The sequence below is a fragment of the Pan paniscus genome, chromosome 12 (genome assembly GCF_029289425.2).
Source record: "Pan paniscus chromosome 12, NHGRI_mPanPan1-v2.0_pri, whole genome shotgun sequence".
NCBI classification, from domain to species: domain Eukaryota; kingdom Metazoa; phylum Chordata; class Mammalia; order Primates; family Hominidae; genus Pan; species Pan paniscus.
In genome coordinates this window covers 106,287,149-106,357,458 of record NC_073261.2, presented here as the reverse complement: position 1 = coordinate 106,357,458, position 70,310 = coordinate 106,287,149, and the positions used below count along the sequence as shown (strand labels likewise).

Here is a 70,310-nt window from a genome sequence, read left to right as displayed (position 1 = left end):
ACAGCCCCAGGGGCAGCTGGACAGGTACCCAGGGCAGCCACACAACAGAACAAGAGGCCTCGTGGAGCCTGTTAGTCTCTGCATTTGACACAGCGAGGGGTGGCGTAGTGGTCCCTGCCCTCTTTTCCTTCTGCTCACACCTGAAGGAGGAACAGGTGCATCGGAACTGCAGGAGGAAGAGAGTTTGGAAAAGTCCCTGGCGTGACTGTCATAGATAATTCCCACCTTATCCTTGCCCTCGAGAACCACACATGTAGTAGATGACATAGAGGCATTTAACAATTTCATATAATTTAATTGTTTTGTTAAACAATTGTGTTTATCAATTGGCTCAGAAAATCCCTCTAAAATAGGACAAGCTGTTCTCATGAGTGTGTACAAGTTGTCTCTAGCACACCGCTGATTCAAACCCAGGACCTCTGACACCAAATGTAACCCCCACTCTACACAGCCAAAGGTACTGGAGCTCCACAGGCAGTAAGTAGTGGGGCTGAGATTTAAAGCTAGTCTGACCCCAAAGCCAAGTGTTAATCATTATCATTTGGATAATGATCTCCATTGGAGGGCCTGATGGGAGAAGAGGAGAAACAAGGACGCTGACCCAGAATGCCTGTGGGCTTTACTTCCCTGATCCCAGGCCACGGGGGCAGATTGAGGGGGGATGGTCGGGGGGTGTCATTAAACCTCAGGCATAGTCAAGCATTGTTCCCTCACTGCAGAGGGGCAGACCTGCCCAGGGTCACACACAAAGCATGGGGCTATGCTCAGACTAGAGCCTGGATCTCCTCAGTCACCCTCAGACCAAGGCATACCCTCAGCCCTGTTGACCTGTGCCCGGTGGGGACCAACCAACAAAAACCACTACTGCAGACAGGTGTGAGCTGTGAGGAAGTCCCGTAAGACAGAAAGGCTGAAGCCTGCTGTAGCCCAGCCTGGGCCAGACCCTCTTGGGGGTGCTGCAGTTTTAGAGAGGAGGGCACCAACGAATCAAACAAGAGCCCTGTTCACAAGCTGCACTGTCTAACACAGTTGCTACTAGCCGCATTTGATAATTTATATTTAAATTCATTAAAATTAAGTACAATGTAAAATTCAGTTCCTTAGTCATAATAGCCACATTTCAAGCGCTCAATAGCCACCTTTGGTTAAAGGCTATTGTGTCAGATAGTGCAGATAAAGAACATTTTCATCAATGCAGAAAAATCTGCCGGACAGCACTGGCCCTAGAGGAAAGTCAGATAAAATGAAAAACAACAATTTCACCTGCCGGAATGGAACCAGCTGCCGAGAAGTGTTTCTTGGAGGAGGAAGGTCTTGAGGTTCCAACTCACAGGAGCCCTGCCCACTCCCAGGTCTGGGCCCTCCCTCTTCTCCCCTCCAACCCCAGCCCCAGGCCTGAGCACGCTCTGGTTTCTTTCCGGCTGCTTGTGTGTGGCTGTCCTCCACCACCCGGGGTGGGGAATGGGGCCTGTGGGGACCTGCAGAGAGTTGCCCAGGAGCCAGCAGACGTGGGAACAGCTGAACCTTCTCAGGCTGCCAGGGCCGCGGCCCACTTACCCGCATCCCTAAGGCTCAGAAAAGGAGGGCTCTGGGGAGCTGCTGGGGCTTGGAAAGTCACAGTGATGGTGCAGGCAGGGGCGGGCGCTGTGTGTTTGTCTCTCGGCATCTTTGATGTGCCTCGGAGTCTTTCATGTCGGAGGCTGTCCTCGGCCAAGGGCCCCATGTGCTGTTTGCTCTTTTCCTTTTATTCCTTTTTTTATTCATTTCATTAAATTGGTTCTGTACAGGGCAAAAGAAGAGCCCAGCAGACAAGAAATGCTCTCAGGTTATAGGGGAAGAGAAGTGGGGGTGAGAGCTCACTTCTGGCTGGGCGGGTGCAACTGAAAGCAAAGCACTGGCTCATCCACCCATACTTCAAGGCTTCAGCTGCTCACACACTAAGTAAGACCTCTTAGAATCTTTATAGAACCCATGCCTACTTCTTGTGGATGAAGATAAAATCCTTATGAGATCTTAATGAAATCCATGTAGAAGCTTCATAGAATCCTCTTGGATGCCACATAAAAATCCTCACAGAATTCACCATATTGCTCATAGAAGCCTAAATCCCCACTGCCATACGCACAACACACACGCATAACATACACTGCACTCCAGTGGAAATAGCAAATTATCTTGAACCCCATCTCCTTTCCTCAGAGAACGGCCACTTGACAGATCTATTCTGTAGATGGAGGGACTGGGAACATTGCCCAGGGTGAGGTTGCAATGCAACCTTTTGTGGCCTGACCTGGGCAGGCCTCTGTGAAGGCCCCTTACTCTGCAAACCAGGTCCCTTGGGAAGAGGAGAATAATGTGCAAAAGGATCCCAGGGCTTCTGGGAAGAGCGGAGAAGCCAACTCCTGTATGAAAATTCATCATGGTTGCCCTGGGTGCTCGATCTGCTGGGACGGAAGCCCCGTGATGCAGCAGGAATTGTTGTTGGTGTTAATGTGTCCCAGCACCTACTCCTGTGTCCGGCACACATGGTAGATCCTCAATAAGCAAATGAATGAAGGTGTGCTAGCAGGAAAGGATCCCCAGGGCCCTAACGAGCACCCACCATAGGACAGGGCAAGCAGCAGGCCACCACGAAGCTGCACCAGGTACTGGGCATTGTTATGGGCTGGGTGGGGACCCAGGCAAACGAGACCTCTCTGCTGAGTGGATGGATGGCGGCCTGGCTAATGCAGGGAGTAAAGGGGTTCTGACAGCAGGCGGGTGAGGTCTGTCTGGCAGGCATCCTGGTGGTTGATGACCAGGAACTGCATGGCCAGTTGGCCCCGAGCATGCAGGCTGAGACAGCTCCAAGGATTATATCCTTGCAGGGCCTGGAAAAGTTTTCTAGTTATTTGTTAGCTTCATGTCAAGCAGAATGGCTTTCTTTCATTCTTCAGCTGTACTCGGCCAGAAGTCCCCAAATTCAACCTTCAGGACCTTTGCAGGGACTTAGAGACAGGAGTCACAGAGCAAACCTGACTGTGGAGCTCAGATTATCAAGAGGAAAGAAATTCTGCTTCTTCCAGGCACAGAAGGCAGTTGATCCTTAGCAGGAGCCCTGGGCTCCGAGAAGCCCCTGGGGAAGCAGTGGAGCTGACACTCATCTAACAGGCCGAGCTCTGTGTGTCTGTCGCCTCTCTGTGTGGGGATGATGGCACCCACACTCCCAGCAGCTCTCTCTGCACATCATGGTAGAGCCCCAGCTCCGTGCCCTGCCCTGGGCATGGCTGAGAATAGACAGGTGCCCTCCGCATTTGGGAATTAGCAGTTTTAGTCTCTCAAGAGCAAAGTACGCCCCGGATACATGTTTTAAAAAAGAAAGGTAAGAAGGAAGAGACCCCTTTCCCCTGCAAAAAAAATCAGGCCAGGTTGAGCCACTTCTAGCCCAGAACTGTTTTCATGGCAAACCCTAACATCCTACTTCTGCCAACATTCAAATTCAGGTAACTTAGAGGGACAGCTAAAATCCAAATGAACAAAAAAACCATATCCAGGTTGCCCACCAGTGCCTCCAGCATGCACAGGGCCATGCCCCATGCAGCAACATCTCTGAGCATCAGGGAGTGGTGGCAGTCACCAGATTCCTTGGGTGATGCAGCCACCAGCTGGAATCACATCAGGAGGATATTGGAGGAGAAGGCAGGAGCAAGTGGGGGGCATACCACAGAGGTCCTTGAGACGGGCTGAGTCGAGACTTTGTATTTAGGTGCTGGGAGCCTTTAGAGGCTTTGAGCAGGGGAATGACTTTTCAGACACATGCATTAGAAAGGGTTATATTTAAGGAAAACACATGCTCCATATGCCTGGCACAGTCCTGGTTTGCCTGGACAGTTCCAACTTATGCCTGCTTTTCCTAGTAAACTGATTGCCCATTACACTCTCAAGAGTATCCTGGTTTTACCTACTGGATATTTTATGATATTAAAGAATTATTTTTAATTTTTAAAGTATAATAATATTATAGTTACATTTAAAAAAAAAGAATTATGGGCCAGGCACGATGGCTTATGCCTGTAATCTCAGCACTTTGGGAGGCCAAGGCGGTTGGATCACATGGGGCCAGGAGTTCGAGACCAGCCTGGCCAACATGGCAAAACCCTGTCTCTACTAAAAAATACAAAAATTAGCCAGGCAAGGTGGCACATGCCTGTAATCCCAGCTACTCGGGAGGCTGAGGCACAAGAATTGCTTGAATCCAGGAGGCAGAGGTTGCAGTGAGCCTAAATCATGCTACTGCACTCCAGCCTGGGGGACAGAGCGAGACTATCTCAAAAAACAAACAAACAAAAAAGAGTTCTGCCGGGCATGATAGTGCATGCCTGTATTCTCAGCTACTCTGGAGGCTGAGGCAGGAGGATCACTTGGCCCCAGGAATTCTGGGCTGTAGCGCGTTATGCCAATTGGGTGTACACACTAAGTTTGGCATCAATATGGCGACCTCTTGGGAGCAGGGGACCACCAGTTTGCCTAAAAAGGGGGAACCAACCCAGGTTGGAAATGGAGCCGGTCAGAACTCTTGTGCCGATCAGTAGTGGGATTGCGCATGCTCTGGGTACGTTGCCCAGGCTGGATCCCACTACTCTTACTGTGTTGCCCAGGCTGGAATGCAGTGGAATTCAGGCTTCACTCCTTTCAGTGGAGCCACTGCACTCCAGCCTGGGCAACATAGTGAGACCTCATCTAAAAAAAACAAAACAAAACAAAACAAAAAACAGTCCTTATCTTTTAAAGATAGATTGATTGAAAGATAGATCAATCGATCTAGTGCTCACTCTGGCAGCACATATACTAAAATTGGAATGATACAGAGATTAGCATGGCCCCTGCACAAAGGATCACATGCAAATTTGTGAAGCAGTCCATATTTTATGATGAATGTTTGAGAGATGAATATGTCAATTACCCTGATTTGATCAGTACACATTATATGCCTCTCAACATCACTATGTACCCCATAAATATGTAAAATTACTATGTGCCAACTAAAAAATCTAAAAAATGAAGACATACGCTTAGATATTTATAGATGAATATTGTCTAGAATTTGCTTCAAACCAATCTAGCAAGGGGAAGTGGTGGCCGAATGTGAGTGGGAGTAGAGACAAAATAAAATTGGTTGAGTTGACAATTGCGGAGTTTTAGTGGTGGATACATGAGGTGGTGGTGTGTTGATGATACTAGTCTCTCTATTTTTGTGTTTAGTTAACATTTTCTGATATGTAAGTTTAAGAAGAAAGTGTCCCAGAGTGGACAATAAATATGGTCACTCTAGTTCAATGGTTCTCAACCTGGAGAGATTTTGTCCCCAGGGGACAGTTGGCAAGGTATGGTGGCCTTTTGGTCATCACAACTTGGTGGCAGAGGGGGGGATATGCTACTATTACCAATTGGATAAATGCCAAGTATTGGTTTTTATTGCTAAAGGCTGCAATGCTCAGATTGCCCCCCACCCCAACAAAGAATTCTCTGGCTCAAAATGTCAATAGCACCAAGGGTTACGCCCTGGGTTAGTGTAATGTCTGTGACTTACTTTAAAGCTCCATTGTATGAACAGAAGAGATAGTGTCTCTGTGTGTGAGCTAATCGTAATGTATGCTCTAGGGTTGATGAGTTAACACTTAAAGTAACTCACACCCTAGAAGTGGCTAGCAAGGGCTTCAAATATAGTTATTTAAATCTGCTCCCCAAAATTCATTAACTAGCATAAACAATATCCAGGTAATTTGTTGTTGGTGAAGTGAGTGATGTTCAAGAACTATATTCAGCTGGAAAGATGGTTTAGGCACCTATGTCTCTGCTTGGACAAGACAGAAGAATCCAGCAAACCTGGGTGCCTGACAAGCAGGGACTGGTGCTCTGGGTCTATTCCCATTTCATTCTGAGTCCCCTCTTGGCCTTGACAACTCTGTCTCCTGGCCCAGCCAGAAGCTCGGCTGGTCCCGCTGACAGAACATCGCCATATCTTTGAGCTACTGGACTTCCCATGTGAGTGCTTATCAGCATGCCTAGAGGTAGAGAAAGGTGATGCCCCAAGTTTAGTGGAGGGGCCAAATGACTATTTTTGTGACTATTTGCTAATAAAAGTATGTCGTTGTGGCAGAATATGGTCTGAAATTTACTTTCATTGTAACATATCTCCTTGTGGCAAGGGTGTGGGCCTGAAGACCCTTTCTCATCTTATCTTTGGGGATTAGGAGACACTAATGTTTACCCTAAGAACTTGATCATCATTGAACAGCCAAGTTGGCTGAGATCAGGAAGATGATAATGGTAGTGTGTGTGTAGAGAACAAACTGAAGATGAGGTTAGAACCTTTGCCTTCTCCATGATCTGTGTATCTTTCTCATGTCTTCCAGGAACACCACATACCTCCCTAACACCACCACCATGTATCATTGAATAGCTAGACTGGCTGAGATAGAAAAAATAATACTGGAGGTGTTTGTAGAGGATAGATGGGAGAGGAGATCACAACTTTTTCACTCCCTTTAAGATCTCTCTAATATCTTCCATACACCTGTCTGGCACCAACACCATGTATCACACGCACTTTTCCTGCCCCACCAGCGTCTCACCTATGTCCCCCGACACCTATATCTGTGGCTTCAACCATGGCCAGGAAGTGTCTCCTTGTGCCCGAGGCCTCTCAGGTGTGTCAGCAAGTAGGTAGGAGAGTCTCATGGCTCAGTCTGGCCTCAGAGGCTGGAATGTGTCATGGTGGCCGTGATTGGTTTCAGCTGCCTTTAGTCCATAGCAGGGCATGTCTTCCATCTCCAGCAGGAGCCAGGCAAGAGCAGGCTGCCTCTGTGTCCTAGAAAGCCAAGGTCCTCCCTGGGCATAGCTGACGCTGCGCATGTAGGGACAGGAGGACTGTCCCTGGAAGGTGAGAGTGGCTGGGAGGGCCACACGGGAGGCCTCATTTTCAGCCACCAACAGCTCAGGAGAAGTGAGTTTCTCAGAGGATATTCTGAGAGCCTGTTTGGATGAGGAGAGGCTGAGAAGGCAGTGGCCACTGGGCATTACAGTGAGGGCAGGTGTGAGTGGGTGTCCCCTAGGAAGGGGAAGGAAGGGTGGCATGCCAGCGAGGCAGGGAGAAGTTCCCAGGGCTGTCATCAGATGACCATTACCAATTTCAGTGTTCTGAGGAGGAACATTGCTGCCCTAGCCAGCTCTCATTGCACATTCATGCACACACAGATACAGAGAGACACACACGTGCGCACACGCGTGCACACGCACACACACATACACACACGTACACATACACAGGTCACTGAGCCACATTCCTTGGCCACAAGGTCCTTTCTTTCCCAAGGTCTCAGATTGCGTGTCTGACATGGATTTTTCCTAGCTGCCTATCCCATGGTGTGCAGGCTCCCATGGGGCCCCACAAATGCCCCACAGGCCCCAGGGCAAGCTGCCCGACACCCGGAACTCTCCCTCAAGGTGCGGCTCTGAAGTAGACCAAAGAGCCCTCGCCAAGGGCTGGGACTCTTCCCAGGAGACGAGTGCTCCTCCGACAGGGCCCTTAACAGGAGTCTGGCACCTGTCTCTATGCTGTCTCTACTCAGTCCCAGCTAGTAGCAGCACCGTGGGGAAGCCTGGGGTAAGAGGCAGAAGGGGATTCTAGGCCTCTGATCTCTGCAACTCGCCCCCACCTAAACCATGCCAAATATACACACGCTGAAAAAAATCACACAAATCAAACACAGTGTGCCTCTTCAAGGCCCTTTTCCCACCAACTGCCTCCTTGACCCTGCCTGTCTGGGGGTCCTGGAGCCACCTGGGTCTCAGCCATGGTGGTGCTGGGCTTCTGCCGGGCAGTGAACAGCTCATGCTCTCTCCTCATCCATCGAGGGCTCTCTGGGCCCAGGGACTGGGCTGGGCATTGTTGATCTCTGTCTTTCTAACAGCAAACTCAGCCCAGAGCCTCCTCACCACCCCTCTACCTGCAGTGCTCAGAGAATGTCGGTGAACATGGGCAGAATTTAATTGCCTGGCAAGTTCAGATTTGCACCTTTGATCTGCAAACCTGGCAGGGCTGGGTGATGGGAAGAACATGGCATTTGCGTGCAGATGAACCTGGGCTTGAAACCCAGCTTTGTCATTTCTATCTTGTGACCTTCAGTAGCTGCTTCACACGTAACATCCCTCTCCATCCCTCTCCTGAGCCCAGGTGTTCTCATCTGGGAAGTGGGGAAAGTCGTACCTAATTCACAGGAGAACATGTGAGTGTACAACCAGCCCAGCCCGTCATCTGGTGGCCACTCATCTTCCTTTTGGGGATGAGCTGGGAGCCGTGATGAGTGTTTCAGTCTTGGTTCGGGGCAATGGACCTAGTAAGCACTTTATATATATCCTAATCCTCCCAACAGTCCTATGAGGAGGGCACTATTATCATCATCAACTCCTTTGTACAGCCCAGGAAACTGAGGCACAGAGAGATTATGAAATTTGGCCAAGTTCACACAGCCCGTAAGTGACAAGGCTATGGTTTGACCCAAAGCTTTTGGACTCTGGGGCCCACCCTCATAGCTATGTTACTAAACTGCTGGGTGTTTACCCCAAAACAGGAAACCTACAAAGCAGTGTTCTTTGAGTCTATCAAAAATATTTACTGAGTTCCTCCTAAGGAATTAGGAGAGGTGGTCTCAGCCCCACTGCAGGCTGCTCTCTGTGGGGTCCTGGGGAGCGGCTCCGGCCCTGGGCCTGCTGGCAGAGCTTTGCTGAGACCTGGCAGAGGCGGCCCTGCCCTGTCACGTCTCCCTCCACAGCCCACTTGCCTGCCAGGGTGTTTGAACAATGATTAACCAGCAGCGGGCAGGCCAGTGCAGGCCAGGCTGGGCACGGCGGGTGAGCTCACCCCTTGCACAATGGTGGCCGCACCCGCCGCCCGCACCCACCTCCCGACTCAGGGGCCGGCCCAGTGGGGCAGGGCCAGGCGGGCTCCCAGAAGCAAGGGACATGAAGCTGGAGGGAAATAAGGGACAGCCTAGCCAGATGTGCAGATGTGACTACAATCACATTTGATGCCATCCTCCCACTCCAGCCCATGCAGACTCCAGCCCCTCTTGCCAGCCATCCACTGCTGGGATGAGACCAGCCTCAAGGGAGATGTTCCTCAAACAGTGTCACCTAAGCCTGTCCCAAGCTGCTCCAGCCACAGAGCATCAGACTCCAGACTGGACTAGAGGACGCAGGAGGACCCGCCCACCCAGGCCCATGACAGACAGGGAGCCACGCCTCAGGCCCCTCCTCCCCTTTCTCCATGAACCCTCTGAGCCTTGTGGAGCCCGGTCTCTGGCCCTGGCTGCTCGGGGAAGCACAGGCATGTGCCCATACCCACACCAGCCCCCGGGCCCCTCCCTGGGAGCATCCGGGGTCTCAAGCGCCAGAGCCTGCATGGTGGTGGTGGTGGAGAATTCACAGCTCATTCGGAGCCAAATCTGTCTCCAGATTCACCGACGTTGCCACACCTGTCCACCCCAGCCTCGCCCGAGGCTTCAGCCTTTTATTTGCTTGTTGAGTGGTGCACTAAAATCCTTTACCCTAAGTAAACCGTGTGTCCATTTCAGATCCGGCTTCACTGCCTCAAAAGCTAGGAGGACTGAAGAAGGTTGGGATGTGCATCTGGGGTTCGGGGGACAGCACTATGTGTGGGGGTGGGGAGGGGGAAAGATAATTTTCTGTGAAGGTGGGAGGGGTGGAGGTGCCTTTACCCCACTCCCACTCTCCCTCCTCAGTGTTCCGAAAAGTCTGAACCCTGCTGGTCTGATGAGGGCTCCCAGCTGATCTGAGGGCTCAGTCAGCCTTGCCGGGTGCCCCTCCAAAAGAACCCAGGAGTCTGGGTGCCCAGGTCTGGGCCTGCCGGAGCTCCCTGGCCCCTCCTCACAGCCAAGAGACACTGTGATCCTCAGACTCTCTGAAGGCCCCTCAACAATCAAAAAAGGGTGGGCTCCCGCTTATTGAGAAGTTGTGCCTTTTTTTGTCCTAGATTCACCTGCCCAGCCTCAGGGACCCCAAGTTCTGGGTCATGTGCTTGGGATATCCTCACAGCCCGGCCTGAGAAGAGCTGGGTATTCTGGCTCCCATGGTGCCCTCATTCTCTCAGGACACCTGAGGCCCTGGCCCTGAGGCCTGTCATGCGGCCTTCTTGCAGCATCGCTGTTTGTTTCCTGAGCTCCTGTCTGGGCTAAGCCCTGAGGAAGAAGAGAGTAGAGAGGATGCGCTTGCTGCCTCGGGGGCCTGCACCCTGGTTGGGGAGCCAGGCATGGATGCGGGCTGCATGGGTGCCAGCTACCATGATGGCTCCCTAGCAGCACCGTCTGTATACCACACTTTGTTCTGAGCAGGTCACATGTGTTTGTTTGTTTATTTATTTATTTTGAGACAGAGTCTTGCTCTGTTGCCCAGGCTGGAGTGCAATGGTGCAATCTCAGCTCACTGCAACCTCCACCTCCCAGGTTCAAGCGATTCTCATGCATCAACCTCCTGAGTAGCTGGGATTACAGGCGCACGCCACCAAGCCAGACTAATTTTTTGTATTTTTGTAGCAAAGGGGTTTTGCCATGTTGGCCAGGCTGGTCTCAAACTCCTGACCCCAGGTGATCTGCCTGCCTCTGCCTGCTGGGATTACAGGCATGAGCCAGTGTGCCCGGCCAATATGTGTTTAATTATTTATTACATGGGCTTCACAAGCCTGTGAAGCACATAGATCATTCCATGACCACCATTTTAAGGATGAGGGAAACGCTAAGGCGTAGTGACAGTAAGCAACAGCCTAGGGATGTACAGCTAGTAGGTGGCAGAGCCCAGCTAAGACCCAGGCAGCGGGTCCAGCACCCATGCTGTCAGTCTCTATGAGATGCTACCTTTGGAGCAACATGCACCAGGAAGACAGGGCCAGGGGCAGCTTTCAGAGGGTGTAGACCAGATGGCGGCAGCGCTTGACCCTGAGGTGTGATGGGATTTTGTGAAACAGAAGCAGCACAGGGCAACGCAGACAGAGGAAGCAGAAGCAGTATCTGCAAGCCTCGGAGGTGTTAATGACAATCACCCGAGGAAGGAGGTGGGGACAGGGGACTCCTGTACTTTCCCCCATACCCTTGCCTTGTTTGAATCTTCCATAATGTGCATATATTCATTAATTACAGGTGAAATTTAAACGCACAAAAAAATACAGTGAAGACTGAGTTGTGTGTCATAAAGCCATACAACTCAGCAGGAGTTGGCAAACCTTTCCTGTAAAGGGTCAGAAAGTGAGTATTTGAAAATATTTTCAACTACTCAACTCTGCCACGGCAGCACAAAAGCGGCCATAGACAAGAGGCACACAAACGGGCGGGGCCGTTTTCTAATAAAACTTTATTTATGGACATTAAAATGCCACATTTTCACATGTCACAAAATATTCTTCTTTTGAAGTTTTCAATCGTTGAAAATGTAAAAAGCATTTTTCCCTCACAGACCGCACAAAAGCAGGCATGGAGGCAATACTGTGGCCTCTGGGCCATCGTTCGTACACACCTTCCCCAAAAGGCTCAGATAGGCGAGAGAGCAGGGAGGCTCCAGAGTTGGCTGGAATCTAGTTGGCTGAGTCCAGTCACTCAGGTTGGCTGCAGCCCAGGAGTCCCAGGAGCGAGGAGCAGCAGGGCTGGGCCAAGAGTGGAGAGGGCTGAGGACAAACCCATAGGGCCTCGAAGGCCCCAGGAAGAGATGTTGTCACAGCTGACTCAGCCCCGTGCTCAGACTCCAGTGTTACCAGGTCCTGAATGTGAGACGCAGGCGTCTGCTTCTCCGAGCTTCAGTTACTTCAGCTGTAAAATGGGACACTGGCATTGACCTTGAAGGTCATGATGCATGGAAAGAGAGGGTTAGATCTTGTGAAAGGGGCTGAGGCTGGTGCCTATCCCGCACCAGAGACCCACGGGGGTGACGATGGTGTTTGCTGTTCATTCACACAATTGTTTTGGTTATTCTCAGGATGTTAAGCAGGCTCATGTCCAGGTATGTGTTTTAGAAATGTCTCCCTGGTGCTATGTGACGAATATGTCTGCATGTCTGTATGAACATCCTTCCTTCACCTTCCAGAACCTTCTCTCGGCTGCCCTGTACTAGGAAGACCAACCTGAGCAGACAGCATCCACAGGCTCCCTCACCCTCCTGTGGACAGACAACTCAGCTACTGGGGACCCCCAGAAGGAGATGAGGGGAGGGAGGAGAGCAGGGTTCTCCCTGACTCCCTCCTGCAGGCTGTGTGCAACCTGGATGCATCTTTTTGGAAAAGTCACAGCACTCTCCCAGCTCACCTCAGAGATTCAAGGGGGTCTCCCTGCCCCTTGCCCACATCTTTGTACACTCTTCTCAAATTATCCAAATTTGAATTCGACCTGCCTGATTGATAGAGGGCATAAGACTGGGTAAAGATACCAGCTAGGAGACTATTGCTATCATCTTGATGAAGGAAAATGAAGCAGTAAACCAGGACAGTGGTGATGAGGGTGAAGGAAGAGCTGGAACCAAGACATATGTAGACATTCAACAGGTGGAACCAGGAGCATTCCAGAGAGGGAGGAATCTCCAGGAGCAGTTGCATCTCTGGCTCAGGCAACGGAGGGGATGGAGATTCTGAGAGAGGATACCCAGGGGGAGAGGCTGGTGTTTGGGATGGAAATGATAACTTTGAGGCAGTGCCTGCAAACATCCAGGTGGATAAATGCACATGTATATCCAGCCTTCCTGAAGCTCTGATTTTCTACCATGTTTAGCCAGGATCCATCCAGTTCTCCCAGACAAGCCATGTCAGGAATGGCTTGGGAGCCATGGAGAGGGGTCAGTGAATAGATGGCTGCTGGCCTCGTCCTTCCCCTTCGGATGCAGGAACAAGGCTCTCAGATGCATGAACTCAGCCTAGAGTTCCTGGGTCTCCTGCTGCACCCACAGGAGACGTCTGGGAGGACTCCATCCCCGGAGGTGCCAGCAGTTAAAGAAAGCCAGAGCTGCCAGCCAAAAAACACCTTTGCCCATCAGCCAGGAAAGCTGAACAGGCTGGAGTGCTTCCATATGGGAGGCACTGGGCTTAGATCTTCCTTTAGCCATCCATTCCTTGGGGTTTCAGGGGGCAGGAGGTCAGATCTATGCTTTCCTCGGAGGTGGGCCCTGGTGCTGGGGCGGGACCACAGGTGGCAGAGGGTGGGGGCTTAACTCCTCAGGCCTCACTGCTCATTCCTAGTTGGACTGACTTCTGATTACATTGTTGTTTCAGAAACAAGCACTCGATGGCATATTTCTCAATTGAGTCACTGCTCAGTTTGCCTTCTCCCAGGAAAGCAAACACTCTCTGGCTTCACCTCGGGCCATGGCTGTCATTGACCTTACTTACCTTGAAGGGCTCAGCACTGGGTTCCCAAGGCCCTTTTTAAGATCCAGTTTCCCTGGTGCTTTGAGGAGGGTGGGGGGCATCAGAAGACCCTCTTGCTGGGAACATCCACTCCCCGATGCCTCCTCCTTTGACGTCGTGAGCCACAGGCCACCAAGCAGGTTCCGTGGCAGCAACTCAGAAGAGCCCTCTGGAGTAGGAGAGCCTGGATCCCGGTGCCCAAGGTGGGCACAGCCTGCAAGCAGCTCTGCTCAGAGAAGTCCCGCTTCCTAGGACTCATTCTGACTGTGCACATGACACTTTCTGGAGTAGGTCAAGAGCCCCAGGGGTCATTTGAACAGGAAGTTCTCGGGTCACATCAAATGTTCCATGTTGCCAACCCTCCATGTAACCCCTTTTCAGGAAGTCATCGGTCTCACTGGCAGGGTAGGGGAGGGCCTGGCAGTGTAACTGTCATGAGTCCCGTCTCCAGTGTCCCTCTGTTCAGTGCATTTGGCTTAACCCCCAGCTGTATGCACTGGGCCCCCAGGGCTGCCTCCCCCTACGTCCCCCACAGCAGCCCAGCATGGGGAGAAAACATCCTAAAATCACCAGGGGCTCCAGGGAAAAGCCGAGAGGGGGCACGTGGCTGGTATGAGAGCCAGGAATGCCCATGTGTTCAGGATGGCGGAGGCAATGAGGAAAGAGTGGCCCGATCTTCTCTCTGTTCCCTGCCTGTCCGTGTCATCCCCACTGGGTTCTAAATCCCCCTCGCATGTTCACAGGTAGCTCGCTGCACCCAGAGACCCCACCAGGCAGATAAACTTCTTTGTCCCACAGACAGAATTCCTCGACCTAGTCTTGCCTTCTTCCCCCTGCTGTCGTCCTCATCCCACTTCCAGCTGTGCCTGAAGAGAATCTGAGGGTCAGACTGGAGGGCGGGGAAGGAGAGGCCGAGCTGCCCCATTCACAGCGTTCAGGACTGTCTCTGCCCCAGGTTCCCTGACTCCTGGAAGTTTCTGGAGTCCTAGACAGGTCCTCTTGGCACTTTAGGAACCAGCTCAGGGCCTGCCTCTTCCTGGAAGCCCTTCCTGTGCGTGCTGATGGTCTTGGAATCAAAGCGCAGCTGCTGAGGAAGTAACTGGGAAAAGCAAAGGCCGGAACTGCAGGGTTGAGGAGGAGGAGACAGTGAGGAGAAGCCCACAGTTCATCTCCAGGGCTCCTCCAGGTGGCTGGCGGAGCGGCTGAGTGGCCCGAGGACTTCCTTTCCCAGGAGGCTGCGCCACAGACTTGGAGCTGTGGGGTGGGGTGGCAGGTGAGAGCGTCCAGGGGGCCCAAGACAGCTGTCTCACTGTGCGGTCTGAGCACCCCCAGCCCGAGCATGTGAGCAGAGCTGACTAACTCTTGCAGGAAGTGGCCTCAAGCTGGGAGGGAATGGTGGGAAGGCCGCCTGGGAAGCGGGGCTCAGAGGGTGCTCCCCAGCCTGGCCCCTGACCCATGAGAGCACACTGTGCCCTTTGAGGGTGGCCTGCTCTAGCCATCTCTGCGGGTGCTGCAGGGGAACAGGGAAACGAGGAACCAGCATCTGCCCACAGCCTCCCTTCTCCCACAGAGGCAGGCTCCAGGCCTCAGCTCCCACCCTTCCACCAACTCACCTCCCCGCCTCACCTGGTTTTCCTATTTTTTTTGTTCTCCAGGCTTTTCCCATGGGAAAATCCCACCCACCATTCCAGGCCAGCCAGAAAGCCTCTCCCTGACACCTGACCAAGTGTTCCCTGCTGGCTCACAGGTAGCCAAGTCCCAGAGGTCTGATATGTGACTTCCCGGCAGGATGCTGTGATCTCCAAGGGCAAGGTCCCTGGAGGGAGCCGGGGCTGTACAATGTTGGCCCTCAGCAGGGTCTCCAGGCAGGACTGCTTCCTCAGGCCAGCCCATGGTTCCTCCACCCTGGCTCCCACTCCCCATCCCCCCTGGCCTCAGGGAGCTGACAAGGCCAGAGGCCCCTGAATTCCTGCCCGAGGGCTCACCCCTGCCCTCAGTTTCACAGACCACCTTTGTGTAGGTCACTGTTGCTGAGCTCTTTCTAGCCCAGCACAAACCTGGGGCCTGGTCTTAGTGACTGACCCACCGGAGAGCTCCCAGTAACTCCCAGTAACTTCTCTGCCAGTCATCGGCTGCTACTCCTGTCCCTTTGAGGAACTAAAGACTGTTCTGTGAGTCAGTAACTAGGGGCAGAGGGAGGGGTGAGAGACTCATTGCAGATATCAGGTGATCACTGCAGATATCATGTGATCGCTGCGGCCTTGGAGCCAGAGGCGTCCCTGTTTCTGCTTCCCCAAGAGGACATTCTCCTGCCATGGGGAAGGCCCCCACTCACTATACATTTGCAGCATCTAACCTAGATGGGCTCGAGAAAGCCACTCCGCACAGCAGAAAGAGCACTGGCTGGGAGCAAGTGAGTCTGGGCTCCCCACGGCTGGCAAGAGACTCCCCTTCTCTGAACCTCAACTTCGAGGGGGTGGCCCTCAGAAACCCTAAGAATGCTCACAGTTTTGTGACCTCTTGAAGTCCATGTACATGAAGCAGCTGCGGGCTCAGCCACATCCTGAAGGATCCCATGAGGATGAGTCCTCGTTAGCATCTGTCTGCCCTGGCTCCTAGAAGAACTTGTGATGCTGTGATGAAGCTTTGAAGTCAGGCAGTCCTGGGTTCAAGTACCGGCTCTGCCTCTTACCAGTACATTTTGCACCTTTCTGAACTTGATTTCCAGATGAGGAGATCTGAGGCCCCAGGAGGGAAGGAAAGCACCCAAGATACCAGGCGGGACCCTGGGCCTGCTGGCCTGCAGCTCTGCACTCCTTCTCCAGAGGGCTTGCCCTAGAAGGAGCCAGGGTGCTGGGAAGGCTGTTCCACTTTCAAGGGCTGAAATGAAGGTGGTTGTGTCTCACAGCCTGGCTGGCAAGGCTAGTTCCTCCACCCTGGAGCATCTGTAGATACACCACAGACACAGTGAGGGGAGCAGACAGGCTGGGACCACCTGGCCCTGGAGGGAAGCCCTGGGAAGGCTGGCTAGGCTGCCTCCTGGGCTGCCTCCTGGGGCTGCAGCCAGTCCTGTGCCTTTCATCTGCAGATACCCGGCCTCCCTCCCCACATGGTGCCCAGAAGGCCTGTGGGAGCTTCCCCTGCTGAAAGCTGCTGTCAGCAGGGGGCCACACCTCCCGTAGCCCTTGAAGTGTGAATATTTCTGCTTTCATAGCACACTCACCCCAGGCCCCAGTCCCTCACATCTCTTTAAGAGATGTCCATTACCTGAAGGATGGGGAATGGAGCAGCCCATGGGTGGAGGAAGGGCAGACACGGTGTGGAAGCAATAGTTGTGTTTGTACAAATGGAGCCCTCCCCGCCAGCCACTAGAGGACGAGCTCGAGGGTACAGGTGTGTCTGTGCAGATTGGTCACTGCACCTATGTGGTGTCTGCTTGAAGCAGTGTCCTCTTTTCTAATTTCAGTAAAAGCCATGCCCACTCACCAAGCCAGGTGCCTGTCCAGAGGGGATCTTCCCCAAGGGAGCGCTGTGTCTAACATGCACAGAGGTGCTCCCTGTGCCCCTGCCTGCCCTTTGACTGTGGCTGGGGAGAATTTGGGTGGGGAGGAGGGCTCGGAAGGTGCACAACAGGTGGGAACTGAGTTCACAAATAAGCTTCTCCCCAGAACAGAACATCCTTTTTCTAAATCCCAACCCAATTGTTTGGTGACCACTAGCACTTCCAGCCAGAAACCTGAGTCCGCTGCCAGCCAGCACAGTGCCCAGGAGCCCCATGACTACCTCCAGGCCAGCCCTGAGCCATCTTGAGAAGCCAGAGAGCAATGCTGCCTGGATGAGGCAGGTCCTGCCTCTTCAGTGCCTCCCTCCAGGGAAGGGTGGGGCAGAGGTCCTGGAGCCCAGCCCCCTCCCACAGCCACCCCAACTCTCCAGGCTTCAAAAGCCCACAGGTCATTTCTGGCCCAGAGGCCAGCCCGGACCAGGCCAAGCCCCAGTGGGCTGTGAATCCACCAAGTCTCTTTTTTGGGATCTCACATGCTCCATCTGCAATATGTCTTGGGCAGGAAGGATGAAGGCTGAGTTCCACCACTCCAGCGAGTGGATCTCAGCCTCCACCCTTCCTGTATTCTTATAATCAACACTCCCCTCACTACAATCCTGTATGTGTGTGTGTACTTGCACATGCACACGTACACACACACACACACACGATTCTGCGGGGAAGACATGGGAGACCGAGGACCTAGCCTAGTCGTGACTCTGATGCACTGTGACCTGGCCTGGAAGGTTCCATAGAGTAAGCATCAGTACATGAGGCAGGCGCCGTGGCTCAGGGATCCCTATGGCCCCTGTGCGGTGCTTCTATGGCTTCCTTAGCCCCTCTTTTTTCCACTCCGCCTTCTCCCAGGGCCAGGCGCAGGGAGCTGGGTGAAACAAGAGTTCATGAATGAATAAATGAATGGATGGAGTGGAGTCCCTCTCCACCCTCACTTCCGATCCCCTAATCCCCTTCCCATCCCCATCTCTAGGCCTGGCTCGGGGGCAGAGCCCCAGGTGTTTTTCATTAAGGGTTTTACTGGGATTCTCAGGCTCTAGCTGAGGAAGGCTGAAAGAGCCACCTAATCCTCTGCCCCACCCCCAGGCTGAGCCCGACACAGTGGGAGTCAGGTTACACAGTGGGAGGCAGGGGCCTATCCTCTCCCACTACCCAGACCCTTCTTGGGCAGCCTCTGGCCATCTCCAGGAGGTCACCTAGGGCCCAGCTCCAGTCTCCAAGCCCATTCCCCTCCACCTGTTCTTTATACTGCAACAGTCAGGACATCCTTCTAAGGAACAAAGCTAATTATCCCATGCCCTTACTTTAGAATCCACCCAGGCTGCCCCCTTCCTTTTTTTTTTTTTTTAACAACTGGCTCTGATTTGTGGCACTTGCCAATGTCCATGGTATAAATATTTCCATCATGGCCAATTTCAAACTACCTTGTGAGGTCACTGAACTCATGAGCACAGTCAGCTCTCAAAAGCCAGTAGAGCCGGCTCCCTCACCATCAGCCACACCCCTGTGCCCTTGACCTAGAAAACCAGCCCTCCTTTACTGGCTCCAGTTGTCCCTCCAGCCTCACTTCTCACTGCTTTTCCACCCCCAATACAGATACTGCACACTGGGGTGGGGGGATCTTGTGGGTCCCTGGGTACACCTGGCACTTTCCAAGAACACTTCTCTCCTCCTCTTTTGCTGGGCCAGCTCGTTTGACAAGACCTCATTCACATGCCTCCTCCTCCAGGCAGTCTTCTCTAAGTCCTCAAGCTGGATGGGGTGTCCTTCATCTGTTTCTACAGCACTGCCCTTGGACATCTGTATTGTTTAATAATGCATGTGTGTCCTTGCCACAAAACCATGGGCTCTTCAAAGGCCAGGGCTGTGCTCCTGATATCTCTGGGTCCCCAGGCCCTGACCCAGAGGAGGCCTCAGTAACTGTGTTGAAGGAGTGAGACGCACGTAGGGACGTGCTCAGGGCACAGGGCTCCAAGGGAAGAGCCACGTCGGAGGGCTGGAGCTATTCTCTTGGGCTTCCCCAGCAAAGGCCAGCGCCGCCTATGTAGCCAGCTTCCTGGGAGACAGAGGGCACTGCCCATGCTCCTCCCACCATGGGAGAAGGGAATTGCTCCCCAACTTCTGGATCTGACATATTCTAAGTGACATCCCCCCACCTGCCCACTGGCTCATAGGGACACGGAGCTGCCTGGGGCTGGGTAGAAATGAGCTGCCATCTGTCCCCTGGTTGTTTGTGTTCTCATGACCATGGTTCCCTGCAGGGTACATCATTATTAACTGTGGTGCCAGCACCCAGGCATGTCAGGGAGGCCACCCTTTCCCATGCCTGGGAACCGCTTCGGGGCTTGCTGGGGCAGCTCCAGCCTGGAAGAGCCTCTCCCACGCCTGTCCAGGTGTCCTCTGGGACAGAATGGATGAACAGGAAGCAACCGTGGCACAGGAGCGGCACAGACCTGGGTCTGCACGTCTGCTTGGCCACTCAGGAGCTGCATGAAGAATCAGTTTGGATCTCAATTTCCTCATTTGCAAAAAGAGGGTAGGGATTCCTGCCTGTCAGCGATTTTGTGACCATCAGAGTCATAGCCACTATTCATGCAATGCTTGCAAAGTGCCCAAACCAAAATGCTGAAGAGTTTACTCCCATTACTTTATTTAATGCCCCTAGGAGATGAGTTCATTTCACAGATGACAGAGCTGAGGTTCTAAGGAGTTTATGGTCACACACCCAGTAAAGTGGGGTCTAACCCCAAAGCCCCTGCTCCTGCCACTATATTACTCTGTGTCCCTGAAATTGGAGGGTAGGCATGGATAGAGCCTGGCACATTCTAGGCACATTGGAAATGGTAGTCCTTATTCATAATTAACCAGAATCTTGGTGCCTGACATTTAGTGGCACGCTGCATTTTCTTAAATCTCTTTGCAAATCTCGTCTGCGCCTGAAGGTGGGCACCGGCCCTCCTGCTTTCCCTATAAGGAAATGGAGGGGTAAGGAGATGCAACAGTTTCACGCAGTCCCTCAGCCAGGGCGGGCAGAGACTGCTGAGCCCCAGCTCTGGGCTCCCGGCCTGGCCTCTGGCTCCTGGGAGAAACTCCCCTTGTCTGGGGTGCAGGCAAGGAGGGAGTTGAACAGACAGGGCTGGGAAGAAGGGCTGCCCGTCAGGCTCGGACGCGGACTGTGTGAGTAGCAAGGCCAGCCCCCTCAAGCTGTCTCCACTTCAGTCTCCACCAGGGGCCACAAAATCATATCCAGCTAGTCCCGAAGATCCAGGCCTGCCACCTTGAGCAAACTCTTATCCTCTCCAGACCTGTTTCCTGGCCTGTGAAACAGAATAACGCCTGCAGCACCACACAGCTCGAGTTTCTGTGAGAATACGATGAGGGAAGGATGGTGAAGACCCCTGAGCACTGTGGGTGTGAGCGCTCTCTGGGGAGGGGCCGGCCCTGGCTGGTCAGCCTTGTGTGGCACTGTACTGGAGAGGCACATCTGAGGGACAGCTAAGCTCCCCCTGGGGTGCAGGGACTGTGCCCCATTTCATGCACAAAGCATGCTTAAGTTCCCCCTGCGAGAAGCCCTGCTGTGTGTCTGGATTCTTAGGCCTGAAAGGCCTTACCTTTCACATCAAGCGACCAGTCTTTTCTAATGAGTTCAAGTGGTAGCACATCTGATAGGGCAAAACAGCCTCATTTACAAAGAGAAAAATAAATAAAAATGTTATATAGCCTTGAGAATAAGGCCAGACAGTCAGCCTAAGGTCCCTGGAGCAACACATAGAGAAAAAGAGTTGGTAAAATCTTTCTTCTTCTGTGGACTCTGTCCGGGCAGCCATGAGCTGGAACTCAGCCCAGCCCTCGTGCCACGGGATATTTTCCACCCTCAGAAGTAGCTGGGCTGGACCCAGAGGGGAGGCCAGGCTGCTCCTGCACTGGGGACCCAGGGGCCCAGTGTGGACCCTCTTCCTTGGCCGTCAGGCTGCAGGGAGCACCTATCAGGAGGATGGGGCTGGAGTCTGCATCCTTGAGGCCCCCCGGCCTGGTTCTCACTAGACCTGGTCACCCTGGCCTGGCAGAATCCTGGGAAGTACGAGAAGTCATCTCATCTGGGGCCACATCTGATGGGTGAGGGGAAGCTGAGGATCAGAAGGAGGCAGCCGTGGTTAACGGATGTCACCCTGGGGCTCCATACCGTCTCAGTCTGTGGCCCTGTCACTGGTCCAACAACAACATCTATCAGGTGCTGAGAGGTGGCAGTAGCCCATGTGCGGCCATGTTATACCTCACCCAGGCTTGCAACAGACACCCTGTGCACTAGTCACGAGGCTGGAAAATGGCAGGACCAGGATTTTGAGCCCAGGCATCTGGCTACAGAGTTTTTCTCTGAACCACCATGCCCTCCCACCTCCCCCATGAGTTCTGAAGGGGGACCATGTCTCCTGCTCCCCAGTGCCCACTTTCCCTTTAAGGGCTAACACGGGGGTTAAAAGCCCCACAGAGGGAAGCTGTTCGCCCTTAGAGAAGGTATTCCAGCTGATGGCCCAGGCTCTGTCCTCGAAAGGGCTCTGCAGATTTGGGATTGAAGATGCTGCCCTGGACTGGGCTCAGGGGCTCTCGCCTGTAATCCCTATTTGGGAAGCTATTTGGGAGGCTAAGTCAGGATGATTGCTTGAGGCCAGGAGTTTGAGGCCAGCCTGGGCAACATAGACCCTGTCTCTAATTTAAAGAAGAAAGATGCTGCGCCGGAAAGGTCTTTCTGAGGTCCAGATTGCCCACAGGGGGCTCTGAGGCAGCCCAGGGGAACCCCAGCAGGCTTGCCCTGAGGCTCTGAGGGCAGCCAGCCCATCTGCTGCCTCCTGGGTCTGCAGGTCTCAGGACTTTTCAGCCTTAAATCTAGTCCAAACTTAAACTGTCCACGTGGCTGTGCAGGCTTTGCTGAGGTCAAGGAGCAAGTTGGGGGCTGAAATCCTGCTGTCCAGGTGCAAGGCTCACAGGCCTGGAGGACAGAGTGACTTTCTCTTACTGGTCAGAGGTGCTGTCTGCTAACTGAGCTGCACCCCACCCGAATGGGGATGTGCAGAGGCACCATGTGGACTGGGGCTAGGCCTGCCCAAGGAAAGGCCAGACAGTCAGCCCAAGGTCCCTGGAGCAAGTGTCCTCCTGCCCTCTGGCCCTGGGCCTGTTCACCTCTGCAGGTTCTCCAAGGTTACTTCGCAGCCTCAGGCAAACAGACCATGCTTTCTGGATTCTAAATCAAGATTCATAGGTGGACAAAGGAAGTGTTTCGATTTATGAATCTAGAGATAAGGAAATGCTCATAGTTGAAGAGCACTTGCATTTTTCTAGTTTTGAGTGGTTACAAAGTCATCATTTCCACACCACGGAACACTACTCAGCAATGAAAAGGAACACACTCCTGATGCACACAGCTTGGATGGAGCTCAGATGCAGTCTCCTAAATGAAAGAAGCCAGACTCAAAAGCCTTCCTACTATATGATTCCACTCATAGGACATCTGGAAAAGGCAACACTTACAGGGACAGAAAACAGATGAGTGGCTGCCAGGAGCCAGGGGTGGGGAAGGGGTTGACTACAAAAGGCACGGGGAAGTTTTGGGGATGAGTAAACTGTTCTAGATCCTAACTGTAGTGGTGGTTATACAATTGCATGCATTTGAAAAAAGACTGTATAACAATAAGGGCAAATTTTACTGTGTGTAAAATATACCTGTTTTTTTTTTAAGAAAGGAAAAAATTACATTTTCTTTTTAACATTACATGCCCCCTTTTTTCCACTCATTTTGACTGTAACATAAATTTGAATTATTAAAATATTTCAGACTGGGCGCAGTGGCTCACACCTGTAATCCCAGCACTTCAGGAGGCTGAGGCAGGCGCATCACCTGAGATCAGGAGTTTGAGACCAGCCTAGCCAACATGGTAAAACCCCATCTCTACTAAAAATACAAAAAAATTAGCTGGGCATGGTGGTGCATGCCTGTAATCCCAGCTACTACTCAGGAGGCTGAGGCAGGAGAATTGCTGGAACCCAGGAGGTGGAGGTTGCAGTGAGCCGAGATTGCGCCATTGCACTCCAGCCTGGGCAACGAGAGCAAAACTGTGTCTCACGGGAAAAAAAAAAAGAAAGAAAAGAAAAGAAAAGTATTTCACCTAGTGGATATCTGTGAAGCACTCCCTGTAAATCTATGTGCTCTGCACGGAGCAGCGAGCTGGACCCAGAAGGCCCTCCTCACACCTCCTGACCGTGTGCACTCAGGCCCTATACGCCCCTGTTTCCCTTCCCGGGGAATCTGTATGGCTTCTTGCCTAACAGTGCCCCACGTGGCTCAGCCAGTTACTATGTGGTAAAATACTGGAATTTCTGAGATGTTTCCATGGCTTATGGGACCATAATATTTGAAGTGGGAACCTGGGAACCAGCCTCCTCGTCACCCCATCCCTTCTCCATCAGGGAAGAGGAGAAGCAGCGCAAGCTGTCAGGCCATGGTCCAGCGGGGACTCTGGCCTGCTGTGTGACTTATTGAGAATCCTGTGTCAAGATATCTTAGCTGATGTGCCCCTGCCGTGGGAGAGCCATTGGCAATGTTTTGCTTTATTTTTTTTTTCATTGAACCAAAGTGCTCTCGACTATTGTGCATAAAATCCACCCACTGGTTGTTCCTCTCAGTCCTCTTTCCTGAGTATCTTCAGAATCCAGTCACGGCTCCCTTCCTGCGGCCACCTCTTGTTCCAGGCCACGGCCCCTCTCACAGGGACCCTGCACAGGCCTCCCAGCTGACTGGCCCCCAAACTCCTCCCACAGCAGCCAGCGGGATCATTTGGAGACCAAAGCCTGCCATGCTCCTCCCTCAAAGTCATGAGTACATGAGGAACCCACACCCATTAGCAAGAAAAAGAACAAAAACACCTTAGGAAGAAGGGCCAGAAAACAGGACAATGCAATTCCTCTAAGAAAAAAGCAATACAAATGGCAAAAACATACGAAATGGGGCTCACGCCTGTCATCCCAACACTTTGGGAGGCCGAGGCAGGCGGATCACCTGAGGTCAGGAGTTTGAGACCAGCAAGGCCAACACGGCAAAACCCCATCTCTACTAAAACTACAAAAACTAGCTGGGCATCGTGGTGTGCGCCTGTGGTCCCAGCTACTTGGGAGGCTGAGGCACGAGTATTGCTTGAACCCAGGAGATGGAGGTTGCAGTGAGCCGAGATCCTGCCACTGCCCTCCAGGCTGGGCAACAGAGCAAGACTCTGTCTCAAAGCAAAACAAAACAAAACAAAATATCTGAAATGATTCCTAACCTTATTTGCAATTAAATAAAAGAAAATCAAAACAACCATGTGATACCATCTCTATCCCCCACTCCAGCGGAAAGAAGAAAATGGAACCATTTGAAGGTGTGGTCTCTGGGACTCCCACCCGAAGTTTGGACACAGGGACAGGTGTGGCCAATGGGTGATGTTTTTGGAGGGCAATTGCAAAGAACACTCCTTTCCATCCAGAGTCCACTGCTAGAAAAGCCTCTGAGGTGTTTTACTGATAATGGCTTCCTAAAATACCCACGCAAGACCTTCAGTCCTGCACTGTGTACAATAGCAGAAGCCTGGAAATAAGGTGCTCACCAATAGGGAAGAATTGGGTCAGTTACAGTCCGTCCGCACAACTGAATGCTCCGCAGTCATTATATGAATGGGGTAGAACTGTCTGCACGTACCGAAATGAAACTGGGTCAGAAAAAGGAGCTGTATGTCCCCGTAGATAGACCCACCCCTTTGGTGTAACTTTTTAAAAGCATAGACTTATCCTCACAGGTATGTGCACGGAAAAAATTTCTGGAAACAGCAACCAAAAACCTATTAAATGAAATTGCCTTTGGCAAGAGACAGGTGAGGAGAAGGAGGATTTCACTTTTCATTTTGGACTTTTCTGTTCTGCTTGGATTTCTAATCATGCGCACATGCATATTTTAATTTTTTAAAGGTCATCAGGAAATATCTAGGTGGTGAGATTTGAGGTCAATTTAATTTTCTTTTTGTACTTTTCTATTTAAAAAAGAATCAAAATCAATGTGTTTAAATGTTTCAAAACAAATAAAAACCTCCACTGCTCTGGGGATAAAGTCCACAGTCCTGAGCATTACACCCAGAAGGGAGGTTCTTCCGGCTTCACCTCCAACTTCCTCGTGCTGAACTCCTGGCCCCAACCCCAGCCAACCCCATCAACTCTCTACAGTACAAAGCTCTGTGCCGTCTTACCTCTGGGCCTTTGCCTATGCTGTTCCATCTGCCTGGAATGCTCCTTCCCCTCTGGGTCATCCCTTCATTTCACCTTACGTTTCCTTTGGCTTGATGCTAGGTGCCTGCCAAGTGCTTGGTGGTATGGGCCTGCCTGATGGCTCCCCCTGGCCTCACCTCCATACCCTCAATGCTCCTACTATGCTGCCAGCCTCCCTCACTACCTTGCAACAGCCTTGAAGGTAAGGACGGGGCCTGGGTCACTGGCAATGTCCAGGGCCTGGCACTGTGCCTGGCACATAGTAGGTTTCATAAACATTTGTTGACGGAACTGACAGATGACTGACTGAATGAATGAATAAACAGTGGCACCCCAGGTTTATCCTTAAGCAGGCCTGTCTGTGGGGTGAGGTTCCTGGCCAGGCCCCAGACGCCGGGCCTGGGCACCTGCGGAGGCAACCTGGAGGGGCAGACACAGCCGCCGGCAGCAGAGCCGCCCGCTTGACTCCAAGGTGGCTTTTATTTCCTCTTATTTGGGTGCCAAGTCCCTGAACAAATATTTTCCTGGAGTGGAAGAACGGCTTAGCTCCCAGCCTTAAGTGCTGGAAACACCGGCTGGGTAGGGCAGGTTCCAGGAACCAGAGGAAGCTAGGGCCTGGCTGCAGCTGGGGGAGGGGGTCCCGAGGGCTGCCCTCCAGGCAGTGCCCACCCTCCCGCTGTCTGAAGAGGGGGCCCGCTCCGCCTTCCCCATCAGGCTCAGGGAAGCCGCCACTCGCTTGCTCTGCTCAGCACACAGCTGCGAGAGGCTTTTGCCCTGGGCCTCTCTGCCCATAAATCAGAATCCTCTGGGATTCTGAAGAAAACGTACACCATGTGGGCCTCCCTCATTTTTGCTGAAAAAGCTGCAGTGAGATTTAAAGGAACTAATTAGAATCTCAGAAGCCCTTTTATAAGCGTTTTTCTTCCCTTTAACTTTCTTATTGAGGAATAACATACGCAGAGTGCACTCATCTAAGTGTATAGCTTGATGATTTATTTACATATATGTTCACCCTTCTAATCACCACCGACATCAAGCCAGAGAACATTTCCGCACCCCAGAAGGTTTTCTGTGTCCATGCCTAGTCAATACCACACCCTCAGCCCGAGGAACACACTGGCTTCTATTATCATCAATTAGTTTTGCCTGTTCCTGAACTGCCTACAAATGGAATCATGCAATGTAGGCTTTGTTGTGTCTGGCTTCTTGTGCTTAATATATATGCCCATGATGTTCATCTCTGTTGTACCCGTGTCCGTAGCTTGTCCTTTTTTGTTGCTGAGTAGTATTTCACTGTGTGAATACACCACAATTCATTTATCTATTCTCACGGTGAAGGACATTTGGGCAGTTTCTGTTTGAGCTCTGATGAATAAAGCTGTTACATGCATTCTTATACACACCATTCAGCAGATATATGCTCTCATTCTGCTTGGATCATAGGGTAGGTATATGTTTAGTGTTAGTAAGTATTTCCAAGTGAGTTTCCAAAGAGCTCCTATCAATTCTCACTCCCTCCGACAACCTAGGGACATCTCCCCACAACACGACATTGCCCATTCCTAAAAGCAGCCTTTCTGGTGGTGGGAGGTGGGTGTGGTGGTGACTTGCACTGTTAAACGTCTTCTAAATGTTGCTTGACTTTCAGAGCAGGGTAGCAGTACCAGCCAGCCTCAATGAGCACCCCAACAGCAGAGCCCCCCTACTCGCAGTGAGCCCCTGAATGCCATGCCTCCTGCCAGGCTGCACAAGGAAACATCTGCCCTCCAGGAGCACCCAGGGTGGCAGGAAGCCAGAAAGATACCTGCTGTCATGTGGCAGGAGGTGCCCGAGAGGCATGACCTGAAGTTATGAGAACACAAAGGACTCAAGTGCCTCCCCCAGGCTTGAAGGAGAGCAGGTGTGGGGCGGACCTGCTGAGGACCTGCACTGGGGCAAATCCATCCTTGCACATGTGCACGCCACGAGTGGGCGCGGCTCATGTACTGGGGAGGCGCAGCGGTGTTGGGAGAGGGAGGAAGGGAGAAAGCCAGGGGAGGGCTGGTCCCATGGCCAGGCAGAGTCTGCAGAATGGGGGCCTCCAGCTCCAAAAGCTTTAGGGCCTGTGGGCCCAAAGCAGTTTCTAAGCCCCTCTAGGCTCCTCACTCATTCAGCTCCAGGTGCCAGGGGCTCACCACCTCCTGAGGCAGCCCAGCCTCCTTTCTCTTCTGCCAAGCTGGAGAGAAGGGGCAGGGGAAGAGGGTAATTGGAGTGAGGGAGAGGGCGCCTCAGCGGAGGGAGCGTGGTCCTGGTCCCGGGGCTCTCTGCACAGTCGGTACCTGCAGACCCATTTAAAAAACCCTTTCTCCCAGATGCTGTGAGGGGCCCGTGCACCAGCAGTGCCTTACCTGGGAGGGAGCCTGAGATGGCCCACCTCAAGGCCCAACTCTGGGACTACTGTCCCTTCCGCCCTAGATGGCCCACTCAGAGCACAGCCTCATCGCCAGGCTCCCCTGTAGGAGAGCAAGGTGAGGCAGGGGCACGCCGCCCAGGTGCAGCCAGTTTTGCCTCTTACCAGCCCCTCCTCCCCACCCATCCTACAAAGTCATCAATCCTCACCTCTGCTCCATGGCCAGGCCTCAGGCCCCCAGCCCTCTGCATCTTCATCTTTCCTGCAGCCCCTCAGAGGCACCCTCTCCCTTGTGAGCAGCCCTGCTGCTCCGCATTCCAGCCCCTCCCTCCTGCACCTGCCGGCACTTCACATCCTCTACTGACATCCCTTCCCCGCGTGAGAGACTGACTTGAATTTGTCCTTCCAGACCCAGTTCAACCACCCTCTGGCACCTCCATGACCCAGACGCTGTGCAGGTTAGGTGCCCTGTTGCCCCACAGCCCACACAGTTCTCTGTCATTGATACCACTCTGTCATTTGTCTGCTCCCTCTGGCCACAACCTCCCTGAGAGCAGAGAGCAGAATAGAAGGCAGGGTCTTTATTCTGGCTATGAAAACATATCCCAAGCAAAACCCCGGAGACAAGCGAGGCAAAAAAATGCTATTTAAAACAGAAGCCGGCTGCACATCGAGAGTGCAGCACGATCTGAGAGAAGATGGCTTGTGCGTTTAGAAAATAACTTGGGAGGGGTCTTAGTAGAAGATCCAGTGAGTCGCCCATGCAATGTACACACACACTCTCCCCTACACCCAGGCCAGACTGTGGGCATGATGTAAAGGGAACGGAAAAAGGAAATAGTGCCCACTGCTCCCCTCCCAGGCAGGGCAAGTGGGAAAGTGAAGAGATGGGGATTAGGCTTTGCGACACAGGACAGCAGGCTGAGGCCCAAGGGGAGGTGGGCAGTCACTGCTTGAGGAAGGGGTGCCCAAGGATGACATTTAAACACCTCCACCTTTTTTACTGTTAGTCTCAAACATGCAGCAGTCTGTTTGATGGCACAGCCCTGCCCTGGGGGTGCCCTGGGGTGGGGGACTCAGAATGCAAGCACAGAGTTGCGAGAGGGCATTAAGAACAAGCAGGGCCAAGAGGTGGGACGGGGTGCAGTTTGATTTGGATATATGGGGACAGGCAGCCCAGGGAGCTGGGGTCTTGGAACCTTGCAGGTCCCATGTGGAGGGTTATTAATATGTTATTAATAAAAGTATTACTATCTGATGGCCAATTCTACAAGTGGGCCCTCCCTGTCCAGTCCAGGAACTGGCAGGACATAAGCACTGGTATTTTCAGTGTTTGTTGAATGAATAAATGACCTGGAAAACTTTATCTCGGCCTCCAAACCCTTTGGAACACAATGTGTCAGGAAGAATAGAATTCTCCATCCTGCAAAGCCACCTGGAGCCAGCAGTCCCTGCTCCATCAGCAGGTGCAGGGGCGGGGAAGAAATGGTCCCTCCTGCTCTGCACGGCCCAGGCCATTCCTGGGGTCTAGGGTCAGGGGGTGACCTGCACCAGGGACAGAGTGGGCCAGCAGCCTGGATAAGACTGGGAAGCCAGCTATAATAGATGCTCTAGGACACTAAGGACCCCTGCGGTGCCGTGTGCTGCCTCAACCTCCAGGTCTTTCACTGTCATTTTTCCCTACTAGGCACATGGTTTTTTTAGACCTCTGGCACTTAAAGACTGTTGCTAGTGAGTGTACAGAAATCACAGTGAGCAAACAATAAATGGCAAGCTTTGAGAATCAGTAGGGAGCCCATCATGTCCTTGAGGAAGGGAATGATCCAGTGGAGCCTTAAGGAACAAGGAGTGCTGGGCAGGAGGGCCGAGAGCCCCGGGAGGAGGAAGGCGAGATGCTGAATGCCTGCACAGGGGTTTGGGGGAGGAGGGCAGAGATGGACTCTGTCTTCCACGACAGGAGGGACCAGCATGAATTCTGCTGTTCTGTACCAAGCCAGAGCATTGCCCAGAACCAGGCTCCCACATCTAGAAGGTGACACGGCTGGACATCGCCAGGCCAAGAAGAGACTCAACCACCACCACAGCAGCCGTTGCCCGAAATGACAAGTACCGTTTATTGTCGTTACACAAATGGACCCAGCCTCTGGCTTGGGCACCGTCCCACGGACCAGCAGATGAGCATGGTCAGCCGACCCCTTTCCCCACCCCCGAGTCACATGCAGTCATACACTCCAGGCAGAAAGTCGCAGTATCGAATACCGGACACAGGTTCCCTTGGCTTGGTGGTGCATCTCTGATCCACAGACTGGCCCACCTCTCGGAGTGGCCAACGGAGTCGCTGAAACGTTGTGAAATAAGCAAGTAAGTGCAGGAGCCCTGGGCTGGGGGCCTCTGGCCTCTGCAGCCGGGTGGGAGGAGGATGTCCAAGGTGTCTGCGGGGTAGGCCTCGGCTCCACACCTCCGCTGTGACCACAGCCTCAGGTCAAGCTGTGCTGGGGCCATCCACCTTCCTTTGCCATTTAGAAGATGGGGCTTGGAGCTTGGCAACACAGAAATTGACATCAGCCTTATAAAACCTTGGCTGAACCTACCGACCTCCAGGAGAATTTCAGCCAAAACAAAAAAGCAAATACACAGAGGGACCCTGGAACCAGAATCCCTCCCCATGGGAAAGACGAAGGCATAGAGATTCGAGCCAAGTTTCCCAACATGTTGGTGTTTGCAGAAAAGTCCGGTCACGTCACACACAGCACAGAGGCAAGAAGCGAAGGCAGTGGCATTCACAGGACTACTTTATATTAAAGTTTATTACATTTGGAAAATCTACTGTACAGGGAAAAACCCATTGGATTAAGTAGAGTTTTGCCAAAAGCAAAAGACTATCACTCTTTGGAAAATATTCCTGATTCCAGCCCAGGGCCCAGGGTGGGGCCACAGGAGCTAACGGAGAACCTGGCCTTGGATGGAGGCGCTCAGAGCCAGCTCTGCCCAAGACACCCCTTGTCAATTTCCAGGAGGAAGCAGCCCCTGGAGACGGCGCCACAGGCAGGACGGGCGTGGTCTGCAGGAGGATCTCCAGGCCCCTGCCGCCCTCCCTACAGTCCTCTCTGTCTGAAGGCTGAGTCCCAGCATTCACTTCTCACACGGGCTTCTCCAATGTGGCAGCGGCCCAGGCCTCAGCATGGCCCTGAGCTCATGGACACAGGCACAACTGCTTGAAAGAGGCGGCGGCCCCACGGCAGCCTGGACTGGCCAGCCTGCCAACAGACCACCAGAAACGGGGCCACCAGACAGATAGTCCATACCCTGTTGCACACATGAGCGACAAACTCAAGAGACAACACACAAACTAAGCCTACATTTTGGCTTCCAGATTTGGTTCTCCTAGTTTAAAAAAAAAAAAAAGTCTTCTTAACCCTGATGCTGTCTCCCGACCATAGATTAGGGAAGCAAGATGGGGGGATACCGAATCAACTTACTTAACTTACCTCAGAAGTAACAAGGTCTACTGGGCTATGAACAAAGAACTAGAGGAAACATGTGCAAAAACAAGTCGATATCTAGATTAGACCTCCCCACGAAACAAAGTGGACTCCTGTCCCCTGCCACTCAGCGGCCACCCCCCCAAGATGCTTGGTCCTACCAGTAAGTGCTATAGGTGTGTGAGCCCCAAGCCCCACCCGCAGGATCTTCCAGCCACATGAGGCCATTTAGGTCCAAAGCAGTCGGATCCCCCTCCCCTCCAGAGCTGGGCCTGGGGAGAGGCTGCTTCAGTTTGGAGAAACTGAGTCAGAATGGTGCGATGCCAGGTGCTGGCTGTGGTGGAAAGGTCCTATGCGAGAAACGCCTGGTGCCCTAAGTCTCCAGGAAGAAGTCAGAGAAGCAGAGTGGAGCTCCCAGCACACCCCAGGACTCTGTGGGCAGGAGCGACCAGAGGGGCTGGAATGCTGGGGAGGTGGCCTGGTGGCAGGGGAGGCCAGGGCCTGCAGTTCTTCAAGGAAGAGGCAAGTGGGGGCCTAGTGAGTGGCAGGGCGGAGGGGGCGCATGGCTCCCGCGTCAGGCGTAGAATTCCTCCTGTTTGGTGGGCTTCTGGTAGGCCCCGCCGTTGGCTTGTTTCGGCTCCTCCAAGGAGTAGCTGCCTTCGTCCTTCTTCTTCATGCGGTACAGCATGAAACCCACCAGGCACACAGCAAAGATGAGCCCCACGAGGCCTCCGGCAATGACCCCTAGGGCAGGTAGACGGGGCCAGCTCAGCTCAGCGGCTCCTTGGGCTTGCTGCAGACCCTCCCCAAAGCAGTGGCCTTGGCTGTGGTCAGCCCCACCCTGACCCCACAGCAGCAATTCACCCCAAACTACCCCCCTGAAAGAAAACTCACCTCCCAGCACCTCTTTCCTGTCCAGGAGGCCCTGTGAGGCCCCTGTGGCCCCCTGATCCACTGGGGACTGGTTCCGGTGGTCAGGCTCCACGGCCACTACAGCCGTGTTCTCCCCCGAGGTTTCAAAGGTGAAGTCCTGTGGGAGGGCAGGGGCAGATTGGGTTGGCCAGGTCACCGCCAGCAGCAGCAACCAGCTCTACTACGAGACCCAGAAGCAGCTCCTGCCTCCCTGATCTTTGCCACCACCCACTCAGATGCACCCAAACCAGGATCGCACAGAGCCCGAAAGCCAGGCCTTCTTGCCACATCAACTCCGGACCCTGGCATGGATATCACAAAAAGTGATACAAAGCACACATTTTTGTATGGAAATAAGCAGACTTATTTTAGTGTAAAGCGTAAAATTCCCACGAAGCTATAAAATAAAAAATTGGACTTGGTATAACGTTCACTCTTGCAGCAGGGGCTGCAAGTTTGGATTGTGAGTTTGGGGAGCCCTCTCTTGGGTGATCTTTAAGGGTGCTTTTGCTCTGATCTCATAATTAGTCTGTCCTGCTCTGGGCAAGGCCCTGGGGGTAGGGGAAGGTGGGCCCCTGTGCCCTGTCTTCCTGGTGAGGAATACGAGATGCCTGCAGGGCACAGGTGTAGGGCCTGCCAAGTGCCAGGCATTAGGACCAACCCACCCAATTTCCCAAGGAATGCAGAGGCCACTCACCTGTTCCCCAGAGCCCTCTGCTGCTGGGAGCTGACTGGAGGCTCCATCCTCAGCAGCCCTCTCGGTGGCAGAAGGACCTCCATCCTCTGTGTGGGGAGTGTGAAGGTCAGCTTGGCTGGGTCCTGCAGGGGTTGAGGTCTCATGGTGGCCAGGCTGCATGTCCCTGTGGGGGTGGGAGGTGGCGGGCTCCTGGGCCGTGGTGGCTGTGGTCGTTGAGGCCTGATGAGTGGTCGGGAGCTGTGTGGTCTCCCTGGGTCGGGGGGTGGCCTCCTGCTCCCGGGCGGTGAGGCCAGGCTCCACTTCTAGCAGGACTACAGCCTCTCCCTCCTTGGGCCCCTCTCCAGCCGGCAGGGTGGAGGTGGAGGCAGCTGTAGCCTCCAGGCCGGTGGGTTCTGGAGACGTGGGAATAGCCGTCAGGAGCCGCGTGTCCTTCCAAGTGGAGGGGGTCTGCTGTGACAAGGTGATATCTTGCAAAGCACCTGCAGGACCAGAAGCAGAGTGTGTTGGGGAGGTGGGGGGTGGGGAGGACCAGAAGCAGAGTGTGTTGGGTGGGTGGGGGGAGGCTCCAGAGCACCTGGGCTGGCCAAGCTCAGGCTATGAGGGAGGCTAGTACCTGGACAAGGCAGCTGAGGCTAAGCTCCTTGGAAAATGGACAAGGAGAGCTGTCCCTTCCCACTGTGTGTGTCCAGGTGCAGCCTGGTCTCTGGAGCCACGAGACAGGTGCCTAGGCCACCTGGGAAAGCTTTTCTGTGACCACAGGGGTGGGGTGGGCATCCCTTAGGGGCATAACTACTGTGGTTATCCTACTTATCCCAGGGCACACACTTCTCTGGCCCCACCCTCCCTGAAAAAAAGGCCCCCACTTCCAACAACAGACACTTCCAACAACAGATATCCTACCTTGCAGCTCTCAGGCCTCCGCTAGGTCACTTCCCCAGGGATGACCTCAGCCTCCTTCCTTAGCTCTCTCACCCCTCTTCTGAGGTCCACTCAAGAGCCACCTCCTCTGTGAAGCTTCCCTGACCACCTCCAGCTCAGGGACTTCTCTCCCCCAGTCCCCCGCAGGGAAAGGGGAAGTAAGGAAGGGAGCTTGGATGGAAGAGCTACACCCCAGCTGGCTCTGTGCTGCCTTACAGATCCACAGGCTTATCAGGTCAAGGTATTATTCCCATTTTGCAGATGAGAAAACAGAGGCTCAGGAGTCAAATAACCTTCTGAAGGGGGTTCCAGAGGTTTCTTAGTGAGTAAAGCTATTCCTAGTGAATATGAGCCTGCGTGCAGCAGGCGGCCCTGGGGCCTTCTGGAGCTCACAGCCTTCACCTCACCTCCGAGCATGAGCTCTCCTTAACCAGGCAGCTCACGGACCCCATTCCTCTCCTCAGCATTGCCCTTTGGAGCCAGCTGGGTGGAGACAGGGCAGGCAGGGTGCACTCAGTACATGCTCAGTAAACACAGGAGACTGCCTGACCACTGCCCCCAGGCATGACCTGTTGCCGTCTTGGGTCGGGGGGCCCCCATGACAACCTCACCTGCACCTGAGCCGGAGAAGTTGTCAGAGTCATCCCCAGAGCCATCTTGATCTTCAGGGGGCAAATTAGTAGCCACAATTTGCTGGAAAAGGATCAGAATATGGTATGAGTAAAGGCTTGGCCGGGTCTCTGCTGCTCCTGGGTCCTCTCCTAGACAGCTGAGTGGACTCACCCTACCCTGTGCTGCACAGGTACACAGGGAGAAGCCTTCTCATGTGGCTCCAGGACCCTCAGCTCTGGGCAGCACTTTGGTCCCCAGGCCCCATCCCCTGATGCTACAACACAGCCTGGTACTGGGTGCAGGGCTGCAGGGGCACAACAGAGTAGGCAGGGCCCTCACCCTGAGAAGCTCAGTCTGGTGAGGGAGCTCCAGACCTCTCAGAAGGGCAGACAGGGAGCTGTTATTGGGAACATAGGCTGTGGTCCCCATGGGACCCCATCAGCCCACCCTACACTGTGAACCAGCTCTTGGGGGCCATCAGCCAGGGAGCTTTGGGGCCAAAGATTGCCGACCCAGCCCCACTGAGAGGCTTTCAAAAACCCCCAAGAACAATCTCACGACAACCTGGATGCAGAGGCAGCCTCCAGGCATGCTGGCCCCCAGGTGTGGATACCGAGGACGGCACAAGGGGCAGGGGCAGGGCTGGGCACAAGGAACTGTCTGTTCTGAGGCAGGTCTGCCCATGCAGGGCAACCCCAGGCCTGGCCCTGATACATCTTCCCACACTTGGCCCAGTTCCTGTCTACAGTAAAGACTGGGTGCAGGCCCTTTGGTCAGAGTATCATCCTCCTTGGGGAAGGAAGGACAGGGTGTCCATCAGGCTGGGGACATATAAGGCTAATCTGGAAGGGGCCCTGCACTGACAAGCCTCCAAGAAGTGGGCTGTGGGCCTGGGACGGGCCCTGCTGGCAAACAGCAGCCCCAGGAATGCTGCCCGCCTGCCCAGCTCCAAGAGGCAAAGGGGCCAGAGGGCAAACATATACACATCTCTCCAGTTCCTGAGGCCGGGGCTGACTGGCAGGACCGGGGGCGGGGGCGGGGAGGCAGGATCACGCCACACACAGTGAGCAGGCCTGTGCAGAACCCTGGTCGGCAGGGAGGGCAGAAAGTCAGGACTGCCTCTGCCCTTCACACTGGCCCCAAGACCTCAGGTAAGGAAGAGAGAACCCAGCAGCCAGGTGGCGAGAAGTGTGGCTTTGAGAGCCCTATTCACCTGCAAGCCTTAGACCCAAGGACCCCACTCACTACACAGTCTATCTTGAGAGGGCCCCAATGTCTGGGACCAGAACAAAGAAGGAAAAAATATGCAGAACAGCACAGTCCAGAGCACTAGCTTTAGGAACTCCGGATCCTGCCACTCACTAGATGCGTGGTCCTGGGATGTCATTAAACCGCTTATGGCTTCTGTCTCTCCGTCTGTAAAATGGGGAAATAATAACATCTACATTCCAGGACTGCTGCCAAAATTCAATAAAGCTATGCCTAACACAGCCTGGCACCCAGTGGGCACCCACAAACAGTGGCCACTGTCTAACTAGGGGAGCCTCAAATGCCAGCAGGCCTGTCTAGAAAGAGGGTGAAAGGGAGGTAGATAAAGTTTCATGAGAAGAGGGGGGCAGGAAGAAGTCTGTTCACCAGAAGCCTCTGCACTGACTTGTCAGAGGGGGCCCACCTGAGGCTGGGCTCCAAAGGAAAAGGGCCTCCTCAGCCCAAGAGGCCTTGCCAGGCCCTGGCCATAGGCCCACGGGTCTCACTTCTGGGTAGTGCAAAGCAGAGAGGGACAGACAAGACCTCCTGCCTCCTGAGGCAGCCCTGGGGCAGAGCCAGACCAGGTGGAGGCTCCACGTCCAGAGGCCTAGGTCAGAGGGAAGCGTCAGACACGTGTAGAAACCACAAGGTCAGAAATAACACTGAACTTCCTTTGAAAGGACAAAAGCTAAACTGTATCTTCCTTCCCCCAAGAGAAAGGTTTTGACCCTAGAAGGGCAATTCATAGCCCATCTACAGTAACAAGTCACATTCCACCAAGGCTCACCTGCAATGAACAGTCACAGTCCACCATGGCCCATCTACAATAAACAGTCATTGACTTGACTGGTGCAGTGACTCACGCCTGTAATCCCAGCACTTTGGGAGGATCACTTGAGCTCAGGAGTTCCAGACCAGCCTGGCCAACATGGTGAAACCCCCATCTCTACTAAAAATACAAAAATTAGCCAGGCATGGTGGTGCGGGCCTATAGTCCCAGCTACTTGGGAGGCTGAGGCAGGAGAATCCCCTGAATCCGGGAGGCAGAGGTTGCAGTGAGCCGAGATTGCGCCACTGCACTCCAGCCTGCGTGACACAGCAAGACTCCGTCTCAATCAATCAATAAAAACAAACAGTCATGGTCCATGCTCCCCCCGCCTCCACACAAGGCCACATCCGATCTACAACATCTCCATGTGGTGCTTCAAACACCTGTGCTGCCTTCCCAGAGCTCTGAAGCTGCCCTAGCCTCCCTCAACCTGTCTCCTTCATCAACAAAGAATACTGCCCACCGGGGGGTCACAGAGTGGGCACCCCCACCCATACTCACTGGGATCATGGCTTCACTCTCATCCAAGGACTCTGCCCTGCCCTCTCCTGCTGCACCGCCTCCCTCAAGAGAAAGCTCGAGATGGGGCAGGGATGGGGCAAGGCACTGGCAGTTCGACCCCACGAGCCTCTGCTGCATTGTAGAGTGCCGAATCTTTCAGCAGAAGCCAGAGCCATTGGATCCATGCTCCATTCAACAATGAGGCAACCGAAGCCCACAGGGAAGACACACACACTGGGGCCCATGTACAACCTGGGAGGCACCGCCCAGTGAGACCCAGGAACGCCAGGGAGGCCCCAACACGTTAGCAGTTTCCCAAGAGCAGGGCTTTCCTCCTGACTAGATAAGCATTTCAGTCTGCCCTGTCCCTAAAAACAATTTGTTCCCTCAGTTCGGCTGGCTTATCCCTCTGCAATCTTGTTTACACAACAAGCTCTTAAGCAAATGTTTTCTCCACTGAAACCAGCTCCCTGGCCTCCGGGGGCCTCTCCCCTCCCTGGGCCTTCAGTCTCCACTAAGGGGACAGGCTAGAGAGACCTCCCAAATCTCCTCCAGCTTGAACCTTCTGTGACAGCCCCTCAGATGAGAAGGTGAGATTTCAGCCCCCTGAGGAGGAAATTAGCAGAAACTGCTGAGTTTGAACTTGGATTACCAAGGTGCCAGCTGACTCCCGGAGTTTCTGGTGAGACTTTCGATTTCCTTTAGCAGGCCTGCTGTGCTGACAGCCGGCAGCAAACTCCCTCTAGGCCTCCTGGGTAGCTCTCCCCAGCATCATCTCCAACCTGGGTGCTTCCGAGGCTGCCTGGCCACGGCTCAAGGCTGCTCAGGAACAGGTGGCCTCAGCTTGGAGACTACCTCATGCCCTGCCCAGGAAGGCAACAGGCTAACCGGCCTTTAACCTCTGTAAGTCCCAGGAAAACCAACTGTTCATAGAACGAATCAACAACTTTGTGATAGGTAAGATCTAGGCTTCCACTCATTCTGTTGTTCAAAGCAAGGGATGCCTTGCCCCTTCCCCACCCACAGCGCAGACCCTAGAAGCTCACTGATTAGAAAGCCCAAGGTTTGGCTCGCCTAGGGGCTGGGGGATCAAGAGGCAGCTGCCTGGAGTCTGGGGACAGGGAGTAAGGGAGTAAGGGTCAGGTCAGCCCATCTCCATCTCAGCCATGCTGGTCTCCTGGCCATACCCTGGGGACCCTGGAGAGAATCCTGGGGTCAGGGCTCTGACCCAGCAAGAAAGAGAGTGTGAAGGAGTGCGGCCTTCTCTAAGGCTGGAAACACTTTCCACCCATTCCTCTTTCTTCCCTACAACTCCCCTGCAGATGAGGCAGCGGGGCTGAGATCACTGTCTCTAGCAGATAAGGACTAGAGACTCTGAAAGGTGAGGGACTTGCCCAAGGCCGCCCAGACACTGCAACTCCCCGTGCAGCAGCACTGCTCTCCTCACCTGCCATCCCCTTCTCTCTCCCCAGCCCTACCAGTTGACCCAATCAGTTTTAAGGAAAACCTGTCTAAGGCTCCTCAATGGGATGGAGTTTCACTGAGCTGGAGTCACTGAGCCTGCCCCAGTGGTGACGCTACCCAGGGACCAGCCCACATTTGAGAGGTGGAGAGGAAATGGCGTAGACCAGAACAGGACCTGTGCCACCAGGGATGGGGAGTCATCATCACCGGCTGCCAGCCACTACAAAGAGCACATCTGAAGTCTGTGGGCAGAGAGCTGGCAGAGAAGCTTCCAGAAGGCAGCCTCAAGCCAACTGCCAGCTTTCGCTCCCGTACCAGAGGTAAAGAGGGCCACTCTCCTTGGCAACCTCCGTCTCAGCAGAGCCCCTTGTCCTGGCCAGCCCTGGGGCTAAGGGGCAGCTGCACTGCAGCTCCTCTGCAAGACAGCTCAGAAGTGCCTTGGCTGCCTCAGAAGCCAGGATGTCCAGTGGGCATCTCAGACAGGTTCGAGGGGGGGCAGCGGGCCCAGTCGCTAACCCGAGAGGTTGCCCATCTACCCCTCCCCCATCAGCCTGAGGCCACCAGGTCAGAAGGCCTTTGGTTTCCAGCCCGCACCCTGAATCACTGACATTGGTCACCTGCTGCTTGAAGTGAGTGATGGGTAAAACACAAACCCCTTAAAAAGCATTACTACCAGGCGCGGTGGCTCCCGCCTGTGGATCCCAGCACTTCAGGAGGCCGAGGTAGGCGGATCACCTGAGGTCAGGAATTCCAAACCAGCCTGGCCAACATGGTGAAACCCCGTCTCTACTAAAAATACAAAATTAGCTGGGCGTGGCGGTGTGCACCTGTACTCCCAGCTACTTGGGAGGCTGAGGCAGGAGAATCACTTGAACCCAGAAGGTGGAGGTTGCAGTGAGCCAAGATCACGCCAGGAGCTTTTGGAGAAAAGAGGGAAAAAAAAGTCTGGTCCTGGCCTGGCAGAGCTCCCAGCCCCCCAGAACATATGGCCAGGTGTCCGGCTCCAGGGGGATTTAAAAAGGGGGAGCTTCAGAGGCTGAAGTACAGAGGGCTGCCCTAAGGGACTACTAAGGCCAGGCCTTGAAGCCCCCAAACCAACTCAGGAGAGGATAAGACAACGCTCACCCCAGGCACTAACTTGGGCAGCGCAGGGGGCCTCTGATTCGCAGTCATCCGTGGTGGAGCAGGAAAGGGAAGCTGATCTGTCAGCTGTACCTGCCCCGTGTGGCCACGAAATCCCCGGCTTCTGTGGGAGCCCAGTCACTGAATCAACAAACCCCAACAAACCAGGGATAAAGAGCTGCCCCTTATCAAAGGAGCTAGGTCACCGCCTTTCACAAGCAACCTGGACCAGGGGCCATGGCACTGGCTCTGGGCCAGTGGACAGGAGAGACCCAGACCTGTTCCAGAAGCCCAGGCTGCGAGGTCATGAGGCAGGAGGGCCCATGGTCATGGCAGGCTGGACACCCACCCTCCCCATCCCGAGATTCCACACAATGGCAAATGTCCTCAGGAGGCTTGAAACAGGGTCACAGTTGTTTAGAAATCTTCTTTACCCCCTCGGTTTCTCAGTCAGATCTACACATACAAGGAAAACAGGCTGACTCTCCCCTCCCCTAGACTTCAGGACCCTTGGGGGCTGATATCTCTGAGCTGCAGAGCCCCAGCCTTTACCCCCACCTCTGCATCAAGACACCATACTGGCTGAGGGTGATAACCAAACCATCACCTGCATCCAGACTGGGGGCTCTCAGCTTCAGGGTCCCCAAGAATCACCAGGAGACCACTACAAATGAAGTCTTTCGCGTTCCCCGCCCAGAGGCTGACTCTGTCATTCACAAGCCCCAGGTCCTGTAGGGGGTCTTCAGACTGCACTTTGAAAACAATGAGGGGAGGAAAAGGCATCCCCCAGAGTGGCCCAGCCTGGAGGAGGCAAGAGCTCGTTTCACTTGAGTCCAGTGTTCAAAGTCAAGGCACTGAGTAGCAACAGAGCCCTGTGAACAAGCTCTAGTGGCAAAGGGACCAGGGAAAGCTCAGCAATGTCCTCTACATTTCCGACACGTCCACTCGCATAGATAGCACACCACGGTGGCGGCCCAGCCTCCCCCCCCCCAGGAGCTGAAGGCCCACTGAACATCCAGAAGCACCTACATGACTGGGAAGTGTCTACTTGAAGCTGGGCTGAGGCTCCTTCGTGCCTGGGGCTGAGCCCACTGGCTTCCCACCAGCCGGCCCGGCTGGACCCAGCAGGGGTGAGCAGAAGACAGCTGCTGGAGCTGACAGGCAGGTGGGCTCCAGGGACGAAGGCTGGGCCTGGAAGGCAGCACAGGCTGCAGGGCCTGGTCCTGCTCTTCCAGGGGTACCAGTGGGAGGGCACGGGAGAAAAAGCTGCAACACCCTCTCCCAGTCCCACCGCCTTCCGAACGCCTCAGTGCCCTGCAGCGTGGATCTGTGGCTGCCTTCCCTCTGTGGGGAGCCCTGTGACCCTTTCCTTCAGCCTGGACTGAAACGGCCTAAGCACTGAGCAGGCAGGTCATATCCGAGCACCCAGGAGCAAGGGTCTCTGGGAAAGGGCTGGAATCCGCCATGCGGCTCCCGTGCTGGGGACCTGGGCAGCTTTCAGCCTCTCTCTAGACCTGTTCCCCACCTAGACGCCAGAAGGGGCTTGGTGGACAACGCTAAAGTGCCTTACGGCTGACAGGCTGGCCCCGCCGGCTTTAGCACCTGGTGCTGCTCTGGGAACTAGACAGGGGTTCTGTCCCCCAAGACTCTCCAAATGCCCCCTCCTCAGGGACCCACAGCACTGATCACCAGAGGGTGGCCCAGGGAAAATGACCAGGTCCAACATGGGGATAGTCTGGTGACAGTCTGGCCTCTGTCCCTAAATTATGGGGTGGTGCCAGAAACACCTTGCCTCAGGTTGTCCATCTGTACAATGGGGGTTTGGCCAAAATGGTGGGACTCGTGGGAGAAGGCAGCAGGGCAGGGCCACAGGCCAGGAGACACTGGGCTCCCCCAGCCTCGGGGTTGTGGAGGAAGTGCTAGACACATCACTCCTCTCCTAAGGCTGGTTTCCAAACTCAGGAGCCGGGAAAACACAGCCCGCCAGGGAGGCAGGCTGAGGCTGCAGATGGGGTCTGGGCCTCCAGACCCGAAATCCCCCACTGAAGCCATTCCCAGGAGGAGGGGCCTCACCGGTGCCTCAAGGCAGCATCAGCATTTCCGGTGACAGGCACAGCAATTTATCAGCTCACTGGCTCTCTACTGAGAACAAGGCAAGCCGGGGCCTGCCGAGGGTATGACAGGCAGGGAGTGATGGGCCCGGCCCAGGGCAGGAGGGAGACAGAAATGGGCAGGAAGAGGAGGCTGTCCCCAGCAGCACTTCCGAGAGGAGGAGCACCTTTCGGGGACACTCTGGACGGCACCCCCACGCACAGCCCCACCCTGCCACTCGGAAATGGACCCCTCACTGTCCTGGGGGCTTCCAGGGCAGGGCCGGGGTGGAGGGACGGCATTCACATCTGGCCTTCAAGACCACTTTCAGGTAATATTTTCCATTTAGTGTGAGATCAGGGCTTTACAGATGGGAAGCCTGAGGTCAAGGTCGCAGAGCCGAGCCTCCCAGCCCTGGGCTTTTTGCCCTGCACCGCACTGCCTGCTCACAGTACACCGGGGGCGTTTATTGAAAGAGGAGGGATCCTGGCAGCCTCATGCCAGCTCCGATGCCCAAGCCAAGCCAGTGCTGCCCCCAGCACCCCCATACCTACCCTTCCACAGAGCTGGCGCCTGCCTCAGCAGCCCACATGCCAGGACTGGTCTCAGAACAGGCTCAGCTGAGGGCTGGGTGTGGAGCTGTGGAGCTGGAAGACCAGTTCCTCTGCTTTTCCCCCTCTGGCAAAACCCGGGCCAGGCCAGGCAGGGCAAGGTTTCATCCAGGCAGGCGATGAGCAAAGCAACCCAACCCAGGCCCTGCAGCCTCAGTGCCTAGTTCTGCTCCGAGAGCCAAACAAGGGATCTGTCTCCCAAGACTCGCCAAACACCCCCCACTTAGGGACCCACAAGGACACTCGATCACACTGACTTGGTATCATCACCCTCAGCTTCCCAAGGGGAGTCATGGCTTAGGCAGGATGCCAGAGATATCCTAAATCAAGGTGACTGTGGGGCAACTGGCACCCTATGGGGACAGACGGGGCAGCCAAGCCTCCAAAGCACTGTCCCTCCCCCAGCCCTGTCTGCCCTAAAGAGCCCACCAAGGTCAGAATCTCAGCCAAGATTTCCCCAGTCGGCCCTTACTGAGAAGCCCAGCCCTGTCAGTCCCCACCAGGTCCCCTGGAATGGGTAGCCACCGGACCTGGGGACCAGGGCACCTCTGCCAGATGGACTTCTAGGGACATCCTCCCCCTTGTACTTGCTAAATAAAGTGTCCTCAAGTTTCACAGAGGCAGAAACTGCACTTTTGGCACACCTGCAGCCGGCCAGGGCTCCAGCTGTGTGTGAAGGTGGGGGAGGGGAACAAGCTCCAACTTTATTACCAAAATCTCTCCTATCAGTGTCCCTGTCATTGCACAATATCCCTTTGAAAACAAGTCCTCTGGGAGGGCTAAAGGGTACCAGCACTCACACTACAGCATAAATCACTTCCAGGTGGGGAGGGGCTAACTCTGGAACTAGGCCACTGCGGGTAGGTGGGAGCTCTGGGAGAGGGAACAGGATTACAACAGAGAGGCTGGAAGATGTCAAGGGCAAAGTTTTTAACCTTTGTCAAAATGTGGATGCCAGCAATGCCATACCCAGGAAAGGAGGAAGAAATTCTCTTCGCTCTTCCTGGAGTCACAGATGTACACGGTTTCTCCTCCCGCATACAGAACAATGGGCTAGCCTGGGAACCTGCCTCTCAGATAAAGAACAATTCAGTTGAGTAAGCACTGAGGCTGCTGAGAAGCCCAGAGACACGGGAAGGCAGAGTGTCCCTGAAGGAGTCCCAGGGGAGGGTGGGGCTGGTCCCTTCTGGTTTGGGGGATGGGAGACAGAATTTTCTGTGACGGCTCTCTCTGAAGAGGGAGAAGCCACCTGGGAAGCCACGTGGATCCTCCAGATTACTGGTGGGGCCTCAGGTCAAGTGGCTTGCCCTCCCTCTGATGGGCTGGCAGATCTGCACAGCCTCCAACCCCCAGCACAGAGCTCCTAGCCCTCTCAGCCTCTGCACACGGTGGGTGCTGAGATGGCTGAAAGGGAGACTGTGGATACAGCTCCAGTCTGAAAAGCTCAGCATGACCCTAGGAAAGGGAAGTAGCCACATGCCTTGCCCAGAGCTCAGGGACTACCAGGGGAGTTGGTGGGCAGGGGTTGTGGTGGAAGAAGAGTCTAAGCCTCTGATCTGGGCTGGAGATTACTTGAAGAATAGAAACAACTGAATTAGGCTCTAGGGAGAAAAAGTGATCATAGCTAATGTTTATTGAGTCCTCTGGGCCAGAGGAGCTGGCAATCAGTTTTTTCCAAGCACTTTCTCTGAATTAATTAGTTTGATCTTCACAGTCACCTTAGGTTCTAGTACCATGCACATTTTACAGATGAGAAAATTGAGGCAAAGGAGCTATGTCATCTGTCCCAAGGCACACAGCCACTGAAGCCAGCAGTCTTGATCTGGCAGTCATGCCATGAACCACCCATCACAGTGAAGCCCACAGGGCTCTCTCACTCTCAGGAAGACAACAGCCATCATTTCCACTGGTGGCACCCTGCAGTCTGGCCCAGCTTTGTCAGCATCCATAGAAAACCCAGCTCCTTCTCCAGGACAGCCATCAGTCTGAAGTTCTGGGGACAGGCCACTGTGCCCCATTGCTAGGGGTCCTGCCCAGCAGGCCTGAGCCCCTACCAGGGTGCCCCAATGTCTGGCTTTGCCTGGCCTCCTCTCCCATCTGCCAGCCCAGCCCATACCTTCTCAGGTCAGGAGGCAACCCAGCCCGCACCTTCTCAGGTCAGGAGACAGCCCCTGGCAGAGGCTCGGGTGGAAGAGAGCAAAGTCTAGCCTGCTAGTGAAGGCTCATGTTTCTGAGAAGGGCAAAAGCCATGTTTGCAGGCCCTGTTAATGTCAGCAGCACTGGGGTCAGACCAGCAGGCCATTCACACAGAGTGACTCCACGCTCAGGCTGGGTCAGACTGCACCCCTTCCCACAGGTCAGCCTCAGTGCTCCCCTAGACTTGCTTCTCTGTGCTCTAGGCAAGGAAGGGGTCCCAATCATATCACATATGGTATTTCATGGAATCTCTGCAAAAGCCCTCTGGGGCAGGATATGAGAAACTCCATTTTACAGATGGGGAAACTGAGGCTGGGGTAGGTGAAGACTCGTGCTCACGATGACACAGGGAGGAAGCAATGAAGTCCGGATGTGATCCAGGTGGGCTAGACTCCGTGTCCTGTGCTCCTCCTGGCCTCCACAACACCTCTCCACTCCAGCCCGAGCCGGGACTAACCAAGCCAGCTAGTTCTCAGTCCCACCTCACCTGTGAAGCCCCAAGGTCTCAGGACTCAATAAAGGCAGGAAGGCCCAGGCCTTCAGGCTCAGGTGACTGCCTTACACAGGGAAGACAGGTGGGCCAGAGTGCCCACTGCATGCCCAGCCTCCAGACAAGATCTCTAAGAATGAACCTCATTCATGGGAGGTGGGCAGGGAGGCAGGGGGCTCTATGCCCTTTCTACAATTCCCTGAGCCCAAGACAACCAGTCACTGCTGCAGATTCACCCAAGGAGACTCAGGGGTGAGCTTCCTGGACTTTCCAGGCCTGACCCCAGGGAAACTCCTCCTGTGCTCTTCCCCCAGGCCCCAGGTCCCTTTCAGGGAGGAAGGTGGGGGGCAGGGCCTGAAGATCTCATGCAGCCCAAGCACGGCCCACGATCCCAGCCTGGCCCTCAGCCCCACAGGCCCTGGCCAGCCTTGAGGTCTTGCCGCCCGGACCCTCCCCGATACCCCATCCTGGAAGAGATATGGTCACCATCACAGCAGCACTGCACCCTGCGGTTTTCTCTGGGAGAAGCTGGAATGACACCAGCCTCTAGGAAGGTCTCAGAGGCTCCTGAAACGCCCCACAACCTGGGGCCCTGCAAGCCCAAACCTGACCACCATATTCACCTGGAACACTCCAGATAGATGGGCCTTCCAAGGCCTCGGACAGTTTCCTGGGCAGCAGGGATGACAGGAAGCTACTGGAGGTAGAGTCAATGCCACTCTGACACAATCAAGTCCCCAACCAGGTAAGGTCCCTGGAGCATCAGCGGCCACCACTGGTATTGGTAGCATGGGAACAGCAGGGCCAGGGCCCAAGTTCTAAAGGGCTTTCTGGGACCCAGTTCATGACAAATGCCATAGTTGGCCACGAGCTCCTCGGCCCTCCAGAAGTTCTTCCAACCTCCCCACATCCCACCCTGGCAGACGTGCAATCCTCACCGTACGCATCCCAGCCCAGGCGCCAGAGTTCTGTCTCTCAGCCTGCTGAGTAGCACAGAAGATCCACAGAGAGAGCCAGGCAGCCCCACGTGGAAATGACTATGAACTCAAGCTCACGCCACCGTGGGGAAGAGTTCCCTGAACACCTTTGGAGATCCATGGTGCACACGAGTGGTCCTAGAGCAGGACTGGCAGCCTTTGCAGCTCCCTCAGGGAGACCCCCTGCCCTGATACTTCCCATGGCCAGAAGGCAGCCCCACAGGTTTGGAGCTCCATAAAATGTCCTGCCTTACAGCCCAGGCTCCTAGTTCGATACTGCTGTATCGTGGGACTCTGGAACAAAACCCTTCCTGTGGGGAGACGTGACAGGTGCTGAATCGCGAATCCCGTTCATTGTCACTGCAGAGACCACCTCTCTCGTCTGGTTCCAGTAACAGCCACCCTCTCTTACAGGAATCCCCTGGACCAGATATGGAACTCTCACCACTGCACAGGGCTACGCACACAGCAGGTGCCCAGGATCTGGGCTTTAGATCTGGTCAAGCCAGATAGGTCTCATGAGGCCCTCAGAACTTGAGGCAGCAGAGCACAGGCAGGCCCCCAGATACCCACCAGTCACACGACACAGCCACAAGAGGCCATGCACACCCAAAAGCATTGCCTCACCTCTGCCTCTCAGCCCCTTCCCCCTATGTCACAGATGGGTTCACTGAGACCAAGAGAGGCCTCTGTACACAGTCACTCGAGAGTGAGGAGGCAGGGCCAGGACAGAAAGCCAGGCCCCTGAGCCCCGGCCTGTGTCTTGCTGCACTTTCTGCCTCGTGCCGGCCCCCAGAGGGCTTGCAGTGGATCAAGGTTGGTTGGGTGAGTCTCAGGGGAGGACCCGTGGGCCTGGCACCATGACTCAGCTGATGAGTGGACTGATCAACATGCCCGCCTTCCCCACTGCCCCAACCTGCCCGCCACAGCCTTCATTCCTGCTGCTGAGTGGACCTCGGGCAGGTGCCAGGACTCTTGGGTGTGTGTGCGGAGAACATCACACAGCCCCAGCCCTGGCCCAACCTCACCCAGGCACCTCTGTCCACTCCAGCTCCCACAAGGAGCTCGAATCCACCCCTCAAGCAGCCTGCCCTGCCCTCCACTGGCCTGGCCCATCCCACCGATGACCCCTTGGGCAACCAACTCTCCTTCGAGTCCCTAGAAAGAATACTGGCAGAGAAATGTGAGCCCCCAACAAGTCCTTCAGTGCCACCTCCGCCCTTCCCAGGATAAGGTCTCTCTGTAACCATGTGGCTCTCAGAACTGAGGACAGGAAGAACGACCCTTTGGCAGAGGAGGAAACTGAGGCCCAGAGGGGCAATGGCCTGCCACAGCCAAACAGTCGGGGCTCAGCTGAACCAGGAAGGCCAGGTGACCTGACTGCCCGTCTCTGTAGGAATAACTCCCACAGACTTCCAAGGCCAAGGCCGTGATGGATGTCAGAGCCACAGTGAAAAAGAGAAAAGGCCACCAGCAGAGGTGGGAGGCAGAAAGGAAGCTGGTGTCTGAAAAGGAAGCTGCAGCCAGATAGTGACCAGGCCCCCCAAAACTGAGACTGCAGCCTGACAGGGGAAGGCAAGTCAGGAGTGCCCAGGCAAGGCCCAAATGCAGTGGCAACCTGTGCAGTAAGCACCCCCCCACACACACACACGGACACACACACACACACAGACACACACACACAAAGACACACATACACACGGACACAGACACACACAGATACAAATATACATGGACGCAGACACACACAGACACATAAACACATAGACACACACACACAGAGACACACGTACACACGGACACACACACGGACGCACACAAACACAAAGAGACAGACACATAGAGGGACACACACACGTACATGGACAAAGACACACAGATGCATGGACACACACACAGACACATGGAGACACACAGACATACACACGCAGACACACACACACACAGACACACACACACACAGCATCTCATGGTGCTGCAACCCTCAGGTGAATCACTAGGCAGGGAGTTTTTCCCAGGGCTGACGGCCAGAGGAGGCCCATCCTCTACACAAAATTAGGCAGCCACAAAGCCATAAAAGCCAGGAGGTCAGAGACCCTTGAGGGGCTCCCAGTGGGGAGAGGAACCAGTGGCAGCCTCGGGAAGCCCCGAGCGCAGCAGGAGAGGTCGCTGGGCAAGTGACTGAGTGCAGGAGCAGGTCCAGCCGCCACCTGTTCTGCTCTCCTGACTCAATGGCCCCAAGACCCAAGATTTCCCACGGCACACCCCCCTTGCCCCGTAAGCTTGCCCCCACCCTTACAGGCCCTGCCAAAAAGCAGGACACTTGCCAGGGGAGGCTCAGGCCACCCCTCCCCGAGATCCCCACAGTACTGACCACAGGCAAGCTGACCCGGTGCACCTGTCTCAGGAATGCCAGGGACCTTCTCACACTGTCTCTCCACCTAAATGAAAGCTTCCTGAGGGCGGGCAAAAGCAGTAACATCACAGGTAAAGCTCACTCTTCCAGGGCAAGCGATGGCGTGGGCCCCATGACCACCTGCAGCTGGACAAGACAGTTGCTGAAGTAGCCCCAAGCCCAGGGTCTTGCCTCTGCGGCCTCACCTCTACAACCTGCACCCCAAACATACCTCCTTGTGGTGAGGGGCATACACACATCAGCCTTCCCCTGGAGCCTGTCAGGGCACGCATGTCCCATTCAGTGGAAGGTTCCAGAATACATGCTCCCATCCAAAACCCAACCTCTGCTAGAACAGCTGAGAGAGAAGTGACAGGGTACAGGATCCCAGCACCAAAGCCCTCTTTCCACAAACTCCCTGAATCTCTCAGGGCCTCAGGGGCCCTTTCAACCCAAGATTCCAAAACTGGTTGGTGAAAAGAAGGCAATCGGGCAACAGTTGAAGCCCGGCAATCACCTAATGACCAGTTCCTCATGGGCTGTCCCCGCCCCCAGCAGGACCTGGTGTTGGAGGGGACCAGGAGGTGACTGTGGCACCAGAGCCAGGAGTCCTGGGTTCTGGCCACCACCCGCGCCATGCTGCCCGCCTCCCAGGCTTACAAAAGAATCTGCTAATTCCAAGAATGTTTCCCCAGCACCCAAGGTAAAAGATGGTGCAAGCTGGGTACCACCTGGGGTCTGGCCTGAGGGCGCCATCCAAACAGGCCCCTCCACACCCAGTCCACATGGTTCCCACCCTGCTCTCTCAGGTCCCAATTCACTTCCTGTGAGGAGCTCTCGCCTGTCCCTGAGGGGCCATCAGTTGAACCCAACTCAGTGCTGTTTGCCTGATGGCACTGTTCAGGCCAGCTCAGCCTGGCCCAGCCCCCTCAGCCCAAAACGCTCATATCCATGGTCTTCAGGACGGACCAGCAAATGCCCAGTAGAGCCTTGCAGGGTTCAGCCAGCCCCCAAATGCCAGGCTTCTCAGGGGAGACTTGACAGTCTTGCGATGTAGTCACACCATACCCATACACATGCGCACACACACACACTGCACACACACACACAAATCCTGTCTCAGCCAATGGAGGGGCCCGCCACCCTAGGCCTCAGCTTCCTCATCCACAAAGTGGGGCAATGATATATATTGTAAAGGTTTTGAGTAAAGTTCAAATAAGAATGAAAGAAAAGTACTGAGCACTCAACAGTAGGCACTCAAAAAAAGGTAACCTTAATTATATCGACAGCTAACTTTCCTCAGGCGGTTTCATCACAAAGTACTTTCACATGTCCATTATGAAATGAATACGCAAATGACAGAATGAGGACAGGGAGAACAGGTATCATGATGTCCGCTTTACAGATGAGGACAACAAGACTTGGAAGGAAAGTGACTCACCCCAGATTATGGAGTAAATTAGTGGCAGAGTTGAGACTCAGTCCTGGGGCTCTACTTAATCCAAAGCCATTTCTGGCCTGTCACACAGTATGGATGCACATTATATAGAAACAGGAACTAAAATCCAAATCAAACATGTGGTGAAGAGTTGGGGGCATGACCGAAGCTGAGAGTAACAGTCAAGGCTGAAGAATAATGGCCCTCAGCTGGTCAGTCCAGCTACCTGTGACCAGCAAGTCACTTACAAGTCAAACCGGGTCGAGGAACTTGGAACATGGGGGTCAGCAAGCACTTCCCCCAAGAGATGACTCATTTTTCTCCACTGAGAGAGGCCCCTAAAGGCCTCACCTTGGCAGCACCTCTTTGTTACTCTAGGTGGGGTGCAGGGAGGTAGAGGGGAGACTGCAACAGGTCCCAGCTGAAGTTCATGAAGGGTACAAAATCCACATATCACAGATCATCAGTCTCACTCACAGGCAAGGCCCTTACCCAGAGCCTAAAACTCTCAGCTTGGAAATAAGCCTAACTCATCTGATTAGTTTCTTAGTGCCACTGGAGAAAAGTAACAAATTAGAACTGATCAGAAAAGCTGCTGGCTGCACTCAGGCACACAAATGTCACTTCTGGCTGCTCTCTGGAAAAAGCAGAAAGACCAGAATTCAAAACAGAGCAACCTGGGGCACCAGGCAGAGGGGCAAAGTGCTCTTCAGAGCACAGTAAATCCAGGAGACAATGTCCTAACCCAGCACAATGATGAGGAGGACGACCCTGGCAGGCAGAGATTAAATCATGCCTAGCATTTTTTGGTTGATAAAGGAAGGGAAATAAATACTTCAGAGAGTCCTGCCCAGAGTAAGAATACTCGAGGGTAATAGGGATTCTTAGCTTGATGAAAAAATATGAATACACAGGACACCTCATTCCCAAGGGATTTCAGGAATCCAAAATTCTGCTGCAACAGAAAAGAGTCCTCTAAAAAACTGCAGAAGTCAAGCTTTTCATTAATTCTTTCCAGGCTCTCTCCTTTCTTACTGTCTCCCTACCAATGTGTGTTAATGAGGTTTTACTGGAACCCATCATGAGCCACAGGTAGAGACTTAAACCGCTCCACCCTCCCTGTAGAGCTGAAGCCAGGGATGACATCACTTCTAGAAGGCTCTGAGCCTGAGCGGAGGCAGCTAGTGCCTCCCCCCATACCCTCTCTGCCAGGCTGTGGGAAAATGTCTCTACTAGCCCCCATAATTAGGGCAAAAGGGATTTTATGCCTTTCAAGAAAGAGAAGAGAGAAAGAATGAAAAATAGCAAATAGCTATTCCAGAACAAGCCATTTTTCTTACATGGCAGAAACAAAAGACCACAGTAAACACACACACACACAGAGAGAGAGAGAAAGAGAGAGAGAAACCTTTTTAGACAAACCTGTTTTAGTCTCTTGGGAGTGGTTTTGAGCAACCTCCTCTCCTAGCAGCCTCCCCTCACCCATTCAGTCACTCCTTGCTTCCCTGGTCCCCAGGGGGTTTCTGACCTGCTTCCCACTGGGGCCAGAGTGAACTTTCAGAGAGGGTCAGATCTCTGCCACTTGCAAATACCTTCTCCCATCTTAAAGCAAATCCCAGCTGCCTGATTTCTTTTAGGAAAGGGGTATCAGAGCTTTGGGAAGGCAGTGCATGCCCCCACCTTTAACCTAACATGGACATTCACTGTAAGAGGAAAAGGGCAGAACTGGGAAAGAGAAAACAAACTAATCTTTGTAAGATCAGAAAAAGCAAAAAGAACACCTAAGCTTCAAGCCGAAGGCTGACCCCAAAGCTCAGGTGGGGCTTTCAGGCTCAGCTCAAGCACCTCCTCCAGGAAGCCTTCCCTCCCTGCAGCTCCAGGGAGTCTCCCTCCTTTCCCCTTTTGAGACTCTCCTGCCTCCTGGGCCCTATGTCCAAGTTTCTGGGCAAGAAATAACGCCTCACACTGCAGCATCTGCCCCAGCCCACAGAAAACTCCAGGAAAGGCAGTTCACGGGGAAGCCCAAACTCCACCTGCCTCCCCAGCATTAACGGGTGCGGTGGGATCCCAGGGCTCTGGAATGTCTGCTTTACCCCAGGCAGGCAAGGGAACCAGCAGCCCTCCTAAATCCAGCCGGAAATAGGTGGAGGACCCAACTTCAGCCGCCCCTGCTGAGGCCCCATCATGTGCGAGAATGGGGTAGTGAGGTGATGCCTGGCGGTCCAGGGAGGTAAGCCACGCAGCTCCATTCTCTTCTCCAAACTCGGAGCGAAGACTCCAAGCACAGTCTCAGTTCCACAGAAACCACCACCCTAGAGAGCAGCTTCTTGGACCTGAAAGCCAGGAGTGCATGAGACCCAGCTCGGAAATCATGGCCCTCCCCGTGCTCCCAGATACCCCTCACAGTCCAGCCCATTCACAGTTCAATAGGCACAGGGACTTCTCCTGGACCTGAAAATGTCTGGAAGCACGAGTCACCTGGGAAGCAGGGAGGGCGCTTTACACATCGGTCTCAGAAACGACTGTCCCTACCTCATCTCCCATGAGACAGACTCTGTAAAGAAAAAAAACCCCCAAAGCGCTCAATAACTGGCAGCTACTACACGAGGCAACGCTTACGGAGGGTCAGCGCTGCTGAGACTTGTCCAGATGCCACATTAGCAGTGGAGGACCCGAGTGCCCACCCCGCCCCCGCCCCTTCCCTGCCCACGTGCCTCCCTTTGCCAGAGCTGGGGAAGTCGAACTGTCCAGATGTAGTGGCGAGACACCGCCACTTCCGGAAGGGGAAGCGCCCCTGGCTCCGCACCTCCCCTCTGCATCCCTGGGGATGGCCGAGCCGGCCCGCAGGAGGGACCCCGGGACGCCAGCACCGGGCGCGGGGGCTGGGGAGGTGGACTCGGGCGGCAGACTCGGGCACCGGGCGGCCCGCGCTGACACCTGGATGCGGCCCAGGTCCCAGCCCCCGTCAAGGCCGGCGTTACGGGGCGGTTCCCAGGAAAGGGTTACAGGGGCCGAGAACAAAGCGCCCCCATTGGGGAAGGCGGGCTAGCGGCCGGTGGCCGGGGCGGGAGAGCCACTTTCTGGGGACCTTCAGGCTGCTCTTTGTCGGCCACGTCCCTCTTTAGTGGAGCGTCAGCCCCGCTGAAGGTGGATGCTGCATCCCACCCAAAGGCCTCTTACAGCCTCGAGCTCCACATCTGCCCCTCTTTTCCCCCAGCTGCACTGGGCGGGCCAAGGGACCCGCCTTCCCTCCGCGCGGCTTCAGCACAAAGCCGAGCCGGGGAGCGGGAGGCCATTCCCGGGTCCCCTCGCGTGGAAGGCGCCTGCGCCTCGGCCGTGCCCGGCACGGGAACGCGCCCTCCCCGGCCAGCTCAACTTCAGCAGCCCAGAAGTTGGGCTCCTCCGGGTCTCCAACGTTCCGAGGCCAACTTCCCGGAACCTCCCGCTGCCGGGCCGGCTCAGCTCACCTCGAGCCGCCCACGGCAAGCCCGAGGGCCCTGCAGACGCTCGCCCGCGCCCCCAACGCAGCCCTGGCCCGGCTCCCCGGGCCAACGCGGCCGCCTCCCGCTCCCGCGCCGGCTGCGCTGCGCCCAAACTTGCCCCGGCGCAAGGGGCCGGGCGCCCGGGCTCGGCGGCGCTGGGGCGCAAGCCCGCGGGTCTGGTTTGAATTAGGGTCTGCAGGGGGGGCGTTGTGGCCGCGGTCACTGCATCCCCCCGGGTCACCGACGGGGGCCCGGCCGCCGCGGTGGCCGGGGCGAGGAGGGTGGGAACGGGCGACCCCGGGCGCCGCTGTGGGCTGGCGGGCTCCGACACATGTGGAGACGTTTTACATAATTGAGCGCGGGGCCCCGGCCCCCCACCCTCCCCAGCGCGGGACCGGTGCAGCACCCACCGACAGCGGAGGAAATTGGGGCTGGAGCCCTGGTCTCGGGGCTCACCGTCCCGGGACCCGCTGGGCTAGCGCGGGAAGAAGGGAAGTCTCCGCTCCCCCTCCCCCTCCACGTGCACCCGCCGGCATCCGCGGGTGACCAGTCCCGGCTTCCCGCCGCCTCCCCGCCTGGCCGCCGGCCGCACTCACCGGCAGGGCCGGCTGCAGGCTCAGCGCCAGCGCGCACAGCCAGAGCCAGAGCGCCGCGCGCCTCATGCTGCCCGGACCGGCGGCGGGAGAGCGGCAGGCTGCGCGGGTCGCGGCTGCGGGCCGGCTTCGTGGGTTCCGCTGCTCGATGCTCTCTTGGGCGCCTGCCCAGCGCGCCGCTGTCCCAGGCGAGGGCTGCAGGGTCCGCCGGCTGGAGTCCGCTCTCTACTGCCGGATTCCTCTCCGCTCGGCTCGGATTCGGCCCGCACCTCTCCCGCCGAGCTCCGCCTTATAATAAACCCACAGGCCCTTCCTTAGCCGTTGCAAAAACTAGCCCCCCACCCCCAGCTCCGCCAGGTCTCCCGGCCAGCCCCAGTCCACACCCCCCAGGACCCCGCCCCCCAGCCACCCCTCCCGGCCCCTTCGGAACGCCCCACCCCCGGCCCTAGCCCCGCCCCCGGCCCGCCCCTAGGGTTCTTGCCTGCCTGGCTCCCGCTCCTCCGGTGGCCGAACGTCGCTTTCGGGAGCTGTGGTCCCCGCAAGCCGCGGTTCCCGGCCTTTCAGCTCGGCTGCTCCCTGGGTGGTGGGGCCGAGGCGCACCCCCTTCTGCCCGGGCCCGGGGTGCGGAGGCGCAGCCCGGGAGAGGGGCTGAAGGGGGGCAGGCAGTCCTCGGGCGCGAGTGTGCAGCGCCCTCTGGGCGTGGACGCGGAACGCGCTCCAGGTGCGCAGGACTCCTAGCTCTCTTGGGGAACGCTTTCTGGGGCAGGGCGGGGACCCGGGGGCGATGGGGCCTTCAACCGACGGGCAAACACACACAGACACACCCCGGCTCTCCTCCAGCTGCGATGTGGCTCGCTGCGCCCCGCCGGCCCAGATTCTCCCGTACGCTCGCGTTCTTCCAGCACTCCACAAAGTGCTGGAGACTTGGGGCCTTAGTTTAAACAGCTGCACCCGCACGGAAGGGCTGCAAGAAAAAGGGGGACGGGGGCGGAGTTCGCAGCGTCTTTCTGTGGAAGACAACGCCCTCTCTCTTCATCTGAGCTAAAAGGAAAAATAAGTAACTTCTTTGTTCCCCGGTGACCTCGGGCACGCGGATCTGAGGAGCACCGTGCAGTTGCTGCGCCTTCGAGATCCCCTGCGAGGCCCTGGGCCTCAGTCCAAAAAGCTGTGGAAGGCCTGCGGGTGTAGGGGAAACGGCCGAGAGAGCAAAGGGGAAGAACCGGACGGGCCCTGCCCACATCTGGCAGGCAGGAGAGATGGTGCCAAACGACCTTCGCACCTGCGCCCTGAGACCAAAGATGGCGTCGTCCTCCCCTGTCTTCCCTAGGCGGAAGGCAAGAACTTGGGTCGGCCTGAGCTGGGGACCAAGAAAATATCGGGAAGTGTCCAGTGTTCCTCTTTAAAAGAATTAAACCTTCCTGGGCCACGCAGGGACTGACCGTGGGACCCTGGACTCTCCTCCACCTTCCACCGTGGAGCAGGCTCTGGAGCCGAGCAGCCTCCTGCGTCCCCATCTCATCCCCCCACTCCTCCTCACAGCACTAAAAGATGATGGCTCGCTTGTACCCCTGCTCCTGAGCACCTGTTTGACCTCAAAGAGCTCTCGCTTTTGGGGTCTCCGTCTCCCCAAGTCTGTCTAGGGGGCAGGAAGACCTTCATCAGGGTTCTTGGGGGCCGATGTGGGCTCGCTGAGTGCCTGAGTGATGGATGGTCTCACAGCACGGCACCACGGAGGTCCAGCCGAGCTCGAGGAGTCCCTATGGATTAAAAATGCCCTTTTCGAAGGTTCTACCTCTACCAGAGGTGGCTCCACAGATCCCTTCAACCCAGTATGGTGGAAAAATAGGAATTTTGGAATCTTACCTTTCTCTACTGCTCAAAACAGAGGAAACTGGGGTCAGGGAGGATTTGATGGAGTCTTTTCATTTTTTAAAAGTCACTCACGGCCAAGCGCGATGGCTCACGCCTGTAACCCCAGCACTTTGGGAGGCCGAGGCGGGCAGATCACCTGAGGTCAGGAGTTCTCGACCAGCCTGGCTAACACGGTGAATCCCCATCTCTACTAAAAATACAAAAATTAGCCGGATATGGTGGCAGGTGCCTCTAATCCCAGCTACTCGGGAGGCTGAGGCAGGGAGAATCGCCTCGACCTCTCGGGTTCAAGCAATTCTCCCGCCTCAGCCTCCTAAATAGCTGGGATTACAGTCGCACACCACCACAGGCTGGCTAATTTTTCATTTATTTATTTATTTTGTATTTTTAGTAGAGACGAGGTTTCACCATATTGGTCAGGCTGGTCTTGAACTCCCAATCTCAGGTGATACCCCCTTCTCGGCCTCCCAAAGCGCTGGGATTACAGGCGTGAGCCACCGCGCCTGGCCTTTATACTTGTCTTCTTGAGTGCATGTGTGAGGCTTTCTCTAGAAGTAGAGCTCTGGATTATAGGTATAAACATCTTCAACTTTCTCAGGAATTGTTGTAAGCAATTGCTCTAAGCAAATTGCTTTCCAAAGGGCTTGTAGTAATTTACACTCCCAACAGCAGTTATGAGCATTTCCATTTTTCTACATCCTCCTATGACTTGGTGTTGGGCCTTTTATATTTTGCCAGCTGATGCAAGTAAAATTATATCTTATTGCTGTTTGATTTTGACCATCCCTCCCATTAGGAAATGTTTTGCTGAAGCCTTTAGTTGCCGACTGGTTGGGCAGACGCTTCTGTTTACTTATCACATCTGTTTTCCTCTTTCTCAGTAAGAGATTCCTTAAATTTCAGTTGGGCTTATGGCTATTTAAAATAAAGATGACCTTTCCCTGCCTCTCTTACAGCCACACGTAGCCACGATTAGGGTTTTGCCAGTGGCACATGAGCAGAAGTGGTACATGCACTTTCAGAAAGGTGTCAAGCATGCTCTCCTTCCCTTTTCTCTTTTCTCCTGGCCGGAATACAGATCTGATGGCTGCCTCTGAAGCAGCCTTCTTGGACCATGAAGTGAACATGGGAACAGAGGCCATCCACAGCAGAGGAACAAGTTAAAGGAAGCATGGGTCCCTGCCCCATGGAGTATAGCGTCATCTCTGGACTGCCCACGCAGACTTATACATGATGGGGAAATGTCTCTTTTTGTTTGTTTAGGACACTGTTTCTCTGAATTTTCTCTCACTTGCCAGCAATTCTAATCCTAAAAATACACTGATGAATTCATTCTTCTGTATATGACTAAGTGAATCATCTCAGAAGAGTATGGGGAGGACAACTGGAAAAAGGAAGAAGAGGTGCCTGAGGAGGAGGGTGAGAGGAATGGCTTTGAAGATGCTGCTACAAAGAGCCTCTAGGAGGCAGCCCAGCCAGTTTCCCAGCCCCAGACTGTATGTTACGTTTGGGGACAATTCCTGCCCAAAAAAGAGGTGTAGGCTAGAAGGAGCCATGTTGGAGAGGTCTTTCAGAGAACTGTCTGAAGGCCACACCGGCGTATGTCTCCTCTAATGCACCATAGGATTGGCTCTCACTGGGTCCCAGTGCAGGGGCATGGCCCTGAGTGCCATCGGGGGACTCCAGAGGAAGCCCCTCACCCACCACTGCTTCGGAGCTGTCCTTGGGTCTGTTGTGAGACATGAAGACCTAGAAGCAGTGGAAAGTTTTGGTTTCTTCTAAGGAACGAATATGTTCATCCTTTTTTTTTTTTTTTTTTTTTTTTGAGACGGACTCTCGCTGTGTCCCCCAGGCTGGAGAGCAATGGCATGATCTCGGCTCACTGCAACCTCCGCCTCCTGGCTTCAAGTGACTCTCCTGCCTCAGCCTCTCAAGTAGCTGGGATTACAGGCACCCGCCACCACGCCTGGCTAACTTCTGTATTTTTAGTAGAGATGGGTTTCACCATGTTGGCCAGGCTGGTCCCGAACTCCTGACCTCAGGAGATCCACCCACCTCGGCCTCCAAAAGTGCTGGGATTACAGGCGTGAGCCACCGTGCCCGGCCATATGTTCATTCTTAGATATTGAGAAATATGTAACCAAGTGTGTCTGCACTTTCGTGCTTTGGCAGCTCCAAATCATCTGGGGATTCAGTGTGCAGCGAGTGGATTGGACTTTATGTCCTGCTTCTCTGCTCTCAACCTCAAACCTGCCTTGCCCCTGTGCTGACTGTCCCTTTCTAACTTATAATTTCCCTTGCCTTCTAAGTTGCCTCTAATATTTAGTAGCAGGAAAGAGAGAGAATAATACACCTTTTGTAGATATCATTGGAATTTACACATCCAAATCAGAGTATCTACTTCCCCAAAGCGATCCCCGCAAGGTACCACCTTTATCACCTCATGGTGCCCATCATCCTAGGGAGGCCTAGGAACCCTTTGTCTATGGGAATAACTTTTTTGTTTTGGAGGCGGAGAGTGGAGTATAGTTCATTTATTTGATAAATATGTCTAGAGATGGAGCATTACCCAGTTCCAGGAAGCATGATTCAGTGTCTTCCATGAAAATGGTATCCTGGCTGGGTGAAGTGGCTCATGCATATAATCCCAGCACTTTGGGAAGCCAAAGTGGATGGATCACTTGAGGCCAGGAGTTCGAGACCAGCCTGGCTAACATGGTGAAACCCCATCTCTACTAAAAATACAATAATTAGCCTGGTGTGGTGGCACATGTCCATAATCCCAGCTACTCGGGAGGCTGAGGCACAAGAATCCCTTGAACCTGGGAGACAGAGGTTGCAGTTAGCCGAGATTGTGCTACTGCACTCGAGAGAAAGAGAGAAAGAGACAGAGAGAGAAAGAAAGAAGAAAGGAAGGAAGGAAGGGAAGGAAAGAGAGAACGAGGGAAGGAAGGAAGGAAATGAGGAAGGAAGAAAGGAAGGAAAACAGAAGGAAAAAGGAAGAGAAAGAAAGAAAAGAAAAGGAAGGAAAGAAAGAAAAAAGAAAGAAGGAAGAGGGAGACAGAGAAAGAAAAAGAAGAGAAGGGAGGGAGAGAGAGAGAAAAAGAAAGGAAAGAAAGAAAAAAGAGAAGGGAGGGAGGGATAGAGAGAGAAAGAAAGAAAAAGAAAGAAAGAGAAAGAAAAAAGAAAGGAAGAAGGAGGGAAGGAAAAAAGACAAAGAGAAAAAGAGAGGGAAGGAAGGGAGGGAGGGTGGGTCCTGTGGAATCGTGCTCTAGAGATTCACAGTCCATAGCATCGGGTGTGAATGGTGCCTGTGGAGCTGTGCAATGCGGCAGTGCTATGCTGCAGAGACCCTACTGGGAGCCAGGCCCAGGGCTGAGTGCCGGAGATACCAAAGTGAAAACATAAGGTTTTCATTTGCTGTGAGTTCAGTCTTTGGGGAAAAACTGAACTAAACAATCATTATAAAACAAAGAAGTGCGTGCAATACTAACCTGTTCATCAGCAGCAGTAAGGAAATGATGGATTCCGGACGCAGGGATAAAGTTCCCAAAGGTTTCAATGATGAGGAAGGTTGAGGGTGGGTGGGAAGCCATTAGAACCTGTCCTTGGATCAAGAAACAGGATTTGGGCAGTGGATTCGATTCCTGTGGCTGCTGTAATAAATTTCTACAAATTTGGTGGCTTAAAATAGCACCCACTTAGGCTGGGTGAGGTGGCTCATACCTGTAATCCCAGCATTTTGGGATGCCAAGGTGGGTGGATTTCTTGAGCTCAGGAGTTTGAGACCAGCCTGGGCAATATAGTGAGCCCTCATCTCTGCAAAAAAAAAAAAAAACAAAAACAAAAAAATTAGCTGGGTGTGGTGGCACGCGCCTGTAGTCCCAGCTACTTGGGAGGCTAAGGTGAAAGGATTGCTTGAGCCTGGGAGGTTAAGGCCACAGTGAGCCAAGATCATGCCACTGCACTCCAGCCTGGGCAACAAAGCAAGACCCTATCTCTAAATAAATAAATAAATAAATAAATAAATAAATAAATAAACACTCATTCTTTTACGGTTCTGGAAGTCAGAAGTCCAAAATCAGTTTCACTGGGCTGAAATCAAGGTGTGGGCAGGTTGGTGCTCCCTCCCGAAGCTCTAGGGAGAATCCATCTCTTGCCCCTTTCAGCCTCTGGTGGCTGCTGGTATTCGTTGGCTTGTGGTCCCATCACTCCAGTCATCAAAGCTGGCAGCTTCAAAGCTCTCTCTGCTCCATCTTCACATTGCCTTCTTCTCTGTGTATAGTGAAATCTCCCTCTGGCTGTCTCTTGTAAGAATACAGGACTGCATGCAGGGCCCACTGGAATAATTCCCAATAATCGCCCCCATCTCAAAATTCTTAATCACATCTGCACATCTGCAAAGACCCACCACCACCACCTTGTATTGGTTGTTGTTCTATAAGTTAACATTCACAGGCTCCAGGGGCTGGGATATAGATATCTTTTAAGGGTAATTATTCAGCCTACCGCAGGCAGATAGAGCAGGGAAAGGACATTCCAAACAGGAAACCCGGCAAAGAAGCAAGACAGAGCTTCAGGATGTTCAGGAACTGGAAGGAGTCTGAGGTGGGCTGGACTGGCCGGGGCACAGGACCTCTGGCGAGGACTGGATCAGAGGGAGAGAGCCTGAGCAGCGTGTGCCAGTAACGGGCCGTGCCTAGGCTGGAGGAGCCATGGTTTGCATTTTGAAAAGATCCTCTGGCCACTGTGCGAAGGGCAGGCTGCAGGGAGGGAGACTGTGGGCTGGGATACCCTATGCAGGGGCCGTGAAGGTACAATGTGGGGAGCCAGGATTGAATAATATGGAGGAGGCGGGATGCGATGAGGCTTGGAGAAGGATGAAGGAGAGGAACAGTGCAATGTGGAAAATCCTTGGTGAGGGTACATTTCCACCTGGTTTACGTAAACAGCTAGCGTCAGAGGGGCCGAATCAGTGTGTAAAGTGGCTGCCTAGGCTGGGGCAGCACTGGGTGCTGAAGCCCTGTGGTAGATCACCCCGGGGCTCATGACTCAGTTCTAGGCTGCCTCAAGGACGAGCCTTTGTTGCCTTTGTTGGAAGCTTGGACAGGAAGCTCCCCAGCAGGGAGGAGTGCCAACACCAGCCACACCCTCCCAGGTGCAGCTAGGCCCCATCACCCTGAGCCATTTCCTGGAGTGAGGCCACTCGCCACTGGCTCACACTAGCCCCTGCCCTGCAGGGCATCATCAAGGATCTGGAGTCTGAGCAGCACCAGGCTCTCTGTGACTCAGCCCCTGTGGGGAAGGGGAGCCCGTGCTGGTGCTCTTGGGGCTGGAGCAGGGAAGTAGCTCCCCCTGTCCCACCTCACCTGCTTTGCTAGGCACAGACTTTTGTTTTTTGTTTTTTTTTTTTGAGACAGAGTCTTGCTCTGTCGCCCAGACTGGAGTGCAGTGGCACAATCTCAGCTCACTGCAACCTCCACTGCCCAGGTTCAAGCGATTCTCCTGCCTCAGCCTCCTGGGTAGCTGGTATTACAGGTGCCTGCCACGACACATGGATAATTTTTGTATTTTTAGTAGAGATGGGGTTTCACCATGTTGGCCAGGCTGCTCTTGGACTCCTGAGCTCAGGTCATCCACCTGCCTTGGCTGCCCAGGGACAGACTCTACAAAGCCCTGCTAATTGCTGTATGCAATATGCTGTTTGTGAGGGGAGGGGCGGGGGGGAGCTGGGAGGAGTTGTTGTTTTGATTTTTTTTGAGACAAGGTCTCACTCTGTCACCCATGCTGGGGTAGTGCAGTGACGTACATAATCGCAGCTCACTGCAACCTCTGCCTCCTGGGCTCAGGTGATCTTCCCCACCCAGCCTCCACAGGCACATACCACCATGCCTGGCTAATTTGTGTATTTTTTGTAGAGATGGGGTTTTGCCATGTTGCCCAGCCGGTTCTTCTACACATTCTTTGAGCTACTTTAGCTGTGTGACTTCAGGCAAGCAGTAACCTCTTTGCTCTTTAATTTGTTCCTCTGTGAATTGGAGAAATACTAGTACCTACCTCAAAGAGTCAAAAGCATTGAATGAGCTAAGCCCTCCATAGGTCCTGGCACACACGTGTAAGTGCCCCCTGCATGCTAGTGATGCCGTGGATACCCACAGTGGGATTCACTGGGAGAGGCAGATAGACTCATTTTAGGCAAGTTCCTAAGCATTCTGACATAATACATATAAAACACTTAGCACTTTACCTGGCACAAGGTAGGACCCTAGAAATCATAGAGAAGTTGGAGATTCTAAAGCCCGCAGGGGAGAATCTGGGCTGGGCTCTGAAGAGATTCCTGAGCTCACCGCAGCCAGGATGTATAAGTCATAGTGTTATGTCAGCGCTCATACCTGTGTGTAGCACATGTGCACGCACCTTCACGCACACAGGTGTGCCTCACCTCCAGCCCCAGGATGCATATGCAAATTCACGTAACAGATGAGTAACTGAGTTCACTCAACAGGTGAGAAAGTGACTTTGCATTCCCTAGGAATGGGACAGAGGTTGCAAAGGGACAGTCCCTAGGGCTGCATTTGGCCTGTAGAAGTGTTTTGCCTTTAAACTATTTTATTTTGTTTTCTTTTTTTTGTTTTTGTTTTCCCCTTATGCAATTTTTTTTTTTTTTTTTTTTTTTTTGAGATTGAGTCTCGCTCTGTCACCCAGGCTGGAGTGCAGTGGCAGAATCTCGGCTCACTGCAACCTCTGCCTCCTGGGTTCAAGTGATTCTCCCGCCTCAGCCTTCCGAGTAGCTGGGACTACAGGTACCCGCCATCACACCCAGCTAATTTTTGTATTTTTGTAGAGATGGGGTTTTACCATGTTGGCCAGGCTGGTCTTGAACTCCTAACCTCAGGTGATCTGCCTGCCTTGGCCTCCTAAAGTGCTGGCACCCAGCCTACACTATTTTAAAAAGGAGATTTCCATCGGAGAATTGCATGTAAGAATCAAGATTTCCGACTTTTCGGCCAGGTGTGGTGGCTCACACCTGTAATCCCAGCACTTTGGGAGGTCGAGGCAGGTGGATTGCCTAAGGTCAAAAGTTTGACACCAGCCTAGCCAACATGGTGAAACCCCGTCCCTACTAAAAATACAAAAATTAGCCGGGTGTGGTGGCAGGAGCTTGTAATCCCAGCTACCCGAGAGGCTGAGGCAGGAGAACCACCTGAACCCGGGAGGCAGAGGTTGCAGTGAGCCGAGATCGCACCACTGCACTCCAGCCTGGGCGACAAGAGCGAAACTCTGTCTCAAAAAAAAAAAAATAATAATAATTCCGACTTTTCTAGCTGAATTGGAAGAGCTAATATGCTGGACCCACATCCAGTCAAAGCAAAGACCAGCGGAAGCCACAGTCACAGAGTGTGTCTTTCAAGCTGGTCCACTACCTGCTGGGCCCTGCAGGGATCTGAGTTCCAGAGCCCTAGCACGGCGGTTGAATGTGTTCACTCTAACATCAAACCGTCTGGATTTGAACTCTGGCCCTGCCACCCTGGACAAGTCATACAACCTCTCTAAGCCTCCCTCCCTCTCTCTCTCTCCTTCTTTCTTTTTTTTTTGTCAGAGTTTTGCTGTTGTTGCCCAGGCTGGAGTGCAGCGGTGCAATCTCGGCTTACTGCAACCTCCACCTCCTGGGTTCAGGCGATTCTCCTGCCTCAGCCTCCCGAGTAGCTGGAATTACAGGCATCCGCCACCATGGCTGGCTAATTTTTGTGTTTTAGTAGAGATGGGGTTTCCCCATGTTGGCCAAGCTGGTCTTGACCTCCTGACCTCAGGCAATTCGCTCGCCTCGGCCTCCCAAAGTGCTGGGATTACAGGTGTGAGCCACTGCGCCCAGTCTGAAATATTTTAATAATTCAAATTTATGTTACAGTCAAAATGAGTGGAAAAAAGGGGTCATGTAATGTTAAAAAGAAAATGTAATTTTTTCCTTTCTTAAAAAAAAAAAAAACTAAGGTATATTTTACACACAGTAAAATTTGCCCTTATTGTTATACAGTCTTTTTTCAAATGCATGCAATTGTATAACCACCACTACAGTTAGGATCTAGAACAGTTTACTCATCCCCAAAACTTCCCTGCACCCTTTGTAGTCAACCCCTTCCCCACCCCTGGCTCCTGGCAGCCACTCATCGGTTTTCTGTAAGTGTTGCCTTTTCCAGATGTCCTATGAGTGGAATTGTATAGTAGGAAGCCTTTTGAGTCTAGCTTCTTTCATTTAGGAGACTGCATCTGAGCTCCATCCAAGCTGTGTGCATCAGGAGTGTGTTCCTTTTCATTGCTGAGTAGTGTTCCGTGGTGTGGAAATGATGACTTTCCCATCAGCATAAACCCATGCTCTAGGAGCGCCCATCTCCTGAAAACAAAAATCAAAACAAAAACACAATGGAGGCTGGGTGCGGTGGCTCATGCCTGTAATCCCAGCACTTTGGGAGGCCGAGGTGGGTGGATCACTTGAGGTCAGGAGTTCAAGACCAGCCTGACCAGCATGGTGAAACCTTGTCTCTACTAAAAATACAAAAATAGCCAGGCATCTTGGCGGGCACCTGAAATCCCAGCTACTTGGGAGGCTGAGGCATGAGAATCACTTGAACCCGGGAGGCGGAGGTTGCAGTGAGCTGAGATGGCACCACTGCACTCCAGCCTGGGTGACACAGAGAGACCCTGTCGCAAAAAAAAAAAAATGAAAAAAAAATTAGCTGGGTGTGGTGGCACACGCCTGTCATCCCAGCTACTCAGAAGGCTGAGGCAGGAGAATAGCTTGAACCTAGGAAGCGGAGGTTGCAGTGAGCTGAGATCATGCCACTGCACTCCAGCCTAGGCAATGGAGCGAGACTCCATCTCAAAAAAAGAAAAAAAAAAGGAAAAAAAAGAAATGTCAGTATCTACAGATAAGACTCAATCTTGTTAGTGGCTGCTTGGGATTCTCTGGTTTGGCTATATCTTGATTTATTTAACCATTCCCCTTCTGATGGGTGCCATTTTTAAAGGCTTTGCTGTCACAAACAATACTGTTGAATATCCTCACGTGGACATCGTCCCACAGCTGACAAACCTTTCTTAGGACAGAAGTGGCCTGGCTGCCTTGGAGGAGATTCTGAAACCACTGCTATGTTGCTCTCCCCAAACGCTGTGTCTCCATGGTCCTTTGGATGCTCTTAAATTGCAGTGAGCGCCCACTCCCAGCCAGGGCCTGGGGGTGCATGCTGTCCAAGGCAGGGCCCTGCCCTGGGGCAACTGCAATCTTTGAGTCCTATGACGAGATGGTTCAAGAGCCAGGGGCCCCAGTCCTGGGTTGCAGGGAGGAGTTCAGGGAAGGCTTCCTGGAGGAGTTGACGTCCAGGCAGAAACCTGCCTGCTGAGTAGCAGTTTGTCAGGCAGGGGAGCAAGTGGGCAGGGCTGCTCAAGCTAGAGGAGGACTTGGCCAGCTGAGGCCCTGAAAGGGCCAGGGCCATCTACGCACCGCTGAGTAATGGTGTTCCCTAAATGCTCAGGGCAGCGGCTGAAGGGAGTGGCAGTGGGTGGGGATGACAGGAAGCTGGGGCAACCAGTGAAGGCCTTAACTGCCAAGCTAAGGAGTGGGAATGTTGCCCGGGGCAAGCGAGAGCCTGATTACACACCTGAGGAAGTGAGCCATAGGCTGGAGGGGAGAAAGGACCAGTGCCCTGGGATGGAGGCTGGGTGGGAATTCACACCTGGCAAGAGCCCACCAGGAGCCAGGCCCTGTGTAAGGAGAAGCCCCCTCTTCCTTTCTTCCTTTCTTCTTTCCCTCTTTCCTCCCTCCCTCCCTTCCTTCCCACTCTCCTTCCTTCCCACCCTCCTTCCTTCCTTCCCTTCCTTCCTTCCCACCCTTCTTCCCTCCCTCCCTCCCTTCCTCCCTTCCTTCCTTACTTCTTCCTTCCTTCCTAAATTAATAGACCTTTTTTTAAAGAGCAATTTTAGGTTTACAGAAAAATTGAGTCATAAGTACAGGGAGTTCTCACTGACCTCTCCGCACCCTGCCACACACGGTTTCTCCTATGGTTAACCTGTTGCATTGGTGTGATACATCTGTTACAACTGACAAACCAGTACTGACATGCTGTCATTCGCTAAGGTCCCTCGTTCACATCAGACTACACTCTTGATGGTGTACACTCTGTGGGTTTTGACAAATGCATAATGACATGTCTCCACCATTACAGTAGCCTACAGAGTCTTTTCACGGCCCAAAACATTCCTTGTGTCCTCCTACTCATTCCTCCCTCCTCCCAACCCCTTGCGACCACTGATCTTTTTACTGTCTTTATAGTTTTGCCTTTTCCAGAGTGTCGAATTGCTGCAAACACACAGTATGCAGCCTTTTCAGATTGGCTTCTTTCACCTAGCAATGTGGAGTTAGGGTTCCTCCAGGTCTTTTCATGGCTTGATAGCACATTCCTTTTTCTTGCTGAACAATATTGTGTTGTATGGATGTACCAGTTCATCTATTTCTGAAGGATATCTTGGTTTGTTCTGAATGTTTAGCAATGATGAATAAAGCTGACATAAACATTCATACGCAGTTTTTTTTATGGACAAAGTTTTCAACTCATTTGGGGAAATACAGTATTTGTCTTTTTGTGGCTGGCTTATTTCATTTAGTGCAGTGTCCTCAACTTTCCTCCATGCTGTGGCATGTACCCTTTCTTTTCAAGGCTGATAAAAATTTCATTGTATATAAACACACACCACTAGCTATTGACTGTTTTAATATGAGCCTGCTTTCAATTCCTTTGGATGTATTTCAAGAAGTGGGATTGCTGAATCACATGGTAATTCTATTTTTAATTTTTCAAAGACGCACCATACTGTTTTTTCCACAGAGGCTTCACCAACACTTGTTATTTCCTTGTTCTTTTTTTTTTCTTTTAGTAGCTGTCTCAATGGGTGTGAAATGATCTCTCATTGCGGTTTTGACTTGCATTTCCATGATGATGAATGATGATGTTGAGCATCTTTTCACATTCTTCTTGGCCATTTATATATCATCTTTGGAGAAATGTCTATTTAAGTCCTTTGTCCATTTTAAAATCACGTTATTTTTTGTTGTTGTTGAGTTGTAGGTGTCTATGTATTCTGAATATTGACCCTTTATTATTTACATATTTGCAAATATTTTCTCCCAGTCTGTAGATTGCCTTTCCATTTTGTTGATTGTTTCCCTTGGTGCACAGACATTTTAAAGTTTGATGTAGTCTCATTTATTTAATTTTGCTTTTGCATGTGTTTTTGCTGTCATAGCCAAAAATCACTGCCAAATCCAACATCATGAAGCTTTCCCCCTACATTTTCTTATAGGGTTTCACAGTTTTCCATCTTACATTTAGATCTTCATCCATTTTTAGTTAGTTTTGTATATGATGTAAGGTAAGGGACCAACTTTTGCATCACTTGTTGCAACGACTGTTGTTTCCTCATTGGACGGTCTTGGCACCCTTGTGGAAGATCACTTGACCATATATGCGAGGGTTTCTCCCTGGTCTGTCTATTCTCTTCCTTCGGTCTGTATGTCTGTCTTTATGCCAGTGCCACACTGTTTGGATTACTGTAGCTTTCTAACAAATTTTGAAATCAGGAAATGTGATACCTCTGGTTTTGTTTGTTTGTTTCCTACTTCCTTAATTTCTTTAATGGTATTGATATAGTCAAGTTTCCCACTCTTCTTGAATCAATTTTGGAACTATATATTTCCCTAGAAAATTATTTATTTTGGGCTGGGTGCAGAGGCTTACACCTGTAAATCCCAGCACTTTGAAAGGCTGAGGTGGGAGGATCGCTTGAGCTCAGAGGTTTGAGACCACCCTGGGCAATGTGGCGAAAACTCATCTCTATAAAAAAATACTAAAAATTAGCTGGGTGTGGTGGGGCACACCTGTGGTCCTAGCTACTTGGGAGGCTGAGGTGGGAGGAAAACTTGAGCCTGGGAGGCTGAGTTTGCAGTGAACTGTGATGGTGATCATACCACTGCACTCCTGCTTGGGTGACAGAGTGAGACTCTGTCTCAAAAAAAAAAAAGGAAAGAAAATTATTTATTTCATTTGATTTTTAGTTTGTAAGTAGACTTTTAATATAAATTCTCTTATAATTAAAAATCACAATTTTTTATCGTCTTACTGTTTGTGTCTTTCATCTTTTTTGCTAAATTCAAATTTTCCAAAAGCATGTCTAATTCATTATTTTTAACTGGTCAAGTTTTTGTGAGTGTGTGTGTGAGTTTGTTATTAATTCCGTCCTTCCGCTTTCTTTGTAATTTTTTTTGTTCTTATTTTACTAGCTTCTTGAGTTCATTTATCTTCAGATTTTCTTGACTAAACATTTTCTTTAAATAGCACTTGGCCTGAATCCCCAGGTTTTTATATATGTCTGTCATTGCTATTAATTTGGAAATTAACCCATAATAGTTTGTTCCAGATTGGATTAGCTCTTTAAACGAGGAGTTACTAAGAAGAGTATTTAAAAAAATTTCTAGACTAGGCATGGTGGCTCATGCCTGTAATCCCAATACTCTCGGAGGCCTAGGTGGGAGGATTGTTTGAGGCCAGGAATTCAAGGCCAGCCTGGAAACATAGCAAGACCTTGTCTCAAAAAAATTTTTTTCTACGATATATTTCTAGTAACAAATATATTTATATTTTGAAGATATATGCTTTATTAATAAATATATTTCTGTTTCTAAGATCTTTTTGCCCTCCCTTTCTAATTAAATTGCATTCTATTCAGTGAATGTGTCCTGTATGATTTCAGCTTCTTGGGTTTATTAGGCTCTTCATTATGGCCTAATAAATACAAAGAAAAATATTTGGAATTTGCGTACTCAACAGTTAACAACGATTAACTCTTGGGAGGGGAATGAAATTGAAAGGCAGAGACAATGAGGAGAAGCTTTTTCTTTGTTTTTATTTTGTTTGCTTTTGATTGTTGGGAAGTTTTTTTACTATAAGAATTAGCTCAAGTATAATGGTTTTCTTTTTCTTTTTTTTTTTTGCACGTAGCTGACCAGCCTACCAGGTCTTTTATGCAGTTCGACATACAAGGTGACAGCAAGGTAAGACAAACGAAGTGCCAGTTTTGGTGCCTCCATCTCCCTCCCCTGGATCCTGATCCAGTGACTGCCAAAACCAGAAGGAACTGGGGTAGGGTGCTTGATCATGGGGAAGGCTGCTGTGGTTCGCCCCGTAGATGGGAAAAGGAAAAGGTTGCACTTCTTCACAATTTGAATGACATCCTTGTCCTCCAACATATGGTCTTTACCCACTTTTTGAGGATTGTGTTTCACAGAGAGACCCCAGACCAGAGCATATTTAAATTCTTTGATAAGATTTTTGTGAATCTTCATGCAGAAATCTCCACTGTGGTCCTGGAGTAAGGAAGCACCACTGAGGATGTGTAACCTGGTAATTGCCTTTGGGTTTGGTGTAAATTCTCACAAGTTTCAGATAGTCCCAGATCTTTTCCAATAGGTCATCAAAATTCCAGTGGTGATGGGCAGAGATGGGTACACCGTGAGGCACCTTATAGTGCTATCCAATTCCTCAATGGAGATTTGGTCAATCTTATTTAATATAAGATAACATTTGGTCAATCTTATTTAATGTAACATTTGATCAATCTTATTTAACATAGATACAGGGGATATAAACTCTGTTTCCTTCCACCACATCAATGAGGTCATCAGCTGTAGCATCACTACGTAGAGTCACATCGGCATTATGAATCTTGTGTTCAGCCAGAATGCTCTTCACAGTTTCAGCATCCAGCTCACTCTGTGGGCAAGTGGCTGTGAGATGAATGCCTCCCTTGTCCTTCTTCTTAAAGCCAGTGTTGGGGGGCGGTGGTTGCTGTTCAAGTGAATGCCAGAGACTTCCAGCTCATTTTCAATTATCTTCTTATGTCCCAAAGGTTTCAGGACATCCAGAACAATCAGGATCAAGTTACAGGTTCGGGCCACTGCAATGATTGACGACCTCTACCTTTCCCATCCTTGGCACCTTCAATAATACCTGGGAGATCCAGGAGCTGGATTTTGGCACCTTTGTATCTGATGACACCAGGCACAGTGCTCAGAGTAGTGAATTCATAGGCTGCCACCTCAGAATATACCCCTGCCAGGTTACTAAGCAGTGTCGACTTCCCCACAAATGGAAAACCAACAAATCCAATTCAAGCATCACCTGTCTTGGCCACATCAAAACCTTCTTCTGGACCTCCACTACCACCACCCTTTGGAGTAATGAGTTCTCGACGAAGCTTAGCAAGACGAGCCTTAAGCAGCCCTAGGTGGTGTGCTGTGGCCTTGTTGAGTCCAAGCCATCTCCACTTCTGTCTCTGCGATCTTAGCTAAGGTGCTGCTCATCGTGGCGAGTACCCTGTGGCCTCCACACTGACTGTCTCTCCCTTCACACACCCGCGGGCAAACTAGCTCAAGTATAATGTTTTTCAAAAGTAACTCAATGAACTTGGGAGTGTAGGCCTCGGTACAGTGGCCCACAGACCCCTGAGAGCACCATTGTGTGACAGCTCTTCACCGAGAGACACCGCCTTTAAAAACGCGTTTAGGGCCGGGCGTGGTGGCTCATGCCTGTAATCCCAGCACTTTGGGAGGCTGAGGCAGGCAGATCACGAGGCCAGGAGTTTGGGACCAGCCTGACCAACAT

General features: G+C 53.1%; 1 protein-coding gene, 1 non-coding gene and 1 pseudogene across 2 annotated transcripts; 1 reads left to right on the top strand and 2 right to left on the bottom strand.

Annotated features, from left to right (window-relative positions):
* The first annotated feature begins 4,803 nt into the window (after window positions 1-4,803).
* Window positions 4,804-4,908, top strand: LOC112438927 (U6 spliceosomal RNA). Its single transcript, XR_003027246.3, has one exon. It is a non-coding gene; the product is annotated as a U6 spliceosomal RNA (small nuclear RNA).
* Window positions 4,909-29,759: 24,851 nt separating this feature from the next.
* On the bottom strand, window positions 29,760-54,115 carry SDC1 (syndecan 1). The gene is made up of 5 exons (XM_034952657.3): window positions 53,731-54,115; window positions 34,290-34,371; window positions 32,761-33,239; window positions 32,046-32,181; window positions 29,760-31,895 (listed from the first exon to the last, which is right to left on the bottom strand). The coding sequence occupies exons 1-5, from the start codon at window positions 53,794-53,796 to the stop codon at window positions 31,726-31,728; spliced, it is 933 nt and encodes a 310-aa protein (XP_034808548.1). The 5' UTR covers window positions 53,797-54,115; the 3' UTR covers window positions 29,760-31,725.
* A 14,231-nt stretch (window positions 54,116-68,346) lies between these two features.
* LOC100969349 (developmentally-regulated GTP-binding protein 1-like) lies at window positions 68,347-70,009 on the bottom strand (annotated as a pseudogene).
* Window positions 70,010-70,310: the final 301 nt, after the last annotated feature.

Excerpts from the sequence above, each read along its gene's own strand:
- SDC1 (XM_034952657.3), bottom strand. The coding sequence starts at position 53,796 with ATGAGGCGCGCGGCGCTCTGGCTCTGGCTGTGCGCGCTGGCGCTGAGC. Across the intron at positions 34,372-53,730 it reads GCCTGCAGCCGGCCCTGCCG|CAAATTGTGGCTACTAATTT; the intron begins GTGAGTGCGGCC and ends ATCCTTTTCCAG. Across the intron at positions 32,182-32,760 it reads CAGAGGGCTCTGGGGAACAG|GACTTCACCTTTGAAACCTC; the intron begins GTGAGTGGCCTC and ends GCCCTCCCACAG.